The sequence below is a fragment of the Schistocerca serialis genome, chromosome 12, assembly GCF_023864345.2.
Source record: "Schistocerca serialis cubense isolate TAMUIC-IGC-003099 chromosome 12, iqSchSeri2.2, whole genome shotgun sequence".
Classification (NCBI taxonomy): domain Eukaryota; kingdom Metazoa; phylum Arthropoda; class Insecta; order Orthoptera; family Acrididae; genus Schistocerca; species Schistocerca serialis.
Genome location: NC_064649.1, coordinates 119,864,361 through 119,936,449, shown reverse-complemented (window position 1 = coordinate 119,936,449; position 72,089 = coordinate 119,864,361).

Below are 72,089 nucleotides of genomic sequence, written 5' to 3'. Positions count from 1 at the left end.
CGTTCCTGGATCGGGAAAGATAAGGCATGGAACACAGAGTATTTCATTTCGACGCAATTTCTGTGTTAATTCGTCAATGTGAGGGTGCGAGGGATACAGTAAAGAAGAAATAGAGCATCGGAAAGGAGATACTCGACCCCAAAAGAAATCCTCTCGTTGCCGTAGAAACGTTCCTGGATTGGGAAAGAGAAGGCATGGAACACAGAGTATTTCATTTCGACGCAGTTTCTGTGTTAATTCGTCAATGTGAGGGTGCGAGGGATACTGTTAAGAAGAAATAGTGCATCGGAAAGGAAATACTCGACCCCAAAAGAAAATCCTCTCGTTGCCGTAGAAAAGTTCCTGGATTGGGAAAGAGAAGGCATGGAACACAGAGTATTTCATTTCGACGCAATTTCTGTGTTAATTCGTCAATGTGAGGGTGCGAGGGATACAGTAAAGGAGAAATAGTGCATCGGAAATTAGATACTCGACCCCAAAAGAAAATTCGCTCGTTGCCGTAGAAACGTTCCTGGATTGGGAAAGAGAGGGCATGGAACTCAGAGTATTTCATTTCGACGCAATTTCAGTGTTAATTCGTCAATGTGAGGGTGCGAGGGATACAGTAAAGAAGAAATAGTGCATCGGAAAGGAGATACTCGACCCCAAAAGAAAATCCTTTCGTTGCCGTAGAAACGTTCCTGGATTGGGAAAGAGAAGGCATGGAACTCAGAGTATTTCATTTCGACGCTATTTCTGTGTTAATTCGTCAATGTGAGGGTGCGAGGGATACAGTAAAGAAGAAGTAGTGCATCGGAAAAGAGGTACTCGACCCCAAAAAAAATCATGCCGTTGCCGTAGAAACGTTCCTGGATTGGGAAATAGAAGGCATGGAACACAGAGTATTTCATTTCGACGCAATTTCTGTGTTAATTCGTCAATGTGAGGGAGCGAGGGATACAGTAAAGAAGAAATAGTGCATCGGAAAGGAGATACTCGACCCGAAAAGAAAATCCTCTCGTTGCCGTAGAAACGTTCCTGGATTGGGAAAGAGACGGCATGGAACTCAGAGTATTTCATTTCGACGCAAATTCTGTGTTAATTCGTCAATTTGAGGGTGCGAGGGATACAGAAAAGTAGAAATAGTGCATCGGAAAGGAGATACTCGACCCCAAAAGAAAATCCTCTCGTTGCCGTAGAAACGTTCCTGGATTGGGAAAGACAAGGCATGGAACTCAGAGTCTTTCATTCCGACACAATTTCAGTGTTAATTCGTCAATGTGTGGGTGCGAGGGATACAGTAAAGAAGAAATAGTGCATCGGAAAGGAGATACTCGACCCCAAAAGAAAATCCTGCCGTTGCCATAGAAACGTTCCTGGATTGGGAAAGAGAAGGCATGGAACTCAGAGTATTTTATTTCGACGCAATTTCTGTCTTAATTCGTCAATGTGAGGGTGCGAGGGATACAGTAAAGAAGAAATAGTGCATCGGAAAGGAGATACTCGACCCCAAAAGAAAATCCTCTCGTTGCCATAGAAACGTTCCTGGAATGGGAAAAAGATGGCATGGAACTCAGAGTATTTCGTTTCGACGCAATTTCTGTGTTAATTCGTCAATGTGAGGGTGCAAGGGATACAGTAAAGAAGAAATAGTGCATCGGAAAGAAGATACTCGACCCCAAAAGAAAATCCTCTCGTTGCCGTAGAAACGTTCCTGGATTGGGAAAGAGAAGGCATGGAACTCAGAGTATTTCATTTCGACGCAATTTCTGTGTTAATTCGTCAATGTGAGGGTGCGAGGGATACAGTAAAGAAGAAATAGTGCATTGGAAAGGAGATACTCGACCCCAAATGAAAATCCTCTCGTTGCCGTAGAAACGTTCCTGGATTGGGAAAGAGAAAGCATGGAACTCAGAGTATTTCATTTCGACGCAATTTCTGTGTTAATTCGGCAATGTGAGGGTGCGAGGGATACAGTAATGAAGAAATAGTGCATCGGAAAGGAGATACTCGACCCCAAAAGAAAATCCTCTCGTTGCCGTAGAAACGTTCCTGGATTGGGAAAGAGAAGGCATGGAACTCAGAGTATTTCATTTCGACGCAATATCTGTGTTAATTTGTCAATGTAAGTGGGCGAGGGATACAGTAAAGAAGAAATAGTGCATGGGAAAGGAGATACTCGACCCCAAAAGAAAATCCTCTCGTTGCTGTAGAAACGTTCCTGGATTGGGAAAGAGAAGGCATAGATCTCAGAGTATTTAATTTCGACGCAATTTCTGTGGTAATTCGTCAATGTGAGGGTGCGAGCGATACAGTAAAGAAGAAATAGTGCATCGGAAAGGAGATACTCGATCCCAAAAGAAAATCCTCTCGTTGCCGTAGAAACGTTCCTGGATTGGGAAAGAGAAGGCATGGAACACAGAGTATTTCATTTCGACGCAATTTCTGTGTTAATTCTTCAATGTTAGGGTGCGAGGGATACAGTAAAGAAGAAATAGTGCATCGGAAAGGAGATACTCGACCCCAAAAGAAAATCCTGCCGTTGCCATAGAAACGTTCCTGGATTTGGAAAGAGAAAGCATGGAACTCAGAGTATTTCATTTTGGCGCAATTTATGTGTTAATTCGTCAATGTGATGGTGCGAGGGATTCAATAAAGACGGAATAGTGCATCGGAAAGGATATACTCGACCCCAAAAGAAAATCCTCTCGTAGCCGTAGAAAGTTCCTGGATTGGGAAAGAGAAGGCATGGAACTCAGAGTATTTCATTTTGACGCAATTTCTGTGTTAATTCGTCAATGTGAGGGTGCGAGGGACACAATACAGACGGAATAGTGCATCGGAAAGGAGATACTCGACCCCAAAAGAAAATAGTGTCGTTGCCGTAGAAACGTTCCTGGATTAGGAAAGAGAAGGCATAAAACCCAGAGTATTTCATTTCGACGCAATTTCTGTGTTAATTCGTCAATGTGAGGGTGCGAGGGACACAGTAATGAAGAAATAGTGCATCGGAAAGGAGATACTCGACCCCAAAAGAAAATCCTGTCGTAGCTGTAGAAACGTTCCTGGATTGGGAAAGAGAAGGCATGGAACCCAGAGTATACCATTTCGACGCAATTTCTCTGTTATATCGTCAATGTGGGGGTACGAGGGATACAGTAAACAAGAAATAGTGGATCGGAAAGGAGATACTCGACCGAAAAAGAAAATATTGTCATTGCCGTAGAAACGTTCCTGGATTGGGAAAGAGAAGGCATGGAACCCAGAGTATTTCATTTTGACGCAATTTATGTGTTAATACGTCAATGTGATGGTGCGAGGGATTCAATAAAGACGGAATAGTGCATCGGAAAGGATATACTCTACCCCAAAGGAAAATAGTGTCGTTGACGTAGAAACGTTACTGGATTAGGAGAGAGAAGGCATGGAACCCAGAGTATTTCATTTCGATGCAATTTCTGTGTTAATTCGTCAATGTGAGGGTGCGAGGGATACAGTAAAGAAGAAACAGTGCATCGGAAAGGAGATACTCGACCCCAAAAGAAAATCCTCTCGTTGCCGTAGAAACGTTCCTGGATTGGGAAAGAGAAGGCATGGAACTCAGAGTATTTCATTTCGACGCAATTTCTGTGTTAATTCGTCAATGTGAGGGTGCGAGGGATACAGTAAAGAAGAAATAGTGCATCGGAAAGACGATACTCGACCCCAAAAAAAATCCTGCCGTTGCCATAGAAACGTTCCTGGATTGGGAAAGAGAAGGCATGGAACTCAGAGTATTTCATTTCGACGCAATTTCTGTGTTTTTCGGCAATGTGAGGGTGCGAGGGATACAGTAAAGAAGAAATAGTGCATCGGAAAGGAGATACTCGACCCCAAAAGAAAATCCTCTCGTTGCCGTAGAAACGTTCCTGGATTGGGAAAGAGAAGGCATGGAACACAGAGTATTTCATTTCGACGCAATTTCTGTGTTAATTCGTCAATGTGGGGGTGCGAGGGATACAGTAAAGAAGAAATAGTGCATCAGAAAAGAGATACTCGACCCCAAAGAAAATCCTGCCGTTGTCGTAGAAACGTTCCTGGATTGGGAATGATAAGGCATGGAACACAGAGTATTTCATTTCGACGCAATTTCTGTGTTAATTAGTCAATGTGAGGGTGCGAGGGATACAGTAAAGAAGAAATAGTGCATCGGAAAGGAGATACTCGACCCCAAAAGAAATCCTCTCGTTGCCGTAGAAACGTTCCTGGATTGGGAAAGAGAAGGCATGGAACACAGAGTATTTCATTTCGACGCAATTTCTGTGTTAATTCGTCAATGTGAGGGTGCGAGGGATACAGTGAAGAAGAAATAGTGCATCAGAAAGAAGATACTCGACCCCAAAAGAAAATCCTCTCGTTGCCGTAGAAACGTTCCTGGATTGGGAAAGAGAAGGCATGGAACTCAGAGTATTTCATTTCGACGCAATTTCTGTGTTAATTTGTCAATGTGAGTGTGCGAGGGATACAGTGAAGAAGAAATAGTGCATCGGAAAGGAGATACTCGACCCCAAAAGAAAATCCTCTCGTTGCCGTAGAAACGATCCTGGATTGGGAAAGAGAAGGCATGGATCTCAGAGTATTTAATTTCGACGCAATTTCTGTGGTAATTCGTCAATGTGAGGGTGCGAGCGATACAGTAAAGAAGAAATAGTGCATCGGAAAGGAGATACTCGATCCCAAAAGAAAATCCTCTCGTTGCCGTAGAGACGTTCCTGGATTGGGAAAGAGAAGGCATGGAACACAGAGTATTTCATTTCGACGCAATTTCTGTGTTAATTCGTCAATGTGAGGGTGCGAGGGATACAGTAAAGAAGAAATAGTGCATCAAAAAAGAGATACTCGACCCCAAAGAAAATCCTGCCGTTGTCGTAGAAACGTTCCTGGATTGGGAAAGATAAGGCATGGAACACAGAGTATTTCATTTCGACGCAATTTCTGTGTTAATTCGTCAATGTGAGGGTGCGAGGGATACAGTAAAGAAGAAATAGTGCATCGGAAAGGAGATACTCGACCCCAAAAGAAATCCTCTCGTTGCTGTAGAAACGTTCCTGGATTCGGAAATAGAAGGCATGGAACACAGAGTATTTCATTTCGATGCAATTTCTAAGTTAATTCGTCAATGTGAGGGTGCGAGGGATACAGTGAAGAAGAAATAGTGCATCGGAAAGGAGATACTCGACCCCAAAAGAAAATCCTGCCGTTGCCATAGAAACGTTCCTGGATTGGGAAAGAGAAGGCATGGAACTCAGAGTATTTTATTTCGACGCAATTTCTGTCTTAATTCGTCAATGTGAGGGTGCGAGGGATACAGTAAAGAAGAAATAGTGCATCGGAAAGGAGATACTCGACCCCAAAAGAAAATCCTCTCGTTGCCATAGAAACGTTCCTGGAATGGGAAAAAGATGGCATGGAACTCAGAGTATTTCGTTTCGACGCAATTTCTGTGTTAATTCGTCAATGTGAGGGTGCAAGGGATACAGTAAAGAAGAAATAGTGCATCGGAAAGAAGATACTCGACCCCAAAAGAAAATCCTCTCGTTGCCGTAGAAACGTTCCTGGATTGGGAAAGAGAAGGCATGGAACTCAGAGTATTTCATTTCGACGCAATTTCTGTGTTAATTCGTCAATGTGAGGGTGCGAGGGATACAGTAAAGAAGAAATAGTGCATCGGAAAGGAGATACTCGACCCCAAATGAAAATCCTCTCGTTGCCGTAGAAACGTTCCTGGATTGGGAAAGAGAAAGCATGGAACTCAGAGTATTTCATTTCGACGCAATTTCTGTGTTAATTCGGCAATGTGAGGGTGCGAGGGATACAGTAATGAAGAAATAGTGCATCGGAAAGGAGATACTCGACCCCAAAAGAAAATCCTCTCGTTGCCGTAGAAACGTTCCTGGATTGGGAAAGAGAAGGCATGGAACTCAGAGTATTTCATTTCGACGCAATTTCTGTGTTAATTTGTCAATGTAAGTGGGCGAGGGATACAGTAAAGAAGAAACAGTGCATGGGAAAGGAGATACTCGACCCCAAAAGAAAATCCTCTCGTTGCTGTAGAAACGTTCCCGGATTGGGAAAGAGAAGGCATAGATCTCAGAGTATTTAATTTCGACGCAATTTCTGTGGTAATTCGTCAATGTGAGGGTGCGAGCGATACAGTAAAGAAGAAATAGTGCATCGGAAAGGAGATACTCGATCCCAAAAGAAAATCCTCTCGTTGCCGTAGAAACGTTCCTGGATTGGGAAAGAGAAGGCATGGAACACAGAGTATTTCATTTCGACGCAATTTCTGTGTTAATTCTTCAATGTTAGGGTGCGAGGGATACAGTAAAGAAGAAATAGTGCATCGGAAAGGAGATACTCGACCCCAAAAGAAAATCCTGCCGTTGCCATAGAAACGTTCCTGGATTTGGAAAGAGAAAGCATGGAACTCAGAGTATTTCATTTTGGCGCAATTTATGTGTTAATTCGTCAATGTGATGGTGCGAGGGATTCAATAAAGATGGAATAGTGCATCGGAAAGGATATACTCGACCCCAAAAGAAAATCCTCTCGTAGCCGTAGAAACGTTCCTGGATTGGGAAAGAGAAGGCATGGAACTCAGAGTATTTCATTTTGACGCAATTTCTGTGTTAATTCGTCAATGTGAGGGTGCGAGGGACACAATACAGACGGAATAGTGCATCGGAAAGGAGATACTCGACCCCAAAAGAAAATAGTGTCGTTGCCGTAGAAACGTTCCTGGATTAGGAAAGAGAAGGCATAAAACCCAGAGTATTTCATTTCGACGCAATGTCTGTGTTAATTCGTCAATGTGAGGGTGCGAGGGACACAGTAATGAAGAAATAGTGCATCGGAAAGGAGATACTCGACCCCAAAAGAAAATCCTGTCGTAGCTGTAGAAACGTTCCTGGATTGGGAAAGAGAAGGCATGGAACCCAGAGTATACCATTTCGACGCAATTTCTCTGTTATATCGTCAATGTGGGGGTACGAGGGATACAGTAAACAAGAAATAGTGGATCGGAAAGGAGATACTCGACCGAAAAAGAAAATATTGTCATTGCCGTAGAAACGTTCCTGGATTGGGAAAGAGAAGGCATGGAACCCAGAGTATTTCATTTTGACGCAATTTATGTGTTAATACGTCAATGTGATGGTGCGAGGGATTCAATAAAGACGGAATAGTGCATCGGAAAGGATATACTCTACCCCAAAGGAAAATAGTGTCGTTGACGTAGAAACGTTACTGGATTAGGAGAGAGAAGGCATGGAACCCAGAGTATTTCATTTCGACGCAATTTCTGTGTTAATTCGTCAATGTGAGGGTGCGAGGGATACAGTAAAGAAGAAATAGTGCATCGGAAAGACGATACTCGACCCCAAAAAAAAAAATTCCTGCCGTTGCCATAGAAACGTTCCTGGATTGGGAAAGAGAAGGCATGGAACTCAGAGTATTTCATTTCGACGCAATTTCTGTGTTTTTCGGCAATGTGAGGGTGCGAGGGATACAGTAAAGAAGAAATAGTGCATCGGAAAGGAGATACTCGACCCCAAAAGAAAATCCTCTCGTTGCCGTAGAAACGTTCCTGGATTGGGAAAGAGAAGGCATGGAACACAGAGTATTTCATTTCGACGCAATTTCTGTGTTAATTCGTCAATGTGGGGGTGCGAGGGATACAGTAAAGAAGAAATAGTGCATCAGAAAAGAGATACTCGACCCCAAAGAAAATCCTGCCGTTGTCGTAGAAACGTTCCTGGATTGGGAATGATAAGGCATGGAACACAGAGTATTTCATTTCGACGCAATTTCTGTGTTAATTAGTCAATGTGAGGGTGCGAGGGATACAGTAAAGAAGAAATAGTGCATCGGAAAGGAGATACTCGACCCCAAAAGAAATCCTCTCGTTGCCGTAGAAACGTTCCTGGATTGGGAAAGAGAAGGCATGGAACACAGAGTATTTCATTTCGACGCAATTTCTGTGTTAATTCGTCAATGTGAGGGTGCGAGGGATACAGTGAAGAAGAAATAGTGCATCGGAAAGAAGATACTCGACCCCAAAAGAAAATCCTCTCGTTGCCGTAGAAACGTTCCTGGATTGGGAAAGAGAAGGCATGGAACTCAGAGTATTTCATTTCGACGCAATTTCTGTGTTAATTTGTCAATGTGAGTGTGCGAGGGATACAGTGAAGAAGAAATAGTGCATCGGAAAGGAGATACTCGACCCCAAAAGAAAATCCTCTCGTTGCCGTAGAAACGATCCTGGATTGGGAAAGAGAAGGCATGGATCTCAGAGTATTTAATTTCGACGCAATTTCTGTGGTAATTCGTCAATGTGAGGGTGCGAGCGATACAGTAAAGAAGAAATAGTGCATCGGAAAGGAGATACTCGATCCCAAAAGAAAATCCTCTCGTTGCCGTAGAGACGTTCCTGGATTGGGAAAGAGAAGGCATGGAACACAGAGTATTTCATTTCGACGCAATTTCTGTGTTAATTCGTCAATGTGAGGGTGCGAGGGATACAGTAAAGAAGAAATAGTGCATCAAAAAAGAGATACTCGACCCCAAAGAAAATCCTGCCGTTGTCGTAGAAACGTTCCTGGATTGGGAAAGATAAGGCATGGAACACAGAGTATTTCATTTCGACGCAATTTCTGTGTTAATTCGTCAATGTGAGGGTGCGAGGGATACAGTAAAGAAGAAATAGTGCATCGGAAAGGAGATACTCGACCCCAAAAGAAATCCTCTCGTTGCTGTAGAAACGTTCCTGGATTCGGAAATAGAAGGCATGGAACACAGAGTATTTCATTTCGATGCAATTTCTAAGTTAATTCGTCAATGTGAGGGTGCGAGGGATACAGTGAAGAAGAAATAGTGCATCGGAAAGGCGATACTCGACCCCAAAAAAAATCCTGCCGTTGCCGTAGAAACGTTCCAGGATTGGGAAGGAGAAGGCATGGAACTCAGGGTATTTCATTTCGACGCAATTTCTGTGTTAATTCGTCAATGTGAGGGTGCGAGTGATACAGTAAAGAAGAAATTGTGCATCGGAAAGGAGATATTCGACCCCAAAAGAAAATTCTCTCGTTGCCATAGAAACGTTCCCGGATTGGGAAAGAGAAGGCATGGAACTCAGAGTATTTCATTTCGACGCAATTTCTGTGTTAATTCGTCAATGTGAGGGTGCGAGGGATACAGTAAAGAAGAAATAGTGCATCGGAAAAAAGGTACTCGACCCCAAAAAAAATCCTGCCGTTGCCGTAGAAACGTTCCTGGATTGGGAAAGAGAAGGCATGGAACACAGAGAATTTCATTTCGACGCAATTTCTGTGTTAATTCGTCAACGTGAGGGTGCGAGGTATACAGTTAAGAAGAAATAGTGCATCGGAAAGGAGATACTCGACCCCAAAAGAAAATCCTCTCGTTGCCGTAGAAACGATCCTGGATTGGGAAAGAGAAGGCATGGAACACAGAGTATTTCATTTCGACGCAATTTCTGTGTTAATTCGTCAATGTGACGGTGCGAGGGATACAGTAATGAAGAAATAGTGCATTGGAAAGGAGATACTCGACCCCAAAAGAAAATCTTCTCGTTGCCGTAGAAACGTTCCTGGATTGGGAAAGAGAAGGCATGGAACTCAGAGTATTTCATTTCGACGCAATTTCTGTGTTAATTCTTCAATGTGAGGGTGCGAGGGATACAGTAAAGAAGAAATAGTGCATCGGAAAGGAGATACTCGACCCCAAAAGAAAATCCTGCCGTTGCCATAGGAACGTTCCTGGATTGGGAAAGAGAAAGCATGGAACTCAGAGTATTTCATTTCGACGCAATTTCTGTGTTAATTCGTCAATGTGAGGGTGCGAGGGATACAGTAAAGAAGAAATAGTGCATCGGAAACGAGATACTCGACCCCAAAGGAGAATCCTCTCGTTGCCGTAGAAACGTTCCTGGATTGGGAAGGAGAAGGCATGGAACACAGAGTATTTCATTTCGACGCAATTTCTGTGTTAATTCGTCAAGTGAGGGTGCGAGGGATACAGTAAAGAAGAAATAGTACATCGGAAAGGAGATACTCGACCCCAAAAGAAAATCCTCTCGTTGCCGTAGAAACGTTCCTGGATTGGGAAAGAGAAGGCATGGAACTCTGAGTATTTCATTTCAACGCAATTTCTGTGTTAATTCGCCAATGTGAGGGTGCAAGGGATACAGTAAAGAAGAAATAGTGCATCGGAAAGGAGATACTCGACCCCAAAAGAAAATCCTCTCGTTGCCGTAGAAACGTTCCTGGATTGGGAAAGAGAAGGCATGGAACTCAAAGTATTTCATTTCGACGCAATTTCTGTGTTAATTCGTCAATGTGAGGGTGCGAGGGATACAGTAAAGAAGAAATAGTGCATCGGAAAGGAGATACTCGACCCCAAAAGAAAATCCTCTCGTTGCCATAGAAACGTTCCTGGATTGGGAAGGAGAAGGCATGGAACTCAGAGGATTTCATTTCGACGCAATTTCTGTATTAATTCGTCAATGTGAGGGTGCGAGGGATACAGTGAAGAAGAAATAGTGCATCGGAAAGGCGATACTCGACCCCAAAAAAAATCCTGCCGTTGCCGTAGAAACGTTCCTGGATTGGGAAAGAGAAGGCATGGAACTCAGGGTATTTCATTTCGACGCAATTTCTGTGTTAATTCGTCAATGTGATGGTGCGAGGGATACAGTAAAGAAAAAGTAGTGCATCGGAAAGGAGATACTCGACCCCAAAAGAAAATCCTCTCGTTGCCGTAGAAACGTTCCTGGATTGGGAAAGGGAAGGCACGGAACTCAGAGTATTTCATTTCGACGCAATTTCTGTGTTAATTCGTCAATGTGAGGGTGCGAGGGATACAGTAAAGGAGAAATAGTGCATCGGAAAGGAGATACTTGACCCCAAAAGAAAATTCTCTCGTTGCCGTAGAAACGTTCCTGGATTGGGAAAGAGAAGGCATGGAACTCAGAGTATTTCATTTCGACGCAATTTCTTTGTTAATTCGTCAATGTGAGGGTGCGAGGGACACAGTAAAGAAGAAATAGTGCATCGGAAAGGAGATACTCGACCCCAAAAGAAAATCCTCTCGTTGCCGTAGAAACGTTCCTGGATGGGGAAAGAGAAGGCATGGAACTCAGAGTATTTCATTTCGACGCAATTTCTGTGTTAATTCGTCAATGTGAGGGTGCGAGGGATACAGTAAAGAAGAAATAGTGCATCGGAAAAGAGATACTCGACCCCAAAAAAAATCCTGCCGTTGCCGTAGAAATGTTGCTGGATTGGGAAAGAGAAGGCATGGAACACAGAGAATTTCATTTCGACGCAATTTCTGTGTTAATTCGTTAATGTGAGGGTGCGAGGGATACAGCAAAGAAGTAATAGTGCATCGGAAAGGAGTTACTCGACCCCAAAAGAAAATCCTCTCGTTGCCGTAGAAACGATCCTGGATTGGGAAAGAGAAGGCATGGAACACAGAGTATTTCATTTCGACGCAATTTTTGTGTTATTTCGTCAATGTGAGGGTGCGAGGGATACAGTAAAGAAGAAATAGTGCATCGGAAAGGAGATACTCGACCCCAAAAGAAAATCTTCTCGTTGCCATAGAAACGTTCCTGGATTGGGAAAGACAAGGCATGGAACTCAGAGTATTTCATTTCGACGCAATTTCTGTGTTAATTCGTCAATTTGAGGGTGCGAGGGATACAGTAAAGAAGAAATAGTGCATCGGAAAGGAGATACTCGACGCCAAAAATAATCCTGCTGTTGCCGTAGAAACGTTCCTGGATTGGGAAAGAGAAGGCATGGAACACAGAGTATTTCATTTCGACGCAATTTCTGTGTTAATTCGTCAATGTGAGGGTGCGAGGGATACAGTAAAGAAGAAATAGTGCATCGGAAAGGAGATACTCGACCGCAAAAGAAAATCTTCTCGTTGCCGTAGAAACGTTCCCGGATTGGGAAAGAGAAGTCATGAAACACAGAGTATTTCATTTCGACGCAATTTCTGTGTTAATTCGTCAATGTGAGGGTGCGAGGGATACAGTTAAGAAGAAATAGTGCATCGGAAAGGAGATACTCGACCCCAAAAGAAAATCCTCTCGTTGCCGTAGAAACGTTCCTGGATTGGGAAAGAGAAGACATGGAACACAGAGTATTTCATTTCGGCGCAATTTCTGTGTTAATTCGTCAATGTGAGGGTGCGAGGGATACAGTAAAGAAGAAATAGTGCATCGGAAAGGAGATACTCGACCCCAAAAGAAAATCCTCTCGTTTCCGTAGAAACGTTCCTAGATTGGGAAGAGAAGGCATGGAACTCAGAGAATTTCATTTCGACGCAATTTCTGTGTTAATTCGTCAATGTGAGGGTCCGAGGGATACAGTAAAGAAGAAAAGGTGCATCGGAAAGGCGATACTCGACCCCAAAAAAAATCCTGCCATTGCCGTCGAAACGTTCCTGGAATGGGAAAGAGAAGGCATGGAACTTAAGGTATTTCATTTCGCCGCAATTTCTGTGTTAATTCGTCAATGTGAGGGTGCGAGGGATACAGTAAAGAAGAAATAGTGCACCGGAAAGGAGATACTCGACCCCAAAAGAAAATCCTCCCGTTGCCGTAGAAACGTTCCTGGATTGGGAAAGAGAAGGCATGGAACTCAGAGTATTTCATTTCGACGCAATTTCTGTGTTAATTCGTCAATGTGAGGGTGCGAGGGATACAGTAAAGATGAAATAGTGCATCGGAAAGGAGATACTCGACCCCAAAAGAAAATCCTCTCGTTGCCATAGAAACGTTCCTGGATTGGGAAGGAGAAGGCATGGAACTCAGAGGATTTCATTTCGACGCAATTTCTGTATTAATTCGTCAATGTGAGGGTGCGAGGGATACAGTGAAGAAGAAATAGTGCATCGGAAAGGCGATACTCGACCCCAAAAAAAATCCTGCCGTTGCCGTAGAAACGTTCCTGGATTGGGAAAGAGAAGGCATGGAACTCAGGGTATTTCATTTCGACGCAATTTCTGTGTTAATTCGTCAATGTGATGGTGCGAGGGATACAGTAAAGAAAAAGTAGTGCATCGGAAAGGAGATACTCGACCCCAAAAGAAAATCCTCTCGTTGCCGTAGAAACGTTCCTGGATTGGGAAAGAGGAGGCATGGAACACAGAGTATTTCATTTCGACGCAATTTCTGTGTTGATTCGTCAATGTGAGGGTGCGAGGGATACAGTAAAGAAGAAATAGTGCATCGGAAAGGAGATACTCGACCCCAAAAGGAAATCCTCTCGTTGCCGTAGAAACGTTCCTGGATTGGGAAAGAGAAGGCATGGAACACAGAGTATTTCATTTCGACGCAATTTCTGTGTTAATTCGTCAATGTGAGGGTGCGAGGGATACAGTAAAGAAGAAATAGTGCAACGGAAAGGAGATACTCGACCCCAAAAAAAATCCTGCCGTTGCCGTAGAAACGATCCTGGATTGGGAAAGAGAAGGCATGGAACACAGAGTATTTCATTTCGACGCAATTTCTGTGTTAATTCGTCAATGTGAGGGTGCGAGGGATACAGTAAAGAAGAAATAGTGCATCGGAAAGGAGATACTCGACCCCAAAAGAAAATCCTCTCGTTGCCGTAGAAACGATCCTGGATTTGGAAAGAGAAGGCATGAAACACAGAGTATTTCATTTCTACGCAATTTCTGTTTTAATTCGTCAATGTGAGGGTGCGAGGGATAGAGTAAAGAAGAAATAGTGCAACGGAAAGGCGATACTCGACCCCAAAAAAAATCCTGCCATTGCCGTAGAAACGTTCCTGGATTGGGAAACGGAAGGCATGGAACTCAGAGTATTTCATTTCGACGCAATTTCTGTGTTAGTTCGTCAATGTGAGGGTGCGAGGGATACAGTAAAGGAGAAATAGTGCATCGGAAAGGATATACTTGACCCCAAAAGAAAATTCTCTCGTTGCCGTAGAAACGTTCCTGGATTGGGAAAGAGAAGGCATGGAACTCAGAGTATTTCATTTCGACGCAATTTCTTTGTTAATTCGTCAATGTGAGGGTGCGAGGGATACAGTAAAGAAGAAATAGTGCATCGGAAAGGAGATACTCGACCCCAAGAGAAAATCCTCTCGTTGCCGTAGAAACGTACCTGGATGGGGAAAGAGAAGGCATGGAACTCAGTGTATTTCATTTCGACGCAATTTCTGTGTTAATTCGTCAATGTGAGGGTGCGAGGGATACAGTAAAGAAGTAATAGTGCATCGGAAAAGAGATACTCGACCCCAAAAATAATCCTGCTGTTGCCGTAGAAACGTTCCTGGATTGGGAAAGAGAAGGCATGGAACACAGAGTATTTCATTTCGACGCAATTTCTGTGTTAATTCGTCAATGTGAGGGTGCGAGGGATACAGTAAAGAAGAAATAGTGCATCGGAAAGGAGATACTCGACCGCAAAAGAAAATCTTCTCGTTGCCGTAGAAACGTTCCCGGATTGGGAAAGAGAAGTCATGAAACACAGAGTATTTCATTTCGACGCAATTTCTGTGTTAATTCGTCAATGTGAGGGTGCGAGGGATACAGTGAAGAAGAAATAGTGCATCGGAAAGGAGATACTCGACCCCAAAAGAAAATCCTCTCGTTGCCGTAGAAACGTTCCTGGATTGGGAAAGAGAAGACATGGAACACAGAGTATTTCATTTCGGCGCAATTTCTGTGTTAATTCGTCAATGTGAGGGTGCGAGGGATACAGTAAAGAAGAAATAGTGCATCGGAAAGGAGATACTCGACCCCAAAAGAAAATCCTCTCGTTTCCGTAGAAACGTTCCTGGATTGGGAAGAGAAGGCATGGAACTCAGAGAATTTCATTTCGACGCAATTTCTGTGTTAATTCGTCAATGTGAGGGTCCGAGGGATACAGTAAAGAAGAAAAGGTGCATCGGAAAGGCGATACTCGACCCCAAAAAAAATCCTGCCGTTGCCGTCGAAACGTTCCTGGAATGGGAAAGAGAAGGCATGGAACTTAAGGTATTTCATTTCGCCGCAATTTCTGTGTTAATTCGTCAATGTGAGGGTGCGAGGGATACAGTAAAGAAGAAATAGTGCATCTGAAAGGAGATACCCGACCCCAAAAGAAAATCCTCTCGTTGCCGTAGAAACGTTCCTGGATTGGGAAAGAGAAGGCATGGAATTCAGAGTACTTCATTTCGACGCAATTTCTGTGTTAATTCGTCAATTTGAGGGTGCGAGGGATACAGTAAAGAAGAAATAGTGCATCGGAAAGGAGATACTCGACCCCAAAAGAAAATCTTCTCGTTGCCGTAGAAACGTTCCTGGATTGGGAAAGAGCAGGCATGGAACTCAGAGTATTTCATTTCGACGCAATTTCTGTGTTAATTCGTCAATGTGAGGGTGCGAGGGATACAGTAAAGAAGAAATAGTGCATCGGAAAGGAGATACTCGACCCCAATAGAAAATCCTCTCGTTGCCGTAGAAACGATCCTGGATTGGAAAAGAGAAGGCATGGAACACAGAGTATTTCATTTCGACGCAATTTTTGTGTTATTTCGTCAATGTGAGGGTGCGAGGGATACAGCAAAGAAGTAATAGTGCATCGGAAAGAAGATACTCGACCCCAAAAGAAAATCCTCTCGTTGCCGTAGAAACGATCCTGGATTGGAAAAGAGAAGGCATGGAACACAGAGTATTTCATTTCGACGCAATTTTTGTGTTATTTCGTCAATGTGAGGGTGCGAGGGATACAGTAAAGGAGAAATAGTGCATCGGAAAGGAGATACTCGACCCCAAAAGAAAATCTTCTCGTTGCCATAGAAACGTTCCTGGATTGGGAAAGACAAGGCATGGAACTCAGAGTATTTCATTTCGACGCAATTTCTGTGTTAATTCGTCAATTTGAGGGTGTGAGGGATACAGTGAAGAAGAAATAGTGCATCGGAAAGGAGATACTCGACCCCAAAAATAATCCCGCTGTTGCCGTAGAAACGTTCCTGGATTGGGAAAGAGAAGGTATGGAACACAGAGTATTTCATTTCGACGCAATTTCTGTGTTAATTCGTCAATGTTAGGGTGCGAGGGATACAGTAAAGAAGAAATAGTGCATCGGAAAGGAGATACTCGACCGCAAAAGAAAATCTTCTCGTTGCCGTAGAAACGTTCCCGGATTGGGAAAGAGAAGTCATGAAACACAGAGTATTTCATTTCGACGCAATTTCTGTGTTAATTCGTCAATGTGAGGGTACGAGGGATACAGTTAAGAAGAAATAGTGCATCGGAAAGGAGATACTCGACCCCAAAAGAAAATCCTCTCGTTGCCGTAGAAATGTTCCTGGATTGGGAAAGAGAAGACATGGAACACAGAGTATTTCATTTCGGCGCAATTTCTGTGTTAATTCGTCAATGTGAGGGTGCGAGGGATACAGTAAAGAAGAAATAGTGCATCGGAAAGGAGATACTCGACCCCAAAAGAAAATCCTCTCGTTTCCGTAGAAACGTTCCTGGATTGGGAAGAGAAGGCATGGAACTCAGAGAATTTCATTTCGACGCAATTTCTGTGTTAATTCGTCAATGTGAGGGTCCGAGGGATACAGTAAAGAAGAAAAGGTGCATCGGAAAGGCGATACTCGACCCCAAAAAAAATCCTGCCGTTGCCGTCGAAACGTTCCTGGAATGGGAAAGAGAAGGCATGGAACTTAAGGTATTTCATTTCGCCGCAATTTCATTGTTAATTCGTCAATGTGAGGGTGCGAGGGATACAGTAAAGAAGAAATAGTGCATCTGAAAGGAGATACCCGACCCCAAAAGAAAATCCTCTCGTTGCCGTAGAAACGTTCCTGGATTGGGAAAGAGAAGGCATGGAATTCAGAGTACTTCATTTCGACGCAATTTCTGTGTTAATTCGTCAATTTGAGGGTGCGAGGGATAGAGTAAAGAAGAAATAGTGCATCGGAAAGGAGATACTCGACCCCAAAAGAAAATCTTCTCGTTGCCGTAGAAACGTTCCTGGATTGGGAAAGAGCAGGCATGGAACTCAGAGTATTTCATTTCGACGCAATTTCTGTGTTAATTCGTCAATGTGAGGGTGCGAGGGATACAGTAAAGAAGAAATAGTGCATCGGAAAGGAGATACTCGACCCCAAAAGAAAATCCTCTCGTTGCCGTAGAAACGTTCCTGGATTGGGAAAGAGAAGGCATGGAACACAGAGTATTTCATTTCGACGCATTTTCTGTTTTAATTCGTCAATGTGAAGGTGCGAGGGATACAGTAAAGAGGAAATAGTGCATCGGAAAGGAGATACTCGACCCCAGAAGAAAATCCTCACGTTGCCGTAGGAACGTTCCTGGATTGGGAAAGAGAAGGCATGGAACACAGAGTATTTCATTTCGACGCAATTTCTGTGTTAATTCGTCAATGTGAGGGTGCGAGGGATACAGTAAAGAAGAAATAGTGCATCGGAAAGGAGATACTCGACCCCAAAAGAAAATACTCTCGTTGCCGTAGAAACGTTCCTGGATTGGGAAAGAGAAGGCATGGAACTCAGAGTATTTCATTTCGACGCAATTTCTGTGTTAATTCGTCAATGTGAGGGTGCAAGGGATACAGTAGAGAAGAAATAGTGCATCGGAAAAGCGATACTCGACCCCAAAAAAAATCCTGCCGTTGCCGTAGAACCGTTCCTGGATTGGGAAAGAGAAGGCATGGAACTCAGGGTATTTCATTTCGACGCAATTTCTGTGTACATTGTCAATGTGAGGGTGCGAGGGATACAGTAAAGAAGAAATAGTGCATCGGAAAGGAGATACTCGACCCCAAAAGAAAATCCTCTCGTTGCCGTAGAAACGTACCTGGATTGGGAAAGAAAAGGCATGTAACACAGAGTATTTCATTTCGACGCAATTTCTGTGTTAATTCGTCAATGTGAGGGTGCGAGGGATTCAGTAAAGAAGAAATAGTGCATCGGAAAGGAGATACTCGACCCCAAAAGAAAATCCTCAGGTTGCCGTAGAAACGTTCCTGGATTGGGAAAGAGAAGGCATGGAACTCAGAGTATTTCATTTCGACGCAATTTCTGTGTTAATTCGTCAATGTGAGGGTGCGAGGGATACAGTAAAGAAGAAATAGTGCACCGCAAAGGAGATACTTGACCCCAAAAGAAAATCCTCTCGTTGCCGTAGAAACGTTCCTGGATTGGGAAAGAGAAGGCATGGAACACAGAGTATTTCATTTCGACGCAATTTCTGTGTTAATTCGTCAATGTGAGGGTGCGAGGGATACAGTAAAGAAGAAATAGTGCATCGGAAAGGAGATACTCGACCCCAAAAAAAATCCTGCCGTTGCCGTATAAACGATCCTGGATTGGGAAAGAGAAGGCATGGAACACAGAGTATTTCATTTCGACGCATTTTCTGTGTCAATTCGTCAGTGTGAGGGTGCGAGGGATAAAGTAAAGAAGAAATAGTGCATCAGAAAGGAGATACTCGACCCCAAAAGAAAATCCTCTCGTTGCCGTAGAAACGATCCTGGATTGGGAAAAATAGATGGCATGGAACTCAGAGTATTTCATTTCGAAGCAATTTCTGTGTTAATTCGTCAATGTGAGGGTGCGAGGGATACAGTAAAGCAGAGATAGTGCATCGGAAAGGAGATACTCGAACCCAAAAGAAAATCCTGCCGTTGCCGTAGAAACGTTCCTGGATTGGGTAAGTGAAGTCATGGAACTCAGAGTATTTCATTTCGACGCAATTTCTGTGTTAATTCGTCAATGTGAGGGTGCGAGGGATACAGTGAAGAAGAAATAGTGCATCGGAAAGGAGATACTCGACCCCAAAAGAAAATCCTCTCGTTGCCGTAGAAACGTCCCTGGTTTGGGAAAGAGAAGGCATGGAACTCAGAGTATTTCATTTCGACGCAATTTCTGTGTTAATTCGTCATTGTGAGGGTGCGAGGGATACAGTAAATAAGAAATAGTGCATCGGAAAGGAGATACTCGACCCCAAAAGAAAATCCTCTCGTTTCCATAGAAACGTTCCTGGATTGGGAAGAGAAGGCATGGAACTCAGAGAATTTCATTTCGACGCAATTTCTGTGTTAATTCGTCAATGTGAGGGTCCGAGGGATACAGTAAAGAAGAAAAGGTGCATCGGAAAGGCGATACTCGACCCCAAAAAATATCCTGCCGTTGCCGTCGAAACGTTCCTGGAATGGGAAAGAGAAGGCATGGAACTTAAGGTATTTCATTTCGCCGCAATTTCTGTGTTAATTCGTCAATGTGAGGGTGCGAGGGATACAGTAAAGAAGAAATAGTGCATCTGAAAGGAGATACCCGACCCCAAAAGAAAATCCTCTCGTTGCCGTAGAAACGTTCCTGGATTGGGAAAGAGAAGGCATGGAATTCAGAGTACTTCATTTCGACGCAATTTCTGTGTTAATTCGTCAATGTGAGGGTGCGAGGGATACAGTAAAGAAGAAATAGTGCATCGGAAAGGAGATACTCGACCCCAAAAGAAAATCTTCTCGTTGCCGTAGAAACGTTCCTGGATTGGGAAAGAGCAGGCAGGGAACTCAGAGTATTTCATTTCGACGCAATTTCTGTGTTAATTCGTTAATGTGAGGGTGCGAGGGATACAGTAAAGAGGAAATAGTGCATCGGAAAGGAGATACTCGACCCCAGAAGAAAATCCTCACGTTGCCGTAGGAACGTTCCTGGATTGGGAAAGAGAAGGCATGGAACACAGAGTATTTCATTTCGACGCAATTTCTGTGTTAATTCGTCAATGTGAGCATGCGAGGGATACAGTTAAGAAGAAATAGTGCATCGGAAAGGAGATACTCGACACCAAAAGAAAATCCTCTCGTTGCCGTAGAAACGTTCCTGGATTGGGAAAGAGTAGGCATGGAACACAGAGTATTTCATTTCGACGCAATTTCTGTGTCAATTCGTCAATGTGAGGATGCGAGGGATGCAGTAAAGAAGAAATAGTGCATCGGAAAGGAAATACTCGACCCCAAAAGAAAATACTCTCGTTGCCGTAGAAACGTTCCTGGATTGGGAAAGAGAAGGCATGGAACTCAGAGTACTTCATTTCGACGCAATTTCTGTGTTAATTCGTCAATGTGAGGGTGCGAGGGATACAGTAAAGAAGAAATAGTGCATCGGAAAAGCGATACTCGACCCCAAAAAAAATCCTGCCGTTGCCGTAGAACCGTTCCTGGATTGGGAAAGAGAAGGCATGGAACTCAGGGTATTTCATTTCGACGCAATTTCTGTGTACATCGTCAATGTGAGGGAGCGAGGGATACAGTAAAGAAGAAATAGTGCATCGGAAAGGAGATACTCGACCCCAAAAGAAAATCCTCTCGTTGCCGTAGAAACGTTCCCGGATTGGGAAAGAAAAGGCATGTAACTCAGAGTATTTCATTTCGACGCAATTTCTGTGTTAATTCGTCAATGTGAGGGTGCGAGGCATACAGTAAAGAAGAAATAGTGCATCGGAAAGGAGATACTTGACCCCAAAAGAAATTCCTCTCGTTGCCGTAGAAACGTTCCTGGATTGGGAAAGAGAAGGCATGGAACACAGAGTATTTCATTTCGACGCAATTTCTGTGTTAATTCGTCAATGTGAGGGTGCGAGGGATACAGTAAAGAAGAAATAGTGCATCGGAAAGGAGATACTCGACCCCAAAAAAAATCCTGCCGTTGCCGTATAAACGATCCTGGATTGGGAAAGAGAAGGCATGGAACACAGAGTATTTCATTTCGACGCAATTTCTGTGTCAATTCGTCAGTGTGAGGGTGCGAGGGATAAAGTAAAGAAGAAATAGTGCATCAGAAAGGAGATACTCGACCCCAAAAGAAAATCCTCTCGTTGCCGTAGAAACGATCCTGGATTGGGAAAAATAGATGGCATGGAAATCAGAGTATTTCATTTCGACGCAATTTCTGTGTTAATTCGTCAATGTGAGGGTGCGAGGGATACAGTAAAGCAGAAATAGTGCATCGGAAAGGAGATACTCGAACCCAAAAGAAAATCCTGCCGTTGCCGTAGAAACGTTCCTGGATTGGGTAAGAGAAGTCATGGAACTCAGAGTATTTCATTTCGACGCGATTTCTGTGTTAATTCGTCAATGTGAGGGTGCGAGGGATACAGTGAAGAAGAAATAGTGCATCGGAAAGGAGATACTCGACCCCAAAAGAAAATCCTCTCGTTGCCGTAGAAACGTCCCTGGTTTGGGAAAGAGAAGGCATGGAACTCAGAGTATTTCATTTCGACGCAATTTCTGTGTTAATTCGTCATTGTGAGGGTGCGAGGGATACAGTAAATAAGAAATAGTGCATCGGAAAGGAGATACTCGACCCCAAAAGAAAATCCTCTCGTTGCCGTAGAAACGTTCCTGGATTGGGAAAAATAGAAGGCATGGAACTCAGAGTATTTCATTTCGACGCAATTTCTGTGTTAATTTTTCAATGTGAGGGAGCGAGGGATACAGTAAAGAAGAAATAGTGCATCGGAAAGGAGATACTCAACCCCAAAAGAAAATCCTCTCGTTGCCGTAAAACGTTCCTGGATTGGGAAAGAGAAGGCATGGAACACAGAGTATTTCATTTCGACGCAAATTCTGTGTTAATTCGGCAATTTGAGGGTGCGAGGGATACAGTAAAGAAGAAATAGTGCATCGGAAATCAGATACTCGACCCCAAAAGAAGATCCACTCGTTGCCGTAGAAACGTTCCTGGAACGGGAAAGAGAAGGCATGGAACTCAGAGTATTTCATTGCGGCGCAATTTCTGTGTTAAATCGTCAATGTGAGGGTGCGAAGCATACAGTAAAGAAGAAATAGTGCATCGGAAAGGAGATACTCGACATCAAGAAAAATCCTGCCGTTGCCGTAGAAACGATCCTGGATTGGCATGGAACTCAGTATATTTCATTTCGACGCAATTTCTGTGTTAATTCGTCAATGTGAGGGTGCGAGGGATACAGTAAAGAAGAGATAGTGCATCGGAAAGGGGATACTCGACTCCATAAGAAAATCCTCTCGTTGCCGTAGAAACGTTCCTGGATTTTGAAAGAGAAGGCATGGAACTCAGAGTATTTCATTTCGACGCAATTTCTGTGTTAATTCGTCAATGTGGTTGTGCGAGGGATACAGTAAAGAAGAAATAGTGCATCGGAAAGGAGATACTCGACCCCAAAAAAAATCCTCCTCTGCCGTAGAAACGTTCCTGGATTGGGAAAGAGTAGGCATGGAACTCAGAGTATTTCATTTCGACGCAATTTCTGTGTTAATTCGTCAATGTGAGGGTGCGAGGGATACAGTAAAGAAGAAATAGTGCATCGGAAAGGAGATACTCGACCCCAAAAAAAATCCTGCCATTGCCGTAGAAACGTTCCTGGATTGGGAAGGAGAAGGCATGGAACTCAGAGTATTTCATTTCGACGCAATTTCTGTGTTAATTCGTCAATGTGAGGGTGCGAGGGATACAGTAAAGATGAAATAGTGCATCGGAAAGGAGATACTCTACCCCAGTAGAAAATCCTCTCGGTGCCGTAGAAACGTTCCTGGATTGGGAAAGAGAAGGCAATGGAACTCAGAGTTATTCATTTTGACGCAATTTCTGCGTTTATTCGTCAATGTGAGGGTGCGAGGGATACAGTAAAGAAGAAATAGTGCATCGGAAAGGAGATACTCGACCCCAAAAGAAAATCCTCTCGTTGTCGTAGAAACGTTCCTGGATTGGGAAAGAGAAGGCATGGAACTCAGAGTATTTCATTTCGACGCAATTTCTGTGTTAATTCGTCAATGTGAGGGTGCGAGGGATACAGTAAAGAAATAATAGTGCATCGGAAAGCAGATACTCGACCCCAAAACAAATCCTGCCGTTGCCGTAGAAACGTTCCTGGATTGGGAAAGAGAAGGCATGGAACTCAGAGTATGTCATTTCGAAGCAATTTCTGTGTTAATTCGTCAATGTGAGGGTGCGAGGGATACAATAAAGAAGAAATAGTGCATCGGAAAGGAGATACTCGACCCCAAAACAAAATCCTCTCGTTGCCGTCGAAACGTTCCTGGATTGGGAAAGAGAAGGCATGGAACTCCGAGTATTTCATTTCGACGCAATTTCTGTGTTAATTCGTCAATGTGAGGGTGCGAGGGATACGGTAAAGAAGAAATGGTGCTTCGGAAATGAGATACTCGACCCCAAAAGAAAGTGCTGTCGTTGCCGTAGAAACGTTCCTGGATTGGGAAAGAGAAGGCATGGAACACAGAGTATTTCATTTCGACGCAATTTCTGTGTTAATTCGTCAATGTGAGCATGCGAGGGATACGGTTAAGAAGAAATAGTGCATCGGAAAGGAGATACTCGACACCAAAAGAAAATCCTCTCGTTGCCGTAGAAACGTTCCTGGATTGCGAAAGAGTAGGCATGGAACACAGAGTATTTCATTTCGACGCAATTTCTGTGTCAATTCGTCAATGTGAGGATGCGAGGGATACAGTAAAGAAGAAATAGTGCATCGGAAAGGAAATACTCGACCCCAAAAGAAAATACTCTCGTTGCCGTAGAAACGTTCCTGGATTGGGAAAGAGAAGGCATGGAACTCAGAGTACTTCATTTCGACGCAATTTCTGTGTTAATTCGTCAATGTGAGGGTGCGAGGGATACAGTAAAGAAGAAATAGTGCATCGGAAAAGCGATACTCGACCCCAAAAAAAATCCTGCCGTTGCCGTAGAACCGTTCCTGGATTGGGAAAGAGAAGGCATGGAACTCAGGGTATTTCATTTCGACGCAATTTCTGTGTACATCGTCAATGTGAGGGTGCGAGGGATACAGTAAAGAAGAAATAGTGCATCGGAAAGGAGATACTCGACCCCAAAAGAAAATCCTCTCGTTGCCGTAGAAACGTTCCTGGATTGGGAAAGAAAAGGCATGTAACTCAGAGTATTTCATTTCGACGCAATTTCTGTGTTAATTCGTCAATGTGAGGGTGCGAGGGATTCAGTAAAGAAGAAATAGTGCATCGGAAAGGAGATACTCGACCCCGAAAGAAAATCCTCATGTTGCCGTAAAAACGATCCTGGATTGGGAATGAGAAGGCATGGAACTCAGAGTATTTCATTTCGACGCAATTTCTGTGTTAATTCGTCAATGTGAGGGTGCGAGGGATACAGTAAAGAAGAAATAGTGCATCGGAAAGGAGATACTTGACCCCAAAAGAAATTCCTCTCGTTGCCGTAGAAACGTTCCTGGATTGGGAAAGAGAAGGCATGGAACACAGAGTATTTCATTTCGACGCAATTTCTGTGTTAATTCGTCAATGTGAGGGTGCGAGGGATACAGTAAAGAAGAAATAGTGCATCGGAAAGGAGATACTCGACCCCAAAAAAAATCCTGCCGTTGCCGTATAAACGATCCTGGATTGGGAAAGAGAATGCATGGAACACAGAGTATTTCATTTCGACGCAATTTCTGTGTCAATTCGTCAGTGTGAGGGTGCGAGGGATAAAGTAAAGAAGAAATAGTGCATCAGAAAGGAGATACTCGACCCCAAAAGAAAATCCTCTCGTTGCCGTAGAAACGATCCTGGATTGGGAAAAATAGATGGCATGGAAATCAGAGTATTTCATTTCGACGCAATTTCTGTGTTAATTCGTCAATGTGAGGGTGCGAGGGATACAGTAAAGCAGAAATAGTGCATCGGAAAGGAGATACTCGAACCCAAAAGAAAATCCTGCCGTTGCCGTAGAAACGTTCCTGGATTGGGTAAGAGAAGTCATGGAACTCAGAGTATTTCATTTCGACGCGATTTCTGTGTTAATTCGTCAATGTGAGGGTGCGAGGGATACAGTGAAGAAGAAATAGTGCATCGGAAAGGAGATACTCGACCCCAAAAGAAAATCCTCTCGTTGCCGTAGAAACGTCCCTGGTTTGGGAAAGAGAAGGCATGGAACTCAGAGTATTTCATTTCGACGCAATTTCTGTGTTAATACGTCATTGTGAGGGTGCGAGGGATACAGTAAATAAGAAATAGTGCATCGGAAAGGAGATACTCGACCCCAAAAGAAAATCCTCTCGTTGCCGTAGAAACGTTCCTGGATTGGGAAAAATAGAAGGCATGGAACTCAGAGTATTTCATTTCGACGCAATTTCTGTGTTAATTTGTCAATGTGAGGGAGCGAGGGATACAGTAAAGAAGAAATAGTGCATCGGAAAGGAGATACTCAACCCCAAAAGAAAATCCTCTCGTTGCCGTAAAACGTTCCTGGATTGGGAAACAGAAGGCATGGAACACAGAGAATTTCATTTCGACGCAAATTCTGTGTTAATTCGGCAATTTGAGGGTGCGAGGGATACAGTAAAGAAGAAATAGTGCATCGGAAATCAGATACTCGACCCCAAAACAAGATCCACTCGTTGCCGTAGAAACGTTCCTGGAACGGGAAAGAGAAGGCATGGAACTCAGAGTATTTCATTGCGGCGCAATTTCTGTGTTAAATCGTCAATGTGAGGGTGCGAAGGATACAGTAAAGAAGAAATAGTGCATCGGAAAGGAGATACTCGACCCCAAGAAAAATCCTGCCGCTGCCGTAGAAACGATCCTGGATTGGCATGGAACTCAGTATATTTCATTTCGACGCAATTTCTGTGTTAATTCGTCAATGTGAGGGTGCGAGGGATACAGTAAAGAAGAGATAGTGCATCGGAAAGGGGATACTCGACTCCATAAGAAAATCCTCTCGTTGCCGTAGAAACGTTCCTGGATTTTGAAAGAGAAGGCATGGAACTCAGAGTATTTCATTTCGACGCAATTTCTGTGTTAATTCGTCAATGTGGTTGTGCGAGGGATACAGTAAAGAAGAAATAGTGCATCGGAAAGGAGATACTCGACCCCAAAAAAAATCCTCCTCTGCCGTAGAAACGTTCCTGGATTGGGAAAGAGTAGGCATGGAACTCAGAGTATTTCATTTCGACGCAATTTCTGTGTTAATTCGTCAATGTGAGGGTGCGAGGGATACAGTAAAGAAGAAATAGTGCATCGGAAAGGAGATACTCGACCCCAAAAAAAATCCTGCCATTGCCGTAGAAACGTTCCTGGATTGGGAAGGAGAAGGCATGGAACTCAGAGTATTTCATTTCGACGCAATTTCTGTGTTAATTCGTCAATGTGAAGGTGCGAGGGATACAGTAAAGATGAAATAGTGCATCGGAAAGGAGATACTCTACCCCAGTAGAAAATCCTCTCGGTGCCGTAGAAACGTTCCTGGATTGGGAAAGAGAAGGCAATGGAACTCAGAGTTATTCATTTTGACGCAATTTCTGCGTTTATTCGTCAATGTGAGGGTGCGAGGGATACAGTAAAGAAGAAATAGTGCATCGGAAAGGAGATACTCGACCCCAAAAGAAAATCCTCTCGTTGTCGTAGAAACGTTCCTGGATTGGGAAAGAGAAGGCATGGAACTCAGAGTATTTCATTTCGACGCAATTTCTGTGTTAATTCGTCAATGTGAGGGTGCGAGGGATACAGTAAAGAAATAATAGTGCATCGGAAAGCAGATACTCGACCCCAAAACAAATCCTGCCGTTGCCGTAGAAACGTTCCTGGATTGGGAAGGAGAAGGCATGGAACTCAGAGTATGTCATTTCGAAGCAATTTCTGTGTTAATTCGTCAATGTGAGGGTGCGAGGGATACAATAAAGAAGAAATAGTGCATCGGAAAGGAGATACTCTACCCCAGTAGAAAATCCTCTCGGTGCCGTAGAAACGTTCCTGGATTGGGAAAGAGAAGGCATGGAACTCAGAGTTATTCATTTTGACGCAATTTCTGCGTTTATACGTCAATGTGAGGGTGCGAGGAATACAGTAAAGAAGAAATAGTGCATCGGAAAGGAGATACTCGACCCCAAAACAAAATCCTCTCGTTGCCGTAGAAACGTTCCTGGATTGGGAAAGACAAGGCATGGAACTCCGAGTATTTATTTCGACGCAATTTCTGTGTTAATTCGTCAATGTGAGGGTGCGAGGCATACGGTAAAGAAGAAATAGTGCTTCGGAAATGAGATACTCGACCCCAAAAGAAAGTGCTGTCGTTGCCGTAGAAACGTTCCTGGATTAGGAAAGAGAATGCATGGAACGCAGAGTATTTCATTTCGACGCAATTTCTGTGTTAATTCGTCAATGTAATGGTGCGAGAAATACGGTAAAGAAGAAATAGTGCATCGGAAAGGAGATACTCGACCCCAAAAAAAAATCCTCTCGTTGCCGTAGAAACGTTCCTGGATTGGGAAAGAGAAGGCATGGAACTCAGAGTATTTCATTTCGACGCAATTTCTGTGTTTATTCGTCAATGTGAGGGTGCAGGGGATACAGTAAAGAAGAAATAGTGCAAAGGAATGGAGATACTCGACCCCAAAAAAAATCCTCTCGTTGCCGTAGAAACGTTCCTGGATTGGGAAAGAGAAGGCATGGAACTCAGAGTATTTCATTTCGTCGCAATTTCTGTGTTAATTCGTCAATGTGACGGTGCGAGGGATACAGTAAAGAAGAAATAGTGCATCGGTAAGGGGATACTCGACCCCAAAAGAAAATCCTCTCGTTGCCGTAGAAACGTTCCTGGATTGGGAAAGAGGAGGCATGGAACTCAGAGTATTTCATTTCGACGCAATTTCTGTGTTAATTCGTCAATGTGAGGGTGCGAGGGATACAGTAAAGAAGAAATAGTGCATCGGAAAGAAGATACTCGAGCCCAAAAAAAATCCTACCGTTGCCGTAGAAACGTTCTTGGATTGGGAAAGAGAAGGCATGGAACTCAGAGTATTTCATTTCGACGCAATTTCTGTGTTAATTCGTCAATGTGAGGGTGCGAGGGATACAGTAAAGAAGAAATAGCGCATCGGAAAGGAGATACTCGACCCCAAAAGAAAATCCCCTCGTTGCCGTAGAAACGTTCCTGGATTGGGAAAGAGAAGGCATGGAACTCAGAGTATTTCATTACGACGCAATTTCTGTGTTAATTCGTCAATGTGAGGGTGCGAGGGATACAGTAAAGAAGTAATAGTGCATCGGAAAGCAGATACTCGACCAGAAATAAATCCTGCCGTTGCGGTAGAAACGTTCCTGGATTGGGAAAGAGAAGGCATGGAACTCAGAGTAGTTCATTTCGACGCAATTTCTGTGTTAATTCGTCAATATGAGGGTGCGAGGGATACAATAAAGAAGAAATAGTGCATCGGAAAGGAGATACTCGACCCCAAAAGAAAATCCTCTCGTTGCCGCAGAAACGTTCCTGGATTGGGAAAGAGAAGGCATGGAACTCAGAGTATTTCATTTCGACGCAATTTCTGTGTTAATTCGTCAATGTGAGAGTGCGAGGGATACAGTAAAGAAGAAATAGTGCATCGGAAAGGAGATACTCGACCCCAAAAAAAAATCCTCTCGTTGCCGTAGAAACGTTCCTGGATTTGGAAAGAGAAGGCATGGAACTCAGAGTATTTCATTTCGACGCAATTTCTGTGTTAATTCGTCAATGTGAGGGTGCGAGGGATACAATAAAGAAGAAATAGTGCATCGGAAAGGAGATACTCGACCCCAAAAGAAAATCGTCTCGTTGCCGTAGAAACGTTCCTGGATTGGGAAAGAGAAGCCATGGAGCTCAGAGTATTTCATTTCGACGCAATTTCTGTGTTAATTCGTTAATGTGAGGGTGCGAGGGATACAGTAAAGACGAAATAGTGCATCGGAAAGGAGATACTCGACCCCAAAAATAAATCCTCTCGTTGCCGTAGAAACGTTCCTGGATTGGGAAAGTGAAGGCATGGAACTCAGAGTATTTCATTTCGACGCAATTTCTGTGATTATTCGCCAATGTGAGGGTGCGAGGGATACAGTGAAGAAGAAATAGTGCATCGGAAAGGAGTTACTCGACCCCAAAAAAATCCTCTCGTTGCCGTAGAAACGTTCTTCGATTGGGAAAGAGAAGGCATGGAACTCAGAGTATTTCATTTCGACGCAATTTCTGTGTTAATTCGTCAATGTGAGGGTGCGAGGAATACAGTAAAGAAGAAATAGTGCATCGGAAAGGAGATACTCTACCCCAGAAGAAAATCCTCTCGTTGCCGTAGAAACGTTCCTGGATTGGGAAAGAGAAGGCATGGAACTCAGAGTATTTCATTTTGACGCAATTTCTGTGTTAATTCGTCAATGTGAGGGTGCGAGTGATACAGTAAAGAAGAAATAGTGCATCGGAAAGGAGATACTCGACCCCAAAAGAAAATCCTCTCGTTGCCGTAGAAACGTTCCTGGATTGGGAAAGAGAAGGCATGGAACTCAGAGTATTTCATTTCGACGCAATTTCTGTGTTAATTCGTCAATGTGAGGGTGCGAAGGATACAGTAAAGAAGAAATAGTGCATCGGAAAGGAGATACTCGACCCCAAAAAAAAATCCTCTCGTTGCCGTAGAAACGTTCCTGGATTGGGAAAGAGAAGGCATGGAACACAGAGTATTTCATTTCGACGCAATTTCTGTGTTTATTCGTCAATGTGAGGGTGCGGGGGATACAGTAAAGAAGAAATAGTGCATCGGAAAGGAGATACTCGACCCCAAAAAGAATCCTCTCGCTGCCGTAGAAACGTTCCTGGATTGGGAAAGAGAAGGCATGGAACTCAGAGTATTTCATTTCGACGCAATTTCTGTGTTAATTCGTCAATGTGAGGGTGCGAGGGATACAGTAAAGAAGAAATAGTGCATCGGAAAGGAGATACTCGAGCCCAAAAAAAATCCTACCGTTGCCGTAGAAACGTTCTTGGATTGGGAAACAGAAGGCATGGAACACAGAGTATTTCATTTCGACACAATTTCTGTGTTAATTCGTCAATGTGAGGGTGCGAGGGATACAGTAAAGAGGAAATAGTGCATCGGAAAGGAGATACTCGACCCCAAAAGAAAATCCTCTCGTTGCCGTAGAAACGTTCCTGGATTGGGAAAGAGAAGGCATGTAACTCAGAGTATTTCATTTTGACGCAATTTCTGTGTTATTTCGTCAATGTGAGGGTGCGAGGGATACAGTAAAGAAGAAATAGTGCATCGGAAAGGAGATACTCGACCCCAAAAGAAAATCCTCTCGTTGCCGTAGGAACGTTCCTGGATTGGGAATGAGAAGGCATGGAACTCAGAGTATTTCATTTCGACGCAATTTCTGTGTTAATTCGTCAATGTGAGGGTGCGAGGGATACAGTAAAGAAGTAATAGTGCATCGGAAAGCAGATACTCGACCCCAAAATAAATCCTGCCGTTGCCGTAGAAACGTCCTGGATTGGGAAAGAGAGGGCATGGAACTCAGAGTATTTCATTTCGACGCAATTTCTGTGTTAATTCGTCAATATGAGGGTGCGAGGGATACAATAAAGAAGAAAAAGTGCATCGGAAAGGAGATACTCGACCCCAAAAGAAAATCCTCTCGTTGCCGTAGAAACGTTCCTGGATTGGGAAAGAGAAGGCATGGAACTAAGAGTATTTCATTTCGACGCAATTTCTGTGTTAATTCGTCAATGTGAGGGTGCGAGGGATACAGTAAAGAAGAAATAGTGCATCGGGAAGGAGATACTCGACCCCAAAAAAAAATCCTCTCGTTGCCGTAGAAACGTTCCTGGATTTGGAAAGAGAAGGCAATGAACTCAGAGTATTTCATTTCGACGCAATTTCTGTGTTAATTCGTCAATGTGAGGGTGCGAGGGATACAATAAAGAAGAAATAGTGCATCGGAAAGGAGATACTCGACCCCAAAAGAAAATCCTCTCGTTGCCGTAGAAACGTTCCTGGATTGGGAAAGAGAAGGCATGGAGCTCAGAGTATTTCATTTCGACGCAATTTCTGTGTTAATTCGTTAATGTGAGGGTGCGAGGGATTCAGTAAAGACGAAATAGTGCATCGGAAAGGAGATACTCGACCCCAAAAATAAATCCTCTCGTTGCCGTAGAAACGTTCCTGGATTGGGAAAGTGAAGGCATGGAACTCAGAGTATTTCATTTCGACGCAATTTCTGTGTTAATTCGTCAATGTGAGGGTGCGAGGAATACAGTAAAGAAGAAATAGTGCATCGGAAAGGAGATACTCTACCCCAGTAGAAAATCCTCTCGTTGCCGTAGAAACGTTCCTGGATGGGGAAAGAGAAGGCATGGAACTCAGAGTATTTCATTTTGACGCAATTTCTGTGTTAATTCGTCAATGTGAGGGTGCGAAGGATACAGTGAAGAAGAAATAGTGCAATGGAAAGGAGTTACTCGACCCCAAAAAAATCCTCTCGTTGCCGTAGAAACGTTCTTCGATTGGGAAAGAGAAGGCATGGAACTCAGAGTATTTCATTTCGACGCAATTTCTGTGTTAATTCGTCAATGTGAGGGTGCGAGGAATACAGTAAAGAAGAAATAGTGCATCGGAAAGGAGATACTCTACCCCAGTAGAAAATCCTCTCGTTGCCGTAGAAACGTTCCTGGATGGGGAAAGAGAAGGCATGGAACTAAGAGTATTTCATTTTGACGCAATTTCTGTGTTAATTCGTCAATGTGAGGGTGCGAGGGATACAGTAAAGAAGAAATAGTGCATCGGAAAGGAGATACTCGACCCCAAAAGAAAATCCTCTCGTTGCCGTAGAAACGTTCCTGGATTGGGAAAGAGAAGGCATGGAACTCAGAGTATTTCATTTCGACGCAATTTCTGTGTTAATTCGTCAATGTGAGGGTGCGAGGGATACAATAAAGAAGAAATAGTGCATCGGAAAGGAGATACTCGACCCCAAAAAAAAATCCTCTCGTTGCCGTAGAAACGTTCCTGGATTTGGAAAGAGAAGGCAATGAACTCAGAGTATTTCATTTCGACGCAATTTCTGTGTTAATTCGTCAATGTGAGGGTGCGAGGGATACAATAAAGAAGAAATAGTGCATCGGAAAGGAGATACTCGACCCCAAAAGAAAATCCTCTCGTTGCCGTAGAAACGTTCCTGGATTGGGAAAGAGAAGGCATGGAGCTCAGAGTATTTCATTTCGACGCAATTTCTGTGTTAATTCGTTAATGTGAGGGTGCGAGGGATTCAGTAAAGACGAAATAGTGCATCGGAAAGGAGATACTCGACCCCAAAAATAAATCCTCTCGTTGCCGTAGAAACGTTCCTGGATGGGGAAAGAGAAGGCATGGAACTCAGAGTATTTCATTTCGACGCAATTTCTGTGTTAATTCGTCAATGTGAGGGTGCGAGGGATACAGTGAAGAAGAAATAGTGCAATGGAAAGGAGTTACTCGACCCCAAAAAAATCCTCTCGTTGCCGTAGAAACGTTCTTCGATTGGGAAAGAGAAGGCATGGAACTCAGAGTATTTCATTTCGACGCAATTTCTGTGTTAATTCGTCAATGTGAGGGTGCGAGGAATACAGTAAAGAAGAAATAGTGCATCGGAAAGGAGATACTCTACCCCAGTAGAAAATCCTCTCGTTGCCGTAGAAACGTTCCTGGATGGGGAAAGAGAAGGCATGGAACTCAGAGTATTTCATTTTGACGCAATTTCTGTGTTAATTCGTCAATGTGAGGGTGCGAGGGATACAGTAAAGAAGAAATAGTGCATCGGAAAGGAGATACTCGACCCCAAAAGAAAATCCTCTCGTTGCCGTAGAAACGTTCCTGGATTGGGAAAGAGAAGGCATGGAACTCAGAGTATTTCATTTCGACGCAATTTCTGTGTTAATTCGTCAATGTGAGGATGCGAGGGATACAGTTAAGAAGAAATAGTACATCGGAAAGGAGATACTCGACACCAAAAGAAAATCCTCTCGTTGCCGTAGAAAGGTTCCTGGATTGGGAAAGAGAAGGCATGGAACTCAGAGTATTTCATTTCGACGCAATTTCTGTGTTAATTCGTCAATGTGAGGGTGCGAAGGATACAGTAAAGAAGAAATAGTGCATCGGAAAGGAGATACTCGACCCCAAAAGAAAATCCTCTCGTTGCCGTAGAAACGTTCCTGGATTGGGAAAGAGAAGGCATGGAGCTCAGAGTATTTCATTTCGACGCAATTTCTGTGTTAATTCGTTAATGTGAGGGTGCGAGGGATTCAGTAAAGACGAAATAGTGCATCGGAAAGGAGATACTCGACCCCAAAAATAAATCCTCTCGTTGCCGTAGAAACGTTCCTGGATTGGGAAAGTGAAGGCATGGAACTCAGAGTATTTCATTTCGACGCAATTTCTGTGTTAATTCGTCAATGTGAGGGTGCGAGGAATACAGTAAAGAAGAAATAGTGCATCGGAAAGGAGATACTCTACCCCAGTAGAAAATCCTCTCGTTGCCGTAGAAACGTTCCTGGATGGGGAAAGAGAAGGCATGGAACTCAGAGTATTTCATTTTGACGCAATTTCTGTGTTAATTCGTCAATGTGAGGGTGCGAAGGATACAGTGAAGAAGAAATAGTGCAATGGAAAGGAGTTACTCGACCCCAAAAAAATCCTCTCGTTGCCGTAGAAACGTTCTTCGATTGGGAAAGAGAAGGCATGGAACTCAGAGTATTTCATTTCGACGCAATTTCTGTGTTAATTCGTCAATGTGAGGGTGCGAGGAATACAGTAAAGAAGAAATAGTGCATCGGAAAGGAGATACTCTACCCCAGTAGAAAATCCTCTCGTTGCCGTAGAAACGTTCCTGGATGGGGAAAGAGAAGGCATGGAACTCAGAGTATTTCATTTTGACGCAATTTCTGTGTTAATTCGTCAATGTGAGGGTGCGAGGGATACAGTAAAGAAGAAATAGTGCATCGGAAAGGAGATACTCGACCCCAAAAGAAAATCCTCTCGTTGCCGTAGAAACGTTCCTGGATTGGGAAAGAGAAGGCATGGAACTCAGAGTATTTCATTTCGACGCAATTTCTGTGTTAATTCGTCAATGTGAGGGTGCGAGGGATACAATAAAGAAGAAATAGTGCAATGGAAAGGAGTTACTCGACCCCAAAAAAAAATCCTCTCGTTGCCGTAGAAACGTTCCTGGATTTGGAAAGAGAAGGCAATGAACTCAGAGTATTTCATTTCGACGCAATTTCTGTGTTAATTCGTCAATGTGAGGGTGCGAGGGATACAATAAAGAAGAAATAGTGCATCGGAAAGGAGATACTCGACCCCAAAAGAAAATCCTCTCGTTGCCGTAGAAACGTTCCTGGATTGGGAAAGAGAAGGCATGGAGCTCAGAGTATTTCATTTCGACGCAATTTCTGTGTTAATTCGTTAATGTGAGGGTGCGAGGGATTCAGTAAAGACGAAATAGTGCATCGGAAAGGAGATACTCGACCCCAAAAATAAATCCTCTCGTTGCCGTAGAAACGTTCCTGGATGGGGAAAGAGAAGGCATGGAACTCAGAGTATTTCATTTCGACGCAATTTCTGTGTTAATTCGTCAATGTGAGGGTGCGAGGGATACAGTGAAGAAGAAATAGTGCAATGGAAAGGAGTTACTCGACCCCAAAAAAATCCTCTCGTTGCCGTAGAAACGTTCTTCGATTGGGAAAGAGAAGGCATGGAACTCAGAGTATTTCATTTCGACGCAATTTCTGTGTTAATTCGTCAATGTGAGGGTGCGAGGAATACAGTAAAGAAGAAATAGTGCATCGGAAAGGAGATACTCTACCCCAGTAGAAAATCCTCTCGTTGCCGTAGAAACGTTCCTGGATGGGGAAAGAGAAGGCATGGAACTCAGAGTATTTCATTTTGACGCAATTTCTGTGTTAATTCGTCAATGTGAGGGTGCGAGGGATACAGTAAAGAAGAAATAGTGCATCGGAAAGGAGATACTCGACCCCAAAAGAAAATCCTCTCGTTGCCGTAGAAACGTTCCTGGATTGGGAAAGAGAAGGCATGGAACTCAGAGTATTTCATTTCGACGCAATTTCTGTGTTAATTCGTCAATGTGAGGATGCGAGGGATACAGTTAAGAAGAAATAGTACATCGGAAAGGAGATACTCGACACCAAAAGAAAATCCTCTCGTTGCCGTAGAAACGTTCCTGGATTGGGAAAGAGAAGGCATGGAACTCAGAGTATTTCATTTCGACGCAATTTCTGTGTTAATTCGTCAATGTGAGGGTGCGAAGGATACAGTAAAGAAGAAATAGTGCATCGGAAAGGAGATACTCGACCCCAAAAAAAAATCCTCTCGTTGCCGTAGAAACGTTCCTGGATTGGGAAAGAGAAGGCATGGAACTCAGAGTATTTCATTTCGACGCAATTTCTGTGTTTATTCGTCAATGTGAGGGTGCGGGGGATACAGTAAAGAAGAAATAGTGCATCGGAAAGGAGATACTCGACCCCAAAAAGAATCCTCTCGCTGCCGTAGAAACGTTCCTGGATTGGGAAAGAGAAGGCATGGAACTCAGAGTATTTCATTTCGACGCAATTTCTGTGTTAATTCGTCAATGTGAGGGTGCGAGGGATACAGTAAAGAAGAAATAGTGCATCGGAAAGGAGATACTCGAGCCCAAAAAAAATCCTACCGTTGCCGTAGAAACGTTCTTGGATTGGGAAAGAGAAGGCATGGAACTCAGAGTATTTCATTTCGACGCAATTTCTGTGTTTATTCGTCAATGTGAGGGTGCAGGGGATACAGTAAAGAAGAAATAGTGCAAAGGAATGGAGATACTCGACCCCAAAAAAAATCCTCTCGTTGCCGTAGAAACGTTCCTGGATTGGGAAAGAGAAGGCATGGAACTCAGAGTATTTCATTTCGTCGCAATTTCTGTGTTAATTCGTCAATGTGACGGTGCGAGGGATACAGTAAAGAAGAAATAGTGCATCGGTAAGGGGATACTCGACCCCAAAAGAAAATCCTCTCGTTGCCGTAGAAACGTTCCTGGATTGGGAAAGAGGAGGCATGGAACTCAGAGTATTTCATTTCGACGCAATTTCTGTGTTAATTCGTCAATGTGAGGGTGCGAGGGATACAGTAAAGAAGAAATAGTGCATCGGAAAGAAGATACTCGAGCCCAAAAAAAATCCTACCGTTGCCGTAGAAACGTTCTTGGATTGGGAAAGAGAAGGCATGGAACTCAGAGTATTTCATTTCGACGCAATTTCTGTGTTAATTCGTCAATGTGAGGGTGTGAGGGATACAGTAAAGAAGAAATAGCGCATCGGAAAGGAGATACTCGACCCCAAAAGAAAATCCCCTCGTTGCCGTAGAAACGTTCCTGGATTGGGAAAGAGAAGGCATGGAACTCAGAGTATTTCATTTCGACGCAATTTCTGTGTTAATTCGTCAATGTGAGGGTGGGAGGGATACAGTAAAGAAGTAATAGTGCATCGGAAAGCAGATACTCGACCAGAAATAAATCCTGCCGTTGCGGTAGAAACGTTCCTGGATTGGGAAAGAGAAGGCATGGAACTCAGAGTAGTTCATTTCGACGCAATTTCTGTGTTAATTCGTCAATATGAGGGTGCGAGGGATACAATAAAGAAGAAATAGTGCATCGGAAAGGAGATACTCGACCCCAAAAGAAAATCCTCTCGTTGCCGCAGAAACGTTCCTGGATTGGGAAAGAGAAGGCATGGAACTCAGAGTATTTCATTTCGACGAAATTTCTGTGTTAATTCGTCAATGTGAGAGTGCGAGGGATACAGTAAAGAAGAAATAGTGCATCGGAAAGGAGATACTCGACCCCAAAAAAAAATCCTCTCGTTGCCGTAGAAACGTTCCTGGATTTGGAAAGAGAAGGCATGGAACTCAGAGTATTTCATTTCGACGCAATTTCTGTGTTAATTCGTCAATGTGAGGGTGCGAGGGATACAATAAAGAAGAAATAGTGCATCGGAAAGGAGATACTCGACCCCAAAAGAAAATCGTCTCGTTGCCGTAGAAACGTTCCTGGATTGGGAAAGAGAAGCCATGGAGCTCAGAGTATTTCATTTCGACGCAATTTCTGTGTTAATTCGTTAATGTGAGGGTGCGAGGGATACAGTAAAGACGAAATAGTGCATCGGAAAGGAGATACTCGACCCCAAAAATAAATCCTCTCGTTGCCGTAGAAACGTTCCTGGATTGGGAAAGTGAAGGCATGGAACTCAGAGTATTTCATTTCGACGCAATTTCTGTGATTATTCGCCAATGTGAGGGTGCGAGGGATACAGTGAAGAAGAAATAGTGCATCGGAAAGGAGTTACTCGACCCCAAAAAAATCCTCTCGTTGCCGTAGAAACGTTCTTCGATTGGGAAAGAGAAGGCATGGAACTCAGAGTATTTCATTTCGACGCAATTTCTGTGTTAATTCGTCAATGTGAGGGTGCGAGGAATACAGTAAAGAAGAAATAGTGCATCGGAAAGGAGATACTCTACCCCAGAAGAAAATCCTCTCGTTGCCGTAGAAACGTTCCTGGATTGGGAAAGAGAAGGCATGGAACTCAGAGTATTTCATTTTGACGCAATTTCTGTGTTAATTCGTCAATGTGAGGTTGCGAGGGATACAGTAAAGAAGAAATAGTGCATCGGAAAGGAGATACTCGACCCCAAAAGAAAATCCTCTCGTTGCCGTAGAAACGTTCCTGGATTGGGAAAGAGAAGGAATGGAACTCAGAGTATTTCATTTCGACGCAATTTCTGTGTTATTTCGTCAATGTGAGGGTGCGAAGGATACAGTAAAGAAGAAATAGTGCATCGGAAAGGAGATACTCGACCCCAAAAAAAAATCCTCCCGTTGCCGTAGAAACGTTCCTGGATTGGGAAAGAGAAGGCATGGAACTCAGAGTATTTCATTTCGACGCAATTTCTGTGTTTATTCGTCAATGTGAGGGTGCGGGGGATACAGTAAAGAAGAAATAGTGCATCGGAAAGGAGATACTCGACCCCAAAAAGAATCCTCTCGCTGCCGTAGAAACGTTCCTGGATTGGGAAAGAGAAGGCATGGAACTCAGAGTATTTCATTTCGACGCAATTTCTGTGTTAATTCGTCAATGTGAGGGTGCGAGGGATACAGTAAAGAAGAAATAGTGCATCGGAAAGGAGATACTCGAGCCCAAAAAAAATCCTACCGTTGCCGTAGAAACGTTCTTGGATTGGGAAACAGAAGGCATGGAACACAGAGTATTTTATTTCGACACAATTTCTGTGTTAATTCGTCAATGTGAGGGTGCGAGGGATACAGTAAAGAGGAAATAGTGCATCGGAAAGGAGATACTCGACCCCAAAAGAAAATCCTCTCGTTGCCGTAGAAACGTTCCTGGATTGGGAAAGAGAAGGCATGTAACTCAGAGTATTTCATTTTGACGCAATTTCTGTGTTATTTCGTCAATGTGAGGGTGCGAGGGATACAGTAAAGAAGAAATAGTGCATCGGAAAGGAGATACTCGACCCCAAAAGAAAATCCTCTCGTTGCCGTAGGAACGTTCCTGGATTGGGAATGAGAAGGCATGGAACTCAGAGTATTTCATTTCGACGCAATTTCTGTGTTAATTCGTCAATGTGAGGGTGCGAGGGATACAGTAAAGAAGTAATAGTGCATCGGAAAGCAGATACTCGACCCCAAAATAAATCCTGCCGTTGCCGTAGAAACGTTCCTGGATTGGGAAAGAGAGGGCATGGAACTCAGAGTATTTCATTTCGACGCAATTTCTGTGTTAATTCGTCAATATGAGGGTGCGAGGGATACAATAAAGTAGAAAAAGTGCATCGGAAAGGAGATACTCGACCCCAAAAGAAAATCCTCTCGTTGCCGTAGAAACGTTCCTGGATTGGGAAAGAGAAGGCATGGAACTAAGAGTATTTCATTTCGACGCAATTTCTGTGTTAATTCGTCAATGTGAGGGTGCGAGGGATACAGTAAAGAAGAAATAGTGCATCGGGAAGGAGATACTCGACCCCAAAAAAAAATCCTCTCGTTGCCGTAGAAACGTTCCTGGATTTGGAAAGAGAAGGCATGGAACTCAGAGTATTTCATTTCGACGCAATTTCTGTGTTAATTCGTCAATGTGAGGGTGCGAGGGATACAATAAAGAAGAAATAGTGCATCGGAAAGGAGATACTCGACCCCAAAAGAAAATCCTCTCGTTGCCGTAGAAACGTTCCTGGATTGGGAAAGAGAAGGCATGGAGCTCAGAGTATTTCATTTCGACGCAATTTCTGTGTTAATTCGTTAATGTGAGGGTGCGAGGGATTCAGTAAAGACGAAATAGTGCATCGGAAAGGAGATACTCGACCCCAAAAATAAATCCTCTCGTTGCCGTAGAAACGTTCCTGGATTGGGAAAGTGAAGGCATGGAACTCAGAGTATTTCATTTCGACGCAATTTCTGTGATTATTCGCCAAAGTGAGGGTGCGAGGGATACAGTGAAGAAGAAATAGTGCAATGGAAAGGAGTTACTCGACCCCAAAAAAATCCTCTCGTTGCCGTAGAAACGTTCTTCGATTGGGAAAGAGAAGGCATGGAACTCAGAGTATTTCATTTCGACGCAATTTCTGTGTTAATTCGTCAATGTGAGGGTGCGAGGAATACAGTAAAGAAGAAATAGTGCATCGGAAAAGAGATACTCTACCCCAGTAGAAAATCCTCTCGTTGCCGTAGAAACGTTCCTGGATGGGGAAAGAGAAGGCATGGAACTCAGAGTATTTCATTTTGACGCAATTTCTGTGTTAATTCGTCAATGTGAGGGTGCGAGGGATACAGTAAAGAAGAAATAGTGCATCGGAAAGGAGATACTCGACCCCAAAAAAAAATCCTCTCGTTGCCATAGAAACGTTCCTGGATTGGGAAAGAGAAGGCATGTAACTCAGAGTATTTCATTTTGACGCAATTTCTGTGTTATTTCGTCAATGTGAGGGTGCGAGGGATACAGTAACGAAGAAATAGTGCATCGGAAAGGAGATACTCGACCCCAAAAGAAAATACTCTCGTTGCCGTAGGAACGTTCCTGGATTGGGAAAGAGAAGGCATGGAACTCAGAGTATTTCATTTCGACGCAATTTCTGTGTTAATTCGTCAATGTGAGGGTGCGAGGGATACAGTAAAGAAGTAATAGTGCATCGGAAAGCAGATACTCGACCCCAAAATAAATCCTCTCGTTGCCGTAGAAACGTTCCTGGATTGGGAAAGAGAAGGCATGGAACTCAGAGTATTTCATTTCGTCGCAATTTCTGTGTTAATTCGCCAATGTGAGGGTGAGAGGGATACAGTAAAGAAGAAATAGTGCATCGGAAAAAAGATACTCGACCCCAAAAGAAAATCCTCTCGCTGCCGTAGAAACGTTCCTGGATTGGGTAAGAGAAGGCATGGAACTCAGAGTATTTCATTTCGACGCAATTTCTGTGTTAATTCGTCAATGTGAGGGTGCGAGGGATACAGTAAAGAAGAAATAGTGCATCGGAAAGGAGATACTCGACCCCAAAAGAAAATCCTCTCGTTGACGTAAAAACGTTCCTGGATTGGGAAAGAGAAGGCATGGAACACAGAGTATTTCATTTCGACGCAATTTCTGTGTTAATTCGTCAATGTGAGGGTGCGAGGGATACAGTAAAGAAGAAATAGTGCATCGGAAAGGAGATACTCGACTCCAAAAGAAAATCCTCTCGTTGCCGTAGAAACGTTCCTGGATTGGGAAAGAGAAGGCATGGAACTCAGAGTATATCATTTCGACGCAATTTCTGTGTTAATTCGTCAATGTGAGGGTGCGAGGGATACAGTAAAGAAGAAATAGTGCATCGGAAAGGAGATACTCGAGCCCAAAAAAAATCCTACCGTTGCCGTAGAAACGTTCTTGGATTGGGAAACAGAAGGCATGGAACACAGAGTATTTCATTTCGACACAATTTCTGTGTTAATTCGTCAATGTGAGGGTGCGAGGGATACAGTAAAGAAGAAATAGTGCATCGGAAAGGAGATACTCGACCCCAAAAGAAAATCCTCTCGTTGCCATAGAAACGTTCCTGGATTGGGAAAGAGAAGGCATGTAACTCAGAGTATTTCATTTTGACGCAATTTCTGTGTTATTTCGTCAATGTGAGGGTGCGAGGGATACAGTAACGAAGAAATAGTGCATCGGAAAGGAGATACTCGACCCCAAAAGAAAATACTCTCGTTGCCGTAGGAACGTTCGTGGATTGGGAAAGAGAAGGCATGGAACTCAGAGTATTTCATTTCGACGCAATTTCTGTGTTAATTCGTCAATGTGAGGGTGCGAGGGATACAGTAAAGAAGTAATAGCGCATCGGAAAGCAGATACTCGACCCCAAAATAAATCCTCTCGTTGCCGTAGAAACGTTCCTGGATTGGGAAAGAGAAGGCATGGAACTCAGAGTATTTCATTTCGTCGCAATTTCTGTGTTAATTCGCCAATGTGAGGGTGAGAGGGATACAGTAAAGAAGAAATAGTGCATCGGAAAAAAGATACTCGACCCCAAAAGAAAATCCTCTCGCTGCCGTAGAAACGTTCCTGGATTGGGTAAGAGAAGGCATGGAACTCAGAGTATTTCATTTCGACGCAATTTCTGTGTTAATTCGTCAATGTGAGGGTGTGAGGGATACAGTAAAGAAGAAATAGTGCATCGGAAAGGAGATACTCGACCCCAAAAGAAAATTCTCTCGTTGACGTAAAAACGTTCCTGGATTGGGAAAGAGAAGGCATGGAACACAGAGTATTTCATTTCGACGCAATTTCTGTGTTAATTCGTCAATGTGAGGGTGCGAGGGATACAGTAAAGAAGAAATAGTGCATCGGAAAGGAGATACTCGACTCCAAAAGAAAATCCTCTCGTTGCCGTAGAAACGTTCCTGGATTGGGAAAGAGAAGGCATGGAACTCAGAGTATATCATTTCGACGCAATTTCTGTGTTAATTCGTCAATGTGAGGGTGCGAGGGATACAGTAAAGAAGAAATAGTGCATCGGAAAGGAGATACTCGAAACCAAAAAAAATCCTGCCGTTGCCGTAGAAACGTTCCTGGATTGGGAAAGAGAAGGCATGGAACTCAGAGTATTTCACTTCGACGCAATTTCTGTGTTAATTCGTCAATGTGAGGGTGCGAGGAATACAGTAAAGAAGAAATAGTGCATTGGAAAGGAGCTACTCGACCCCAAAAGAATATCCTCTCGTTGCCGCAGAAACGTTCCTGGATTGGGAAAGAGAAGGCATGGAACTCAGAGTATTTCATTTCGACGCAATTTCTGCGTATCTTCGTCAATGTGAGGGTGCGAGGGAAACAGCAAAGAAGAAATAGCGCATCGGAAAGGAGATACTCGACCCCAAAAGAAAATCCTCTCGCTGCCTTAGAAACGTTCCTGGATTGGGAAAGAGAAGGCATGGAACTCAGAGTATTTCACTTCGACGCAATTTCTGTGTTAATTCGTCAATGTGAGTGAGCGAGGAATACAGTAAAGAAGAAATAGTGCATCGGAAAGGAGATACTCGACCATAAAAGAGAATCCTCTCGTTGCCGTAGAAACGTTCCTGGATTGGGAAAGAGAAGGCATGGAACACAGAGTATTTAATTGCGACGCAATTTCTCTGTTAATTCGTCAATGTGAGGGTGCTAGGGATACAGTAAAGAAGAAATAGTGCATTGGAAAGGAGATACTCGACCCCAAAAAAAACCTGCCGTTGCCGTAGAAACGTTCCTGGATTGGGAAAGAGAAGGCATGGAACTCAGAGTATTTCATTTCGACGCAATTTCTGTGTTAATTCGTCAATGTGAGGGTGCAAGGGATACAGTAAAGAAGAAATAGTGCATCAGAAAGGAGATACTCGACCATAAAAGAGAATCCTCTCGTTGCCGTAGAAACGTTCCTGGATTGGGAAAGAGAAGGCATGGAACTCAGAGTATTTCATTTCGACGCAATTTCTGTGTTAATTCGTCAATGTGAGGGTGCAAGGGATACAGTAAAGAAGAAATAGTGCATCAGAAAGGAGATACTCGACCCCAAAAGAAAATCCTCTCGTTGCCGTAGAAACGTTCCTGGATTGGGAAAGAGAAGGCATGGAACTCAGAGTGTTTCATTTCGACGCAATTTCTGTGTTAATTCGTCAATTTGACGGTGCGAGGGATACAGTAAAGAAGAAATAGTGTATCGGAAAAGAGATACTCGACCCCAAACGAAAATCCTCTCGTTGCCGTAGAAATTTTCCTGGATTGGGAGAGAGAAGACATGGAACTCACAGTATTTCATTTCGTCGCAATTTCTGTGTTAATTCGCCAATGTGAGGGTGCGAGGGATACAGTAAAGAAGAAATAATGCATCGGAAAGGAGATACTCGATCCCAAAAGAAAATCCTCACACTGCCGTAGAAACGTTCCTGGATTGGGAAAGAGAAGGCATGGGACTCAGAGTATTTCATTTCGACGCAATTTCTGTGTTAATTCGTCAATGTGAGGGTGCGAGGGATACAGTAAAGAAGAAATAGTGCATCGGAAAGGAGATACTCGACCCCAAAAGAAAATCCTCTCGTTGCCGTAGAAACGTTCCTGGATTGGGAAAGAGACGGCATGGAACACAGAGTATTTCATTGCGACGCAATTTCAGTGTTAATTCGTCAATGTGAGGGTGCGAGGGATACAGTAAAGAAGAAATAGTGCATCGGAAAGGAGATACTCGACCCCAAAAGAAAATCCTCTCGTTGCCGTAGAAACGTTCCTGGATTGGGAAAGAGAAGGCATGGAACTCAGAGTATATCATTTCGACGCAATTTTTGTGTTAATTCGTCAATGTGGGGGTGCGAGGGATACAGTAAAGAAGAAATAGTGCATCGGAAAGGAGATACTCGACACCAAAAAAAATCCTGCCGTTGCCGTAGAAACGTTCCTGGATTGGGAAAGAGAAGGCATTGAACTCAGAGTATTTCACTTCGACGCAATTTCTTTGTTAATTCGTCAATGTGAGGGTGCGAGGAATACAGTAAAGAAGAAATAGTGCATCGGAAAGGAGATACTCGACCCCAAAAGAAAATCCTCTCGTTGCCGCAGAAACGTTCCTTGATTGGGAAAGAGAATTCATGGAACTCAGAGTATTTCATTTCGACGCAATTTCTGCGTTAATTCGTCAATGTGAGGGTACGAGGGATACAGTAAAGAAGAAATAGTGCATCGGATAGGAGATACTCGACCCCAAAAAAAATCCTCTCGTTGCCGTAGAAGCGTTCCTGGATTGGGAAAGAGAAGGCATGGAACACAGAGTATTTCATTTCGACGCAATCTCTGTGTTAATTCGTCAATGTGAGGGTGCGAGGGATACAGTAAAGAAGAAATATTGCATCGGAAAGGAGATACTCGACCCCAAAAGAAAATCCTCTCGTAGCTGTAGATACGTTCCTGGATTGGGAAAGAGAAGGCATGGAACTCAGAGTATTTCATTTCGACGCAATTTCTGTGTTAATTCGTCAATGTGAGGGTGCGAGAGATACAGTAAAGAAGAAATAGTGCATCGGAAAGGAGATACTCGACCCCAAAAGAAAATCCTCTCGTTGCCGTAGAAACGTTCCTGGATTGGGAAAGAGAAGGCATGGAACACAGAGTATTTCATTGCGACGCAATTTCTGTGTTAATCCGTCAATGTGAGGGTGCAAGGGATACAGTAAAGAAGAAATAGTGCATCGGAAAGGAGATACTCGACCCCAAAAGAAAATCCTCTCGTTGCCGTAGAAACGTTCCTGGATTGGGAAAGAGAAGGCATGGAACTCAGAGTGTTTCATTTCGACGCAATTTCTGTGTTAATTCGTCAATGTGAGGGTGCGAGGGATACAGTAAAGAAGAAATAGTGTATCGGAAAAGAGATACTCGACCCCAAAAGAAAATCCTCTCGTTGCCGTAGAAATTTTCCTGGATTGGGAGAGAGAAGACATGGAACTCAGAGTATTTCATTTCGTCGCAATTTCTGTGTTAATTCGCCAATGTGAGGGTGCGAGGGATACAGTAAAGAAGAAATAATGCATCGGAAAGGAGATACTCGACCCCAAAAGAAAATCCTCACGCTGCCGTAGAAACGTTCCTGGATTGGGAAAGAGAAGGCATGGGACTCAGAGTATTTCATTTCGACGCAATTTCTGTGTTAATTCGTCAATGTGAGGGTGCGAGGGATACAGTAAAGAAGAAATAGTGCATCGGAAAGGAGATACTCGACCCCAAAAGAAAATCCTCTCGTTGCCGTAGAAACGTTCCTGGATTGGGAAAGACAAGGCATGGAACACAGAGTATTTCATTGCGACGCAATTTCTTTGTTAATTCGTCAATGTGAGGGTGCGAGGAATACAGTAAAGAAGAAACAGTGCATCGGAAAGGTGATACTCGACCACAAAAGAAAATCCTCTCGTTGCCGCAGAAACGTTCCTGGATTGGGAAAGAGTAGGCATGGAACTCAGAGTATTTCATTTTGACGCAATTTCTGCGTTAATTCGTCAATGTGAGGGTGCGAGAGATACAGTAAAGAAGAAATAGTGCATCGGAAAGGAGATACTCGACCCCAAAAAAAATCCTCTCGTTGCCGTAGAAACGTTCCTCGATTGAGAAAGAGACGGCATGGAACTCAGAGCATTTCATTTCGTCTCAATTTCTGTGTTAATTCGTCAATGTGAGGGTGCGAGGGATACAGTAAAGAAGAAATAGTGCATCGGAAAGGGGATACTCGACCCCAAAAGAAAATCCTCTCGTTGCCGTAGAAACGTTCCTGGATTGGGAAAGAGAAGGCATGGAACTCAGAGTATTTCATTTCGACGCAATTTCTGGGTTAATTCGTCAATGTGAGGGTGCGAGGGATACAGTAAAGAAGAAATAGTGCATCGGAAGGGAGATACTCGAGCCCAAAAAAAATCCTACCGTTGCCGTAGAAACGTTCTTGGATTGGGAAAGAGAAGGCATGGAACTCAGAGTATTTCATTTCGACGCAATTTCTGTGTTTATTCGTCAATGTGAGGGTGCGAGGGATACAGTAAAGAGGAAATAGTGCATCGGAAAGGAGATACTCGACCCCAAAAGAAAATCCTCTCGTTGCCGTAGAAACGTTCCTGGATTGGGAAAGAGAAGGCATGGGACTCAGAGTATTTCATTTCGACGCAATTTCTGTGTTAATTCGTCAATGTGAGGGTGCGAGGGATACAGTAAAGAAGAAATAGTGCATCAGAAAGGAGATACTCGACCCCAAAAGAAAATCCTCTCGTTGCCGTAGAAACGTTCCTGGATTGGGAAAGAGAAGGCATGGAACTCAGAGTATTTCATTTCGTCGCAATTTCTGTGTTAATTCGTCAATGTGACGGTGCGAGGGATGCAGTAAAGAAGAAATAGTGCATCAGAAGGGCGATACTCGACCCCAAAAGAAAATCCTCTCGTTGCCGTAGAAACGTTCCTGGAATGGGAAAGAGAAGGCATGGAACTCAGAGTATTTCATTTCGACGCAATTTCTGTGTTAATTCGTCAATGTGAGGGTGCGAGGGATGCAGTAAAGAAGAAATAGTGCATCGGAAAGGAGATACTCGACCCCAAAAGAAAATCCTCTTGTTGCCGTAGAAACGTTCCTGGATTGGGAAAGAGAAGGTATGGAACACAGAGTATTTCATTTCGACGCAATTTCTGTGTTAAATCGTCAATGTGAGGGAGCGAGGGATACAGTAAAGAACAAAAAGTGCATAAGAAAGGAGATACTCGACCCCAAAAGAAAGTCCTCTCGTTGCCGTAGAAACGCTCCTGGATTGGGAAAGAGAAGGCATGGAACTCAGAGTGTTTCATTTCGACGCAATTTCTGTGTTAATTCGTCAATGTGAGGGTGCGAGCGACACAGTAAAGAAGAAATAGTGCATCGGAAAGGAGATACTCGACCCCAAAAGAAAATCCTCTCGTTGCCGTAGAAACGTTCCTGGATTGGGAAAGAGAAGGCATGGAACTCAGAGTATTTTATTTCGTCGCAATTTCTGTGTTAATTCGCCAATGTGAGGGTGTAAGGGGTACAGTAAAGAAGAAATAGTGCATGGGAAAGAAGATACTCGACCCCAAAAGATAATCCTCTCGCTGCCGTAGAAACGTTCCTGGATTGGGAAAGAGAAAGCATGGAACTCAGAGTATTTCATTTCGACGCAATTTCTGTGTTAATTCGTCAATGTGAGGGAGCGAGGGATACAGTAAAGAACAAAAAGTGCATAAGAAAGGAGATACTCAACCCCAAAAGAAAATCCTCTCGTTGCCGTAGAAACGTTCCTGGATTGGGAAAGAGAAGGCATGGAACTCAGAGTATTTCATTTCGACGCAATTTCTGTGTTAATTCGTCAATGTGAGGGAGCGCGGGATACAGTAAAGAAGAAATATTGCATCGGAAAGGAGATACTCGACCCCAAAAAAAATCCTCTCGTTGCCATAGAATCGCTCCTGGATTGGGAAAGACAATTCATGGAACTCAGAGTATTTCATTTCGACGCAATTTCTGTGTTAATTCGTCAATGTGAGGGTGCGAGGGATACAGTAAAGTAGAAATAGTGCATCGGAAAGGAGATACTCGACCCCAAAGAAAATCCTCTCGTTGCCGTAGAAACGTTCCTGGATTGGGAAAGAGAAGGCATGGAACTCAGAGTACTTCATTTCGACGCAATTTCTGTGTTAATTCGTCAATGTGAGGGTGCGAGGGATACAGTGAAGAAGAAATAGTGCATGGGAAAGGAGATACTCGACCCCAAAAGAAATCCTCTCGCTGCCGTAGAAACGCTCCTGGATTGGGAATAAGGCATGGAACTCAGAGTATTGCATTTCGACGCAATTTCTGTGTTAATTCGTCAATGTGAGGGTGCGAGGAATACAGTAAAGAAGAAATAGTGCATCGGAAAGGAGATACTCGACCCCAAAAGAAAATCCTCTCGTTGCCGTAGAAACGTTCCTGGATTGGAAAGGAGAAGGCATGGAACTCAATTTCATTTCGACGCAATTTCTGTGTTAATTCGTCAATGTGAGGGTGCGAGGGATACAGTAAAGAAGAAATAGTGCATCGGAAAGGAGATACTCGACCCCAAAAGAAAATCCTCTCGTTGCCGTAGAAACGTTCCTGGATTGGGAAAGAGAAGGCATGGAACTCAGAGTATTTCATTTCGACGCAATTTCTGTGTTAATTCGTCAATGTGAGGGTGCGAGGGATACAGTAAAGAAGAATTAGTGCATCGGAAGGGAGATACTCGACCCCAAAAGAAAATCCTCTCGTTGCCGTAGAAACGTTCCTGGATTGGGAAATAGAAGGCATGGAACTCAGAGTATTTGATTTCGACGCAATTTCTGTGTTAATTCGTCAATGTGAGGGAGCGAGGGATACAGTAAAGAAGAAATAGTGCATCGGAAAGGAGATACTCGACCCCAAAAAAAATCCTCTCGTTGCCATAGAATCGTTCCTGGATTGGGAAAGACAAGGCATGGAACTCAGAGTATTTCATTTCGACGCAATTTCTGTGTTAATTCGTCAATGTGAGGGTGCGAGGGTAACAGTAAAGTAGAAATAGTGCATCGGAAAGGAGATACTCGACCCCACAGAAAATCCTCTCGTTTCCGTAGAAACGTTCCTGGATTGGGAAAGAGAAGGCATGGAACTCAGAGTACCTCATTTCGACGCAATTTCTGTGTTAATTCGTCAATGTGAGGGTGCGAGGGATACAGTGAAGAAGAAATAGTGCATGGGAAAGGAGATACTCGACCCCAAAAGAAATCCTCTCGTTGCCGTAGAAACGCTCCTGGATTGGGAAAGAGAAGGCATGGAACTCAGAGTATTTCATTTCGACGCAATTTCTGTGTTAATTCGTCAATGTGAGGGTGCATGGGATACAGTAAAGAAGAAATAGTGCATCGGAAAGGAGATACTCGACCCCAAAAGAAAATCCTCTCGTTGCCGTAGAAACGTTCCTGGATTCGAAAAGAGAAGGCATGGAACTCAATTTCGTTTCGACGCAATTTCTGTGTTAATTCGTCAATGTGAGGGTGCGAGGGATACAGTAAAGAAGAAATAGTGCATCGGAAAGGAGATACTCGAACCCAAATGAAAATCCTCTCGTTGCCGTAGAAACGTTCCTGGATTGGGAAAGAGAAGGCATGGAACTCAGAGTATTTCATTTCGACGCAATTTCTGTGTTAATTCGTCAATGTGAGGGTGCGAGGGATACAGTAAAGAAGAAATAGTGCATCGGAAAGGAGATACTCGTAACCCAAAAGAAAATCCTCTCGTTGCCGTAGAAACGTTCCTGGATTAAGAAATAGAAGGCATGGAACTCAGAGTATTTCATTTCGACGCAATTTCTGTGTTAATTCGTCAATGTGAGGGTGCGAGGATACAGTAAAGAAGAAATAGTGCATCGGAAAGGAGATACTCGACCCCAAAAAAAATCCTGCCATTGCCGTAGAAACGTTCCTGGATTGGGAAAGAGAAGGCAGGGAACTCAGAGTATTTCATTTCCACGCAATTTCTGTGTTAATTCGTCAATGTGAGGGTGCGAGGGATACAGTAAAGAAGAAATAGTGCATCGGAAATGAGATACTCGACCCCAAAAAGAGTCCTCTCGTTGCCGTAGATACGTTCCTAGATTGGGAAAGAGACGGCATGGAACTCAGAGTATTTCATTTCGCCGCAATTTCTGTGTTAATTCGTCAATGTGAGGGTGCGAGGGGTACAGTAAAGAGGAAATAGTGCATCGGAAAGGAGATACTCGACCCCAAAAAAAATCCTGCCGTTGCCGTAGAAACGTTCGTGGATTGGGAAAGAGAAGGCATGGAACTCTGAGTATTTCATTTCGACGCAATTTCTGTGTTAATTCGTCAATGTGAGGGTGCGAGGGATACAGTAAAGAAGAAATAGTGCATTGGAAAGGAGATACTCTACCCCAAAAGAAAATCCTCTCGTTGCCATAGAAACGTTCCTGGATTGGGAAAGAGAAGGCATGGAACTCAGAGTATTTCATTTCGACGCAATTTCTGTGTTAATTCGTCAATGTGAGGGTGCGAGGGATACAGTAAAGAACAAATAGTGCATCGGAAAGGAGATACTCGACCCCAAAAGAAAATCCTCTCGTTGCTGTAGAAACGTTCCTGGATTGGGAAAGAGAAGGCATGGAACTCAGAGTATTTCATTTCGACGAGATTTCTGTGTTAATTCGTCAATGTGAGGGAGCGCGGGATACAGTAAAGAAGAAATATTGCATCTGAAAGGAGATACTCGACCCCAAAAAAAATCCTCTCGTTGCCATAGAATCGTTCCTGGATTGGGAAAGACAAGGCATGGAACTCAGAGTATTTCATTTCGACGCAATTTCTGTGTTAATTCGTCAATGTGAGGGTGCGAGGGATACAGTAACTTAGAAATAGTGCATCGGAAAGGAGATACTCGACCCCAAAGAAAATCCTCTCGTTGCCGTAGAAACGTTCCTGGATTGGGAAAGAGAAGGCATGGAACTCAGAGTACTTCATTTCGACGCAATTTCTGTGTTAATTCGTCAATGTGAGGGTGCGAGGGATACAGTGAAGAAGAAATAGTGCATGGAAAAGGAGATACTCGACCCCAAAAGAAATCCTCTCGTTGCCGTAGAAACGCTCCTGGATTGGGAAAGAGAAGGCATGGAACTCAGAGTATTTCATTTCGACCCAATTTCTGTGTTAATTCGTCAATGTGAGGGTGCGAGGGATACAGTAAAGAAGAAATAGTGCATCGGAAAGGAGATACTCGACCCCAAAAGAAAATCCTCTCGTTGCCGTAGAAACGTTCCTGGATTGGAAAAGAGAAGGCATGGAACTCAGAGTATTTCATTTCGACGCAATTTCTGTGTTAATTCGTCAATGTGAGGGTGCGAGCGACACAGTAAAGAAGAAATAGTGCATCGGAAAGGAGATACTCGACCCCAAAAGAAAATCCTCTCGTTGCCGTAGAAACGTTCCTGGATTGGGAAAGAGAAGGCATGGAACTCAGAGTATTTTATTTCGTCGCAATTTCTGTGTTAATTCGCCAATGTGAGGGTGTAAGGGGTACAGTAAAGAAGAAATAGTGCATGGGAAAGAAGATACTCGACCCCAAAAGATAATCCTCTCGCTGCCGTAGAAACGTTCCTGGATTGGGAAAGAGAAAGCATGGAACTCAGAGTATTTCATTTCGACGCAATTTCTGTGTTAATTCGTCAATGTGAGGGAGCGAGGGATACAGTAAAGAACAAAAAGTGCATAAGAAAGGAGATACTCAACCCCAAAAGAAAATCCTCTCGTTGCCGTAGAAACGTTCCTGGATTGGGAAAGAGAAGGCATGGAACTCAGAGTATTTCATTTCGACGCAATTTCTGTGTTAATTCGTCAATGTGAGGGAGCGCGGGATACAGTAAAGAAGAAATATTGCATCGGAAAGGAGATACTCGACCCCAAAAAAAATCCTCTCGTTGCCATAGAATCGCTCCTGGATTGGGAAAGACAATTCATGGAACTCAGAGTATTTCATTTCGACGCAATTTCTGTGTTAATTCGTCAATGTGAGGGTGCGAGGGATACAGTAAAGTAGAAATAGTGCATCGGAAAGGAGATACTCGACCCCAAAGAAAATCCTCTCGTTGCCGTAGAAACGTTCCTGGATTGGGAAAGAGAAGGCATGGAACTCAGAGTACTTCATTTCGACGCAATTTCTGTGTTAATTCGTCAATGTGAGGGTGCGAGGGATACAGTGAAGAAGAAATAGTGCATGGGAAAGGAGATACTCGACCCCAAAAGAAATCCTCTCGCTGCCGTAGAAACGCTCCTGGATTGGGAATAAGGCATGGAACTCAGAGTATTGCATTTCGACGCAATTTCTGTGTTAATTCGTCAATGTGAGGGTGCGAGGAATACAGTAAAGAAGAAATAGTGCATCGGAAAGGAGATACTCGACCCCAAAAGAAAATCCTCTCGTTGCCGTAGAAACGTTCCTGGATTGGAAAGGAGAAGGCATGGAACTCAATTTCATTTCGACGCAATTTCTGTGTTAATTCGTCAATGTGAGGGTGCGAGGGATACAGTAAAGAAGAAATAGTGCATCGGAAAGGAGATACTCGACCCCAAAAGAAAATCCTCTCGTTGCCGTAGAAACGTTCCTGGATTGGGAAAGAGAAGGCATGGAACTCAGAGTATTTCATTTCGACGCAATTTCTGTGTTAATTCGTCAATGTGAGGGTGCGAGGGATACAGTAAAGAAGAATTAGTGCATCGGAAGGGAGATACTCGACCCCAAAAGAAAATCCTCTCGTTGCCGTAGAAACGTTCCTGGATTGGGAAATAGAAGGCATGGAACTCAGAGTATTTGATTTCGACGCAATTTCTGTGTTAATTCGTCAATGTGAGGGAGCGAGGGATACAGTAAAGAAGAAATAGTGCATCGGAAAGGAGATACTCGACCCCAAAAAAAATCCTCTCGTTGCCATAGAATCGTTCCTGGATTGGGAAAGACAAGGCATGGAACTCAGAGTATTTCATTTCGACGCAATTTCTGTGTTAATTCGTCAATGTGAGGGTGCGAGGGTAACAGTAAAGTAGAAATAGTGCATCGGAAAGGAGATACTCGACCCCACAGAAAATCCTCTCGTTTCCGTAGAAACGTTCCTGGATTGGGAAAGAGAAGGCATGGAACTCAGAGTACCTCATTTCGACGCAATTTCTGTGTTAATTCGTCAATGTGAGGGTGCGAGGGATACAGTGAAGAAGAAATAGTGCATGGGAAAGGAGATACTCGACCCCAAAAGAAATCCTCTCGTTGCCGTAGAAACGCTCCTGGATTGGGAAAGAGAAGGCATGGAACTCAGAGTATTTCATTTCGACGCAATTTCTGTGTTAATTCGTCAATGTGAGGGTGCATGGGATACAGTAAAGAAGAAATAGTGCATCGGAAAGGAGATACTCGACCCCAAAAGAAAATCCTCTCGTTGCCGTAGAAACGTTCCTGGATTCGAAAAGAGAAGGCATGGAACTCAATTTCGTTTCGACGCAATTTCTGTGTTAATTCGTCAATGTGAGGGTGCGAGGGATACAGTAAAGAAGAAATAGTGCATCGGAAAGGAGATACTCGAACCCAAATGAAAATCCTCTCGTTGCCGTAGAAACGTTCCTGGATTGGGAAAGAGAAGGCATGGAACTCAGAGTATTTCATTTCGACGCAATTTCTGTGTTAATTCGTCAATGTGAGGGTGCGAGGGATACAGTAAAGAAGAAATAGTGCATCGGAAAGGAGATACTCGTAACCCAAAAGAAAATCCTCTCGTTGCCGTAGAAACGTTCCTGGATTAAGAAATAGAAGGCATGGAACTCAGAGTATTTCATTTCGACGCAATTTCTGTGTTAATTCGTCAATGTGAGGGTGCGAGGATACAGTAAAGAAGAAATAGTGCATCGGAAAGGAGATACTCGACCCCAAAAAAAATCCTGCCATTGCCGTAGAAACGTTCCTGGATTGGGAAAGAGAAGGCAGGGAACTCAGAGTATTTCATTTCCACGCAATTTCTGTGTTAATTCGTCAATGTGAGGGTGCGAGGGATACAGTAAAGAAGAAATAGTGCATCGGAAATGAGATACTCGACCCCAAAAAGAGTCCTCTCGTTGCCGTAGATACGTTCCTAGATTGGGAAAGAGACGGCATGGAACTCAGAGTATTTCATTTCGCCGCAATTTCTGTGTTAATTCGTCAATGTGAGGGTGCGAGGGGTACAGTAAAGAGGAAATAGTGCATCGGAAAGGAGATACTCGACCCCAAAAAAAATCCTGCCGTTGCCGTAGAAACGTTCGTGGATTGGGAAAGAGAAGGCATGGAACTCTGAGTATTTCATTTCGACGCAATTTCTGTGTTAATTCGTCAATGTGAGGGTGCGAGGGATACAGTAAAGAAGAAATAGTGCATTGGAAAGGAGATACTCTACCCCAAAAGAAAATCCTCTCGTTGCCATAGAAACGTTCCTGGATTGGGAAAGAGAAGGCATGGAACTCAGAGTATTTCATTTCGACGCAATTTCTGTGTTAATTCGTCAATGTGAGGGTGCGAGGGATACAGTAAAGAACAAATAGTGCATCGGAAAGGAGATACTCGACCCCAAAAGAAAATCCTCTCGTTGCTGTAGAAACGTTCCTGGATTGGGAAAGAGAAGGCATGGAACTCAGAGTATTTCATTTCGACGAGATTTCTGTGTTAATTCGTCAATGTGAGGGAGCGCGGGATACAGTAAAGAAGAAATATTGCATCTGAAAGGAGATACTCGACCCCAAAAAAAATCCTCTCGTTGCCATAGAATCGTTCCTGGATTGGGAAAGACAAGGCATGGAACTCAGAGTATTTCATTTCGACGCAATTTCTGTGTTAATTCGTCAATGTGAGGGTGCGAGGGATACAGTAACTTAGAAATAGTGCATCGGAAAGGAGATACTCGACCCCAAAGAAAATCCTCTCGTTGCCGTAGAAACGTTCCTGGATTGGGAAAGAGAAGGCATGGAACTCAGAGTACTTCATTTCGACGCAATTTCTGTGTTAATTCGTCAATGTGAGGGTGCGAGGGATACAGTGAAGAAGAAATAGTGCATGGAAAAGGAGATACTCGACCCCAAAAGAAATCCTCTCGTTGCCGTAGAAACGCTCCTGGATTGGGAAAGAGAAGGCATGGAACTCAGAGTATTTCATTTCGACCCAATTTCTGTGTTAATTCGTCAATGTGAGGGTGCGAGGGATACAGTAAAGAAGAAATAGTGCATCGGAAAGGAGATACTCGACCCCAAAAGAAAATCCTCTCGTTGCCGTAGAAACGTTCCTGGATTGGAAAAGAGAAGGCATGGAACTCAGAGTATTTCATTTCGACGCAATTTCTGTGTTAATTCGTCAATGTGAGGGTGCGTGGGATACAGTAAAGAAGAAATAGTGCATCGGAAAGGAGATACTCGACCCCAAAAGAAAATCCTCTCGTTGCCGTAGAAACGTTCCTGGATTGGGAAAGAGAAGGCATAGAACTCAGAGTATTTGATTTCGACGCAATTTCTGTGTTAATTCGTCAATGTGAGGGAGCGAGGGATACAGTAAAGAAGAAATAGTGCATCGGAAAGGAGATACTCGACCCCAAAAAAAATCCTCTCGTTGCCATAGAATCGTTACTGGATTGGGAAACACAAGGCATGGAACTCAGAGTATTTCATTTCGACGCAATTTCTGTGTTAATTCGTCAATGTGAGGGTGCGAGGGTAACAGTAAAGTAGAAATAGTGCATCGGAAAGGAGATACTCGACCCCAAAGAAAATCCTCTCGTTGCCGTAGAAACGTTCCTGGATTGGGAAAGAGAAGGCATGGAACTCAGAGTACTTCATTTCGACGCAATTTCTGTGTTCATTCGTCAATGTGAGGGTGCGAGGGATACAGTGAAGAAGAAATAGTGCATCGGAAAGGAGATACTCGACCCCAAAAGAAATCCTCTCGTTGCCGTAGAAACGCTCCTGGATTGGGAAAGAGAAGGCATGGAACTCAGAGTATTTCATTTCGACGCAATTTCTGTGTTAATTCGTCAATGTGAGGGTGCGAGGGATACAGTAAAGAAGAAATAGTGCATCAGAAAGGAGATACTCGACCCAAAAAAAATCCTCTCGTTGCCGTAGAAACGTTCCAGGATTGGAAAAGAGAAGGCATGGAACTCGATTTCATTTCGACGCAATTTCTGTGTTAATTCGTCAATGTGAGGGTGCGAGGGATACAGTAAAGAAGAAATAGTGCATCGGAAAGGAGATACTCGACCCCAAAAGAAAATCCTCTCGTTGCACGTAGAAACGTTCCTGGATTGGGAAAGAGAAGGCATGGAACTCAGAGTATTTCATTTCGACGCAATTTCTGTGTTAATTCGTCAATGTGAGGGTGCGAGGGATACAGTAAAGAAGATACAGTGCATCGGAAAGGAGATACTCGACCCCAAAAAAAATCCTGCCGTTGCCGTAGAAACGTTCCTGGATTGGGAAAGAGAAAGCAGGGAACTCAGAGTATTTCATTTCGACGCAATTTCTGTGTTAATTCGTCAATGTGAGGGTGCGAGGGATACAGTAAAGAAGAAATAGTGCATCGGAAATGATATACTCGACCCCAAAAAGAGTCCTCTCGTTGCCGTAGAAACGTTCCTAGATTGGGAAAGAGACGGCATGGAACTCAGAGTATTTCATTTCGACGCAATTTCTGTGTTAATTCGTCAATGTGAGGGTGCGAGGGATACAGTAAAGAGGAAATAGTGCATCGGAAAGGAGATACTCGACCCCATAAAAAATCCTGCCGTTGCCGTAGAAACGTTCCTGGATTGGGAAAGAGAAGGCATGGAACTCAGGGTATTTCATTTCGACGCAATTTCTGTGTTAATTCGTCAATGTGAGGGTGCGAGGGATACAGTAAAGAAGAAATAGTGCATTGGAAAGGAGATACTCGACCCCAAAAGAAAATCCTCTCGTTGCCATAGAAACGTTCCTGGATTGGGAAAGAGAAGGCATGGAACTCAGAGTATTTCATTTCGACGCCATTTCTGTGTTAATTCGTCAATGTGAGGGTGCGAGGGATACAGTAAAGAACAAATAGTGCATCGGAAAGGAGATACTCGACCCCAAATGAAAATCCTCTCGTTGCCGTAGAAACGTTCCTGGATTGGGAAACAGAAGGCATGGAACTCAGAGTGTTTCATTTCAAGGCAATTTCTGTGTTAATTCGTCAATGTGGGGGTGCGAGGGATACAGTAAAGAAACAAATAGTGCATCGGAAAGGAGATACTCGACCCCAAAAGAAAATCCTCCCGTTGCCGTAGAAACGTTCCTGGATTGGGAAAGAGAGGGCATGGAACTCAGAATATTTCATTTCGACGCAATTTCTGTGTTAATTCGTCAATGTGAGTTTGCCATGGATACAGTAAAGAAGCAATAGTGCATCGGAAAGGAGATACTCGACCCCACAAGAAAATCCTCTCGTTGCCGTAGAAACGTTCCTGGATTGGGAAAGACAAGGCATGGAACACAGAGTATTTCATTTCAACGCAATTTCTGTGTTAATTCGTGAATGTGAGGGTGCGAGGGATACAGTAAAGAAGAAATAGTGCATCGGAAAGGAGATACTCGACCCCAAAAGAAAATCCTCTCGTTGCCGTAGAAACGTTCCTGGATTGGGAAAGAGAAGGCATGGAACTCAGAGTATTTCATTTCGACGCAATTTCTGTGTTAATTCGTCAATGTGAGGTTGCGAGGGATACAGTAAAGAAGAAATAGTGCATCGGAAAGGAGATACTCGACCCCAAAAGAAAATCCTCTCGTTGCCGTAGAAACGTTCCTGGATTGGGAAAGAGAAGGCATGGAACTCAGAGTATTTCATTTCGACGCAATTTCTGTGTTAATTCGTCAATGTGAGGGTGCGAGGGATACAGTAAAGAAGAAATAGCGCATCGAAAAGGAGATACTGGACCCCAAAAAAAATCCTGCCGTTGCCGTAGAAACGTTCCTGGATTGGGAAAGAGAAGGCATGGAACTTAGAGTATTTCATTTCGACGCAATTTCTGTGTTAATTCGTCAATGTGAGGGTGCGAGGGATACAGTAAAGAAGAAATAGTGCATCGGAAAGGAGATACTCGACCCCAAAAAAAATCCTCTCGTTGCCGTAGAAACGTTCCTGGATTGGGAAAGAGAAGGCATAGAACTCAGAGTATTTCATTTCGACGCAATTTCTGTGTTAATTCGTCAATGTGAGGATGCGAGGGATACAGTAAAGAAGAAATAGTGCATTGGAAAGGAGATACTCGACCCCAAAAGTAATTCCTCTTGTTGCCGTAGAAACGTTCCTGGATTGGGAAAGAGAAGGCATGGAACCCAGAGTATTTCATTTCGACGCAATTTCTGTGTTAATTCGTCAATGTGAGGGTGCGATGGATACAGTAAAGAAGAAATAGTGCATCGGAAAGGAGATACTCGACCCCAAAAAAAAATCCTGCCATTGCCGTAGAAACGTTCCTGGATTGGGAAAGAGAAGGCATGGAACTCAGAGTATTTCATTTCGACGCTATTTCTGTGTTAATTCGTCAATTTGAGGGTGCGAGGGATACAGTAAAGAGGAAATAGTGCATCGGAAAGGAGATACTCGACCCCAAAAAAAATCCTCTCGTTGCCGTAGAAACGTTCCTGGATTGGGAAAGAGAAGGCATGGAACTCAGAGTATTTCATTTCGACGCAATTTCTGTGTTAATTCGTCAATGCGAGGGTGCGAGGGATACAATAAAGAAGAAATAGTGCATCGGAAAGGAGACACTCGACCCCAAAAGAAAATCCTCTCGTTGCCGTAGAAACGTTCCTGGATTGGGAAACAGAAGGCATGGAACTCAGAGTATTTCATTTCCACGCAATTTCTGTGTTAAATCGTCAATGTGAGGGTGCGAGGGATACAGTAAAGAACAAATAGTGCATCGGAAAGGAGATACTCGACCCCAAAAAAAATCCTCTCGTTGCCGTCGAATCGTTCCTGGTTTGGGAAAGACAAGGCATGGAACTCAGAGTATTTCATTTCGACGCAATTTCTGTGTTAATTCGTCAATGTGAGGGTGCGAGGGATACGGTAAAGAAGAAATAGTGCATCGGAAAGGAGATACTCGACCCCAAAAGAAAATCCTCTCATTGCCGTAGAAACGTTACTGGATTGGGAAAGAGAAGGCATGGAACTCAGAGTATTTCATTTCGACGCAATTTCTGTGTTAATTCGTCAATGTGAGGGTGCGATGGATACAGTAAAGAAGAAATAGTGCATCGGACAGAAGATACTAGACCCCAAAAAAAATCCTGCCATTGCCGTAGAAACGCTCCTGGATTGGGAAAGAGAAGGCATGGAACTCAGAGTATTTCATTTCGACGCAATTTCTGTGTTAATTCGTCAATGTGAGGGTGCGAGGGATACAGTAAAGAAGAAAGTGCATCGAAAAGGAGATACTGGACCCCAAAAAAAATCCTGCCGTTGCCGTAGAAACGTTCCTGGAATGGGAAAGAGAAGGCAGGGAACTCAGAGTATTTCATTTCGACGCAATTTCTGTGTTAATTCGTCAATGTGAGGGTGCGAGGGATACAGTAAAGAAGAAATAGTGCATCAGAAAGGAGATACTCGACCCCAAAAGAAAATCCTCTCGTTGAAGTAGAAACGTTCCTGGATTGGGAAAGAGAAGGCATGGAACTCAGAGTATTTCATTTCGACGCAATTTCTGTGTTAATTCGTCAATGTGAGGGTGCGAGGGTTACAGTAAAGAAGAAATAGTGCATTGGAAAGGAGATACTCGACCCCAAAAGAAAATCCTCTCGTTGCCATAGAAACGTTCCTGGATTGGGAAAGAGAAGGCATGGAACTCAGAGTATTTCATTTCGACGCAATTTCTGTGTTAATTCGTCAATGTGAGGGTGCGAGGGATACAGTAAAGAACAAATAGTGCATCGGAAAGGAGATACTCGACCCCAAATGAAAATCCTCTCGTTGCCGTAGAAACGTTCCTGGATTGGGAAACAGAAGGCATGCAACTGAGAGTATTTCATTTCAAGGCAATTTCTGTGTTAATTCGTCAATATGGGGGTGCGAGGGATACAGTAAAGAAGAAATAGTGCATCGGAAAGGAGATACTCGACCTTAAAAGAAAATCCTCTCGTTGCCGTAGAAGCGTTCCTGGATTGGGAAAGAGAGGGCATGGAACTCAGAATATTTCATTTCGACGCAATTTCTGTGTTAATTCGTCAATGTGAGGGTGCGAGGGATACAGTAAAGAAGCAATAGTGCATCGGAAAGGAGATACTCGACCCCAAAAGAAAATCCTCTCGTTGCCGTAGAAACGTTCCTGGATTGGGAAAGACAAGGCATGGAACACACAGTATTTCATTTCAACGCAATTTCTGTGTTAATTCGTGAATGTGAGGGTGCGAGGGATACAGTAAAGAAGAAATAGTGCATCGGAAAGGAGATACTCGACGCCGAAAGAAAATCCTCTCGTTGCCGTAGAAACGTTCCTGGATTGGGAAAGAGAAGGCATGGAACTCAGAGTATTTCATTTCGACGCAATTTCTGTGTTAATTCGTCAATGTGAGGGTGCGAGGGATACAGTAAAGAAGAAATAGTGCATCGGAAAGGAGATACTCGACCCCAAAAGAAAATCCTCTCGTTGCCGTAGAAACGTTCCTGGATTGGGAAAGAGAAGGCATGGAACTCAGAGTATTTCATTTCGACGCAATTTCTGTGTTAATTCGTCAATGTGAGGGTGCGAGGGATACAGTAAAGAAGAAATAGCGCATCGAAAAGGAGATACTGGACCCCAAAAAAAATCCTGCCGTTGCCGTAGAAACGTTCCTGGATTGGGAAAGAGGATGCAGGGGCCTCAGAGTATTTCATTTCGACGCAATTTCTGTGTTAATTCGTCAATGTGAGGGTGCGAGGGATACAGTAAAGAAGAAATAGTGCATCAGAAAGGAGATACTAGACCCCAAAAGAAAATCCTTTCGTTGAAGTAGAAACGTTCCTGGATTGGGAAAGAGAAGGCATGGAACTCAGAGTATTTCATTTCGACGCAATTTCTGTGTTAATTCGTCAATGTGAGGGTGCGAGGGATACAGTAAAGAAGAAATAGTGCATCGGAAAGGAGATACTCGACCCCAAAAAAAATCCTCTCGTTGCCGTAGAAACGTTCCTGGATTGGGAAAGAGAAGGCATAGAACTCAGAGTATTTCATTTCGACGCAATTTCTGTGTTAATTCGTCAATGTGATGATGCGAGGGATACAGTAAAGAAGAAATAGTGCATTGGAAAGAAGATACTCGACCCCAAAAGTAATTCCTCTTGTTGCCGTAGAAACGTTCCTGGATTGGGAAAGAGAATCCATGGAACTCAGAGTATTTCATTTCGACGTAATTTCTGTGTTAATTCGTCAATGTGAGGGTGCGATGGATACAGTAAAGAAGAAATAGTGCATCGGAAAGGAAATACTCGACCCCAAAAAAAAATCCTGCCATTGCCGTAGAAACGTTCCTGGATTGGGAAAGAGAAGGCACGGAACTCAGAGTATTTCATTTCGACGCAATTTCTGTGTTAATTCGTCAATTTGAGGGTGCGAGGGATACAGTAAAGAAGAAATAGTGCATCGGAAAGGAGAAACTCGAACCCAAAAAAAAATCCTCTCGTTGCCGTAGAAACGTTCCTGGATTGGGAAAGAAAAGGCATGGAACTCAGAGTATTTCATTTCGACGCAATTTCTGTGTTAATTCGTCAATGCGGGGGTGCGAGGGATACAATAAAGAATAAATAGTGCATCGGAAAGGAGACACTCGACCCCAAAAGAAAATCCTCTCGTTGCCGTAGAAACGTTCCTGGATTGGGAAACAGAAGGCATGGAACTCAGAGTATTTCATTTCGACGCAATTTCTGTGTTAATTCGTCAATGTGAGGGTGCGAGGGATACAGTAAAGAACAAATAGTGCATCGGAAAGGAGATACTCGACCCCAAAAAAAATCCTCTCGTTGCCGTAGAATCGTTCCTGGATTGGGAAAGACAAGGCATGGAACTCAGAGTATTTCATTTCGACGCAATTTCAGTGTTAATTCGTCAATGTTAGGGAGCGAGGGATACAGTAAAGAACAAATAGTGCATCGGAAAGAAGATACTAGACCCCAAAAAAAATGCTGCCGTTGCCGTAGAAACGCTCCTGGATTGGGAAAGAGAAGGCATGGAACTCAGAGTATTTCATTTCGACGCAATTTCTGTGTTAATTCGTCAATGTGAGGGTGCGAGGGATACAGTAAAGAAGAAATAGTGCATCGGAAAGGAGATACTCGAGCCCAAAAAAAAATCCTGCCATTGCCGTAGAAACGTTCCTGGAATGAGAAAGAGAAGGCAGGGAACTCAGAATATTTCATTTCGACGCAATTTCTGTGTTAAATCGTCAATGTGAGGGTGCGAGGGATACAGTAAAGAAGAAATAGTGCATCGGAAAGGGGATACTCGACCCCAAAAGAAAATCCTCTCGTTGAAGTAGAAACGTTCCTGGATTGGGAAAGAGAAGGCATGGAACTCAGAGTATTTCATTTCGACGCCATTTCTGTGTTAATTCGTCAATGTGAGGGTGCGAGGGATACAGTAAAGAAGAAATAGTGCATCGGAAAGGAGATACTCGACCCCAAAAAAAATCCTCTCGTTGCCGTAGAAACGTTCCTGGATTGGGAAAGAGAAGGCATAGAACTCAGAGTATTTCATTTCGACGCAATTTCTGTGTTAATTCGTCAATGTGAGGATGCGAGGGATACAGTAAAGAAGAAATAGTGCATTGGAAAGGAGATACTCGACCCCAAAAGTAATTCCTCTTGTTGCCGTAGAAACGTTGCTGGATTGGGAAAGAGAATCCATGGAACTCAGAGTATTTCATTTCGACGCAATTTCTGTGTTAATTCGTCAATGTGAGGGTGCGAGGGATACAGTAAATAAGAAATAGTGCATCGGAAAGGACATACCCGACCCGAAATAATATCCTGCCGTTGCCGTCAAAACGTTCCAGGATTGGGAAAGAGAAGGCATGGAACTCAGAGTATTTCATTTCAACGCAATTTCTGTGTTAATTCGTCAATGTGAGGGTGCGAGGGATACAGTAAAGAAGAAATAGTGCATCGGAAAGGAGATACTCGACCCCAAAAGAAAATCCTCTCGTTGCCGTAGAAACGTTCCTGGATTGGGAAAGAGAGGGCATGGAACTCTGAATATTTCATTTCGACGCAATTTCTGTGTTAATTCGTCATTGTGAGGGTGCGAGGGATACAGTAAAGAAGCAATAGTGCATCGGAAAAAAGATACTCGACCCCAAAAGAAAATCCTCTCGTTGCCGTAGAAACGTTCCTGGATTGGGAAAGACAAGGCATGGAAAACAGAGTATTTCATTTCAACGCAATTTCTGTGTTAATTCGTGAATGTGAGGGTGCGAGGGATACAGTAAAGAAGAAATAGTGCATCGGAAAGGAGATACTCGACCCCAAAAAAAATCCTCCCATTGCCGTAGAAACGTTCCTGGATTGGGAAAGAGAAGGCATAGAACTCAGAGTATTTCATTTCGACGCAATTTCTGTGTTAATTCGTCAATGTGAGGATGCGAGGGATACAGTAAAGAAGAAATAGTGCATTGGAAAGGAGATACTCGACCCCAAAAGTAATTCCTCTTGTTGCCGTAGAAACGTTGCTGGATTGGGAAAGAGAATCCATGGAACTCAGAGTATTTCATTTCGACGCAATTTCTGTGTTAATTCGTCAATGTGAGGGTGCGAGGCATACAGTAAATAAGAAATAGTGCATCGGAAAGGACATACCCGACCCGAAATAATATCCTGCCGTTGCCGTCAAAACGTTCCAGGATTGGGAAGGAGAAGGCATGGAACTCAGAGTATTTCATTTCGACGCAATTTCTGTGTTAATTCGTCAATGTGAGGGTGCGAGGGATACAGTAAAGAACAAATAGTGCATCGGAAAGGAGATACTCGACCCCAAATGAAAATCCTCTCGTTGCCGTAGAAACGTTCCTGGATTGGGAAACAGAAGGCATGGAATTGAGAGTATTTCATTTCAAGGCAATTTCTGTGTTAATTCGTCAATATGGGGGTGCGAGGGATACAGTAAAGAAGAAATAGTGCATCGGAAAGGAGATACTCGACCCCAAAAGAAAATCCTCTCGTTGCCGTAGAAACGTTCCTGGTTTGGGAAAGAGAGGGCATGGAACTCAGAATATTTCATTTCGACGCAATTTCTGTGTTAATTCGTCAATGTGGGGGTGCGAGGGATACAGTAAATAAGCAATAGTGCATCGGAAAGGAGATACTCGACCCCAAAAGAAAATCCTCTCGTTGCCGTAGAAACGTTCCTGGATTGGGAAAGACAAGGCATGGAACACACAGTATTTCATTTCAACGCAATTTCTGTGTTAATTCGTGAATGTGAGGGTGCGAGGGATACAGTAAAGAAGAAATAGTGCATCGGAAAGGAGATACTCGACCCCAAAAGAAAATCCTCTCGTTGCCGTAGAAACGTTCCAGGATTGGGAAAGAGAAGGCATGGAACTCAGAGTATTTCATTTCGACGAAATTTCTGTGTTAATTCGTCAATGTGAGGGTGCGAGGGATACAGTAAAGAAGAAATAGTGCATCGGAAAGGAGATACTCGACCCCAAAAGAAAATCCTCTCGTTGCAGTAGAAACGTTCCTGGATTGGGAAAGAGAAGGCATGGAACTCAGAGTATTTCATTTCGACGCAATTTCTGTGTTAATTCGTCAATGTGAGGGTGCGAGGGATACAGTAAAGAAGAAATAGCGCATCGAAAAGGAGATACTGGACCCCAAAAAAAATCCTTCCGTTGCCGTAGAAACGTTCCTGGATTGGGAAAGAGAAGGCAGGGACCTCAGAGTATTTCATTTCGACGCAATTTCTGTGTTAATTCGTCAATGTGAGGGTGCGAGGGATACAGTAAAGAAGAAATAGTGCATCAGAAAGGAGATACTAGACCCCAAAAGAAAATCCTTTCGTTGAAGTAGAAACGTTCCTGGATTGGGAAAGAGAAGGCAGGGAACTCAGAGTATTTCATTTCGACGCAATTTCTGTGTTAATTCGTCAATGTGAGGGTGCGAGGGATACAGTAAAGAAGAAATAGTGCATCGGAAAGGAGATACTCGACCCCAAAAAAAATCCTCTCGTTGCCGTAGAAACGTTCCTGGATTGGGAAAGAGAAGGCATAGAACTCAGAGTATTTCATTTCGACGCAATTTCTGTGTTAATTCGTCAATGTGAGGATGCGAGGGATACAGTAAAGAAGAAATAGTGCATTGGAAAGGAGATACTCGACCCCAAAAGTAATTCCTCTTGTTGCCGTAGAAACGTTCCTGGATTGGGAAAGAGAACCCATGGAACTCAGAGTATTTCATTTCGACGCAATTTCTGTGTTAATTCGTCAATGTGAGGGTGCGATGGATACAGTAAAGAAGAAATAGTGCATCGGAAAGGAAATATTCGACCCCAAAAAAAAATCCTGCCATTGGCGTAGAAACGTTCCTGGATTGGGAAAGAGAAGGCATGGAACTCAGAGTATTTCATTTCGACGCAATTTCTTTGTTAATTCGTCAATTTGAGGGTGCGAGGGATACAGTAAAGAAGAAATAGTGCATCGGAAAGGAGATACTCGACCCCAAAAGAAAATCCTCTCGTTGCCGTAGAAACGTTCCAGGATTGGGAAAGACAAGGCATGGAACACACAGTATTTCATTTCAACGCAATTTCTGTGTTAATTCGTGAATGTGAGGGTGCGAGGGATACAGTAAAGAAGAAATAGTGCATCGGAAAGGAGATACTCGACCCCAAAAGAAAATCCTCTCGTTGCCGTAGAAACGTTCCAGGATTGGGAAAGAGAAGGCATGGAACTCAGAGTATTTCATTTCGACGCAATTTCTGTGTTAATTCGTCAATGTGAGGGTGCGAGGGATACAGTAAATAAGAAATAGTGCATCGGAAAGGAGATACTCGACCCCAAAAAAAATCCTCTCGTTGCCGTAGAATCGTTCCTGGATTGGGAAAGACAAGGCATGGAACTCAGAGTATTTCATTTCGACGCAATTTCTGTGTTAATTCGTCAATGTGAGGGAGCGAGGGATACAGTAAAGAACAAATAGTGCATCGGAAAGAAGATACTAGACCCCAAAAAAAATCCTGCCGTTGCCGCAGAAACGCTCCTGGATTGGGAAAGAGAAGGCATGGAACTCAGAGTATTTCATTTCGACGCAATTTCTGTGTTAATTCGTCAATGTGAGGGTGCGAGGGATACAGTAAAGAAGAAATAGTGCATCGGAAAGGAGATACTCGACCCCAAAAAAAAATCCTGCCATTGCCGTAGAAACGTTCCTGGATTGAGAAAGAGAAGGCAGGGAACTCAGAATATTTCATTTCGACGCAATTTCTGTGTTAATTCGTCAATGTGAGGGTGCGAGGGATACAGTAAAGAAGAAATAGTGCATCGGAAAGGGGATACTCGACCCCAAAAGAAAATCCTCTCGTTGAAGTAGAAACGTTCCTGGATTGGGAAAGAGAAGGCATGGAACTCAGAGTATTTCATTTCGACGCAATTTCTGTGTTAATTCGTCAATGTGAGGGTGCGAGGGATACAGTAAAGAAGAAATAGTGCATCGGAAAGGAGATACTCGACCCCAAAAAAAATCCTCTCGTTGCCGTAGAAACGTTCCTGGATTGGGAAAGAAAAGGCATAGAACTCAGAGTATTTCATTTCGACGCAATTTCTGTGTTAATTCGTCAATGTGAGGATGCGAGGGATACAGTAAAGAAGAAATAGTGCATTGGAAAGGAGATACTCGACCCCAAAAGTAATTCCTCTTGTTGCCGTAGAAACGTTGCTGGATTGGGAAAGAGAATCCATGGAACTCAGAGTATTTCATTTCGACGCAATTTCTGTGTTAATTCGTCAATGTGAGGGTGCGAGGGATACAGTAAATAAGAAATAGTGCATCGGAAAGGACATACCCGACCCGAAATAATATCCTGCCGTTGCCGTCAAAACGTTCCAGGATTGGGAAGGAGAAGGCATGGAACTCAGAGTATTTCATTTCAACGCAATTTCTGTGTTAATTCGTCAATGTGAGGGTGCGAGGGATACAGTAAAGAAGCAATAGTGCATCGGAAAAAAGATACTCGACCCCAAAAGAAAATCCTCTCGTTGCCGTAGAAACGTTCCTGGATTGGGAAAGACAAGGCATGGAACACAGAGTATTTCATTTCAACGCAATTTCTGTGTTAATTCGTGAATGTGAGGGTGCGAGGGATACAGTAAAGAAGAAATAGTGCATCGGAAAGGAGATACTCGACCCCAAAAAAAATCCTCCCGTTGCCGTAGAAACGTTCCTGGATTGGGAAAGAGAAGGCATAGAACTCAGAGTATTTCATTTCGACGCAATTTCTGTGTTAATTCGTCAATGTGAGGATGCGAGGGATACAGTAAAGAAGAAACAGTGCATTGGAAAGGAGATACTCGACCCCAAAAGTAATTCCTCTTGTTGCCGTAGAAACGTTCCTGGAGTGGGAAAGAGAATCCATGGAACTCAGAGTATTTCATTTCGACGCAATTTCTGTGTTAATTCGTCAATGTGAGGGTGCGAGGGATACAGTAAAGAAGAAATAGTGCATCGGAAAGAAGATACTAGACCCCAAAAAAAATCCTGCCGTTGCCGTAGAAACGCTCCTGGATTGGGAAAGAGAAGGCATGGAACTCAGAGTATTTCATTTCGACGCAATTTCTGTGTTAATTCGTCAATGTGAGGGTGCGAGGGATACAGTAAATAAGAAATAGTGCATCGGAAAGGACATACCCGACCCGAAATAATATCCTGCCGTTGCCGTCAAAACGTTCCAGGATTGGGAATTAGAAGGCATGGAACTCAGAGTATTTCATTCCGACGCAATTTCTATGTTAATTCGTCAATGTGAGGGTGCGGGGGATACAGTAAAGAAGAAATAGTGCATCGGAAAGGAGATACTCGACCCCAAAAGAAAATCCTCTCGTTGCCGTAGAAACATTCCTGGATTGGGAAAGAGGAGGCATGGAACTCAGAGTATTTCATTTCGACGCAATTTCTGTGTTAATTCGTCAATGTGTGGGTGCGAGGAATACAGTAAAGAAGAAATAGTGCATCGGGAAGGAGATACTCGACCCCAAAAAAAATCCTGCCGTTGCCAGAGAAACGTTCCTGGATTGGGAAAGAGAAGGCATGGAATATAGAGTGTTTCATTTAGACGCAATTTCGGTGTTAATTCGTCAATGTCAGGGTGCGAGGGATACAGTAAAGAAGAAATAGTGCATCGGAAAGGAGATACTCGACCCCAGAAAAAATCCGGCCGTTGCCGTAGAAACGTTCCTGGATTGGGAAAGAGTAGGCATGGAACTCAGAGTATTTCATTTCGACGCAATTTCTGTGCTATTTCGTCAATGTGAGGGTGCGAGGGATACAGTAAAGAAGAAATAGTGCATCGGAAAGGAGATACTCGACCCCAAAAGAAAATCCTCTCGTTGCTGTAGAAACGTTCCTGGATTGGGAAAGAGAAGGCATGGAACTCAGAGTATTTCATTTCGACCCAATCTCTGTGTTAATTCGTCAATGTGAGGGTGCGAGGGATACAGTAAAGAAGATATAGTGCATCGGAAAGGAGATACTCGACCCCAAAAGAAAATCCTCTCGTTGCCGTAGAAACGTTCCTGGATTGGCAAAGAGAAGGCATGGAACATAGAGTGTTTCATTTAGACGCAATTTCGGTGTTAATTCGTCAATGTCAGGGTGCGAGGGATACAGTAAAGAAGAAATAGTGCATCGGAAAGGAGATACTCGACCCCAAAAAAAATCCTCTCATTGCCGTAGAAACGTTCCTGGATTGGGAAAGAGAAGGCATGGAACTCAGAGTATTTCATTTCGACGCAATTTCTGTGTTAATTCGTCAATGTGAGGGTGCGAGGGATACAGTAAAGAAGAAATAGTGCATCGGAAAGGAGATACTCGACCCCAAAAGAAATTCCTCTCGTTGCCGTAGAAACGTTCCTGGATTGGGAAAGAGAAGGCATGGAACTCAGAGTATTTCATTTCGGAGCAATTTCTGTGTCAATTCGTCAATGTGAGGGTGCGAGGGACACAGTAAAGAAGAAATAGTGCATCGGAAAGGAGATACTCGACCCCAAAAAAAATCCTGCCGTTGCCGTAGAAACGTTCCTGGATTGGGAAAGAGAAGGCATGGAACTCAGAGTATTTCATTTCGACGCAATTTCTGTGTTAATTCGTCAATGTGAGGGTGCGTGGGATACATTAAAGAAGAAATGGTGCATCGGAAAGGAGATACTCGACCCCAAAAAAAATCCTCTCGTTGCCGTAGAAACGTTCCTGGATTGGGAAAGAGAATGCATGGAACTCAGAGTATTTCATTTCGACGGAATTTCTGTGTTAATTCGTCAATGTGAGGGTGCGAGGGATACAGTAAAGAAGAAATAGTGCATCGGAAAGGAGATACTCGACCCCAAAAGAAATTCCTCACGTTGCCATAGAAACGTTCCTGGATTGGGAAAGAGAAGGCATGGAACTCAGAGTATTTCATTTCGAAGCAATTTCTGTGTTAATTCGTCAATGTGAGGGTGCGAGGGACACAGTAAAGAAGAAATAGTGCATCGGAAAGGAGATACTCGACCCCAAAAAAAATCCTGCCGTTGCCGTAGAAACGTACCTGGATTGGGAAAGAGAAGGCATGGAACTCAGAGTATTTCATTTCGACGCAATTTCTGTGTTAATTCGTCAATGTGAGGGTGCGAGGGATACAGTAAAGAAGAAATATTGCATCGGAAAGGAGATACTCGACCCCCAAAAAAATCCTCTTGTTGCCGTAGAAACATTCCTGGATTGGGAAAGAGAAGGCATGGAACTCAGAGTATTTCATTTCGACGCAATTTCTGTGTTAATTCGTCAATGTGAGGGTGCGAGGGATGCAGTAAAGAAGAAATAGTGCATCGGAAAGGAGATACTCGACCCCAAAAGAAAATCCTCTCGTTGCCGTAGAAAAGTTCCTGGATTGGGAAAGAGAAGGCATGGAACTCAGAGTACTTCATTTCGACGCAATTTCTGTGTTAATTCGTCAATGTGAGGGTGCGAGGGATACAGTAAAGAAGAAATAGTGCATCGGAAAGGAGATACTCGACCCCCAAAAAAATCCTCTCGTCGCCGTAGAAACATTCCTGGATTGGGAAAGAGAAGGCATGGAACCCAGAGTAATTCATTTCCACGCAATTTCTGCGTTAATTCGTCAATGTGAGGGTGCGAGGGATATGGTAAACAAGAAATAGTGGATAGGATAGGAGATACTCGACCCCAAGAGAAAATCTTGTCGTTGCTGTAGAAACGTTCCTGGATTGGGAAAGAGAAGGCATGAAACCCAGAGTATTTCATTTCGACTCAATTTCTGTATTAATTCGTCAATGTGAGGGTGCGAGGGATACAGTAAAGAAGAAATAGTGCATCGGAAAGGAGGTACTCGACCCCAAAAGAAGATCCTGTCGTTGCCGTATTAATGTTAATAGATTGGGAAAGAGAAGGCATGGAACCCAGAGTATTTCATTTCGACGCAATATCTGTGTTCATTCGTTAATGTGAGGGTGCGAGGGATACAGTAAAGAAGAAATAGTGCATCAGAAAGGAGATACTCGACCCCAAAAAAAATCCTGCCGTTGCCGTAGAAACGTTCCTGGATTGGGAAAGAGAAGGCATGGAACTCAGAGTATTTCATTTCGACGCAATTTCTGTATTAATTCGTCAATGTGAGGGTGCGAAGGATACAGTAAAGATGAAATAGTGCATCAGAAAGAAGATAATGGACCCCAAAAAAAATCCTGCCGTTGCCGTAGAAACGTTCCTGGATTGGGAAAGAGACGGCATGGAACTCAGAGAATTTCATTTCGACGCAATTTCTGTATTAATTCGTCAATGTGAGGGTGCGAGGGGTACAGTAAACAAGAAATAGTGCATCGAAAAGGAGATACTCGACCCCAAAAAAAATCCTGCCGTTGCCGAGGAAACGTTCCTGGATTGGGAAAGAGAAGGCATGGAACTCAGAGTTTCTCATTTCGACGCAATTTCTGTGTTAATTCGTCAATGTGAGGGTGCGAGGGATACAGTAAAGAAGAAATAGTGCATCGTAAAGGAGATATTCGTCCCCAAAAACAATCGTGCCGTTGCCGTAGAAACGTTCCTGGTTTGGGAAAGAGTAGGCATGGAACTGAGAGTATTTCAATTCGACGCAATTTCTGTGTTAATTCGTCAATGTGTGGGCGTGAGGGTTACAGTAAAGAAGAAATAGTGCATCGGAAAGGAGATACTCGACCCCAAAAAAAATCCTGCCTTTGCCATAGAAACGTACCTGGATTGGGAAAGAGAAGGCATGGAACTCAGAGTATTTCATTTCGACGCAATTTCTGTGTTCATTAGTCAATGTGAGGGTGCGAGGGATACAGTAAAGAAGAAATATTGCATCGGAAAGGAGATACTCGACCCCCAAAAAAATCCTCTCGTTGCCGTAGAAACGTTCCTGGATTGGGAAAGAGAAGGCATGGAACACAGAGTGTTTCATTTAGACGCAATTTCTGTGTTAATTCGTCAATGCGAGGGTGCGAGGGATACATTAAAGAAGAAATAGTGCATCGGAAAGGAGATACTCGACCCCAAAAAAAATCCTCTCGTTGCCGTAGAAACGTTCCTGGATTGGGAAAGAGAATGCATGGAACTCAGAGTATTTCATTTCGACGCAATTTCTGTGTTAATTCGTTAATGTGATGGAGCGAGATATACGGAAAAGAAGAAATAGTGCATCAGAAAGGAGATACTCACCCCGAAAGATATTCCTGACATTGCCGTAGTAACGTTCCTGGATTGGGAATGAGAAGGCATGCAACCCAGAGTATTTCATTTCGACGCAATTTCTGTGTTAATTCGTCAATGTGAGGGTGCGAGGGACACAGTAATGAAGATGTAGTGCATCGGAAAGGAGATACTCGATACCATAGGCAAATCCTGTCGTTGCCATGGAAACGTTCCTGGATTGGGAAAGAGATGGCATGGAAACCAGAGTATACCATTTCGACGCAATTTCTATGTTAATTCGTCAATGTGAGGGTGCGAGGGATACAGTAAAGAAGAAATAGTGCATTGGAAAGGAGATATTCGTCCCCAAAAGAAAATCCTCTCGTTGCCGTAGTAACGTTCCTGGATTGGGAAAGAGAAGGCATGGAATTCAGAGTATTTCATTTCGACGCAATTTCTGTATTAATTCGTCAATGTGAGGGTGCGAGGGATACAATAAAGACGGAATAGTGCATCGGAAAGGAGATACTCACCCCAAAAGAAAATCCTGTCATTGCCGTAGAAACGTTCCTGGATTGGGAAAGAGAATTCATGGAACCCTGAGTATTTCATTTCGACGCATTTTCTGCGTAATTCGACAATGTGAGGGTGCGAGGGACACAGTAATGAAGAAATATTGCATCGGAAAGGAG